The sequence below is a fragment of the Chenopodium quinoa genome, unplaced genomic scaffold (genome assembly GCF_001683475.1).
Source record: "Chenopodium quinoa cultivar QQ74 unplaced genomic scaffold, ASM168347v1, whole genome shotgun sequence".
Taxonomy (NCBI): Eukaryota; Viridiplantae; Streptophyta; class Magnoliopsida; order Caryophyllales; family Amaranthaceae; genus Chenopodium; species Chenopodium quinoa.
The window spans coordinates 1,207,001-1,279,089 of NW_018742914.1; the positions used below are offsets into that span (position 1 = coordinate 1,207,001).

Below are 72,089 nucleotides of genomic sequence, written 5' to 3' on the forward strand. Positions count from 1 at the left end.
ACCTCGTATAAACAATCCTTTGTGCCACTTTTAATCACTTAAAAGTCTCCTAAGAAATAATCACTTCCTAGAAAACAAGCAACAATAATAAATTAATACTTAACCAAATTTCCAGCAATATTATTTAGATTAAAACTCCTTAAAAATTCATTAAAAACATGTTTTTATGGTTAATTATGCATTAGAAATACAATAGGAACAAAAGCCCCAATTTAATTAGTCATAAGAACCCTAAAATCCCAATTTAAATAAATTGAAACCCTAGGTTTTTAAACTTATAAAATCTGAAAATTATAACAACAATTATAATATGAAATTATTAGTTTAAAACATAAAAACATGATTTTGATACTAAAAATATAAACTTTATACTATAAAATCAAAACCCAAAACTAATCATAAACATTAAGCATAAAAATAACTTCGTTAAAAATCAAAAACTGCCCGAAAATCATATTTAGAGGCTGAATTTGGCCACGAGAGGGTGGTGATCAATACCAAAGGTAGTGAGTCTTTCTTAAAACATTGTTTCCACATGGAAAACACTACTTTTTTGTCAAAATCGGATGAGTTCAGAACCTGATCGGGATTAAAACGGGATTAATATTAACGAACCAAAATCTAAACATTAAAACACGAGTTTACGTGTTCAAAATAATCTGGAATTAAGTTAAATAATTAGTAGTATAATCACCAAAATTTCGAAACATCATTACTATAAAAGCCCTAAATCGATTGTTCATAAAAACCCTAAAATCATGATTTTCAATGATTAAAAACCCTAGGTTATTAAATTTACAAAATCTGAAAATTATAACATTTATAAAATCTGAAATTATAAAGTTTAATCATCAAAATATAATTTGATACTAATTAAATTAATTTTAAACAATAAAATCAAAACTCATAATCAATAATTATAATTACACAAATTAATAAAATAAAGGAGAAAGAAAATAAGACTAACCTTTTGTGTGGGGAAATTTTTGGGGATGTATGGGGTATTTATAGGAGAGAGGGTAGTAGGGTAAGTAGGGATATTGGGCCTCATTAAATTAATGGGTCAATTAAGAAAGTAAACTGGGTTTGGTTTGTTTGTTGGACATATATTATAGAAGGAAGGTTCATAAAAAGTTCTTTGTAATAAAATCGTTTATCAACCCCAAAAATAATTTGAAACTTTTGAAATTAAATTCCGGAAAAATACAAATAAATATTATAAATAATATATAATTTCATTTATAATATATTTAAAAATATGGGGGATTACAAAGACGGACCTCAAACATTGGAATTTCAAAAAATATTCAATCAAAATTGTCAACTAATCAAGACACAAAACGTGGTTCGTGCAGGCGGATGCATGATCCGCATGGTGCATCCGCTCCAAAACTACAAAAGGCGAACATCTAGGTATATTCTTATGTACATGGGCATATAAAAGAACATAGTGTTCATTTATAATGTACATGGACATATATATAAAAGAACATAGTGTTCATTTATATTATACACGAGATTTTTGTGCAACAATTTTTTTTTTTTTGAAAGAAATTTTGTATATAAGAAAATAGATAAATAAATTTCTGTAATTATTTTTTACCATACATTAATTACAAATCATTTTAGTTTTTTTTTTTTAATTAAAATTCACTTTTCTCTCCAAACAAAACTTCAAACCTAAATAAATTCCTCAAACCTCAAGCAAAATTTCAAGAAATATGTTCAAGATGAAAGATAAAAACGAATAGTAAGACCAGATTCGACATTCATATTTGTTTATTTTGAGTTTGAGACTTTGAGTGTTTGTTATTTATAAATTTGGTTAAAAATTGTAATTTTTGGTTTTATCAGGAATTAATTTGCGATTTATGTGATTTTGTTGTTGCAATGAGAAATAAAATGAATTTCTTGAAGAAGATCGACCAATTAATACATTTAGGAAGAAGAAAGCAAGCAAGCAAATAGACAAATTCAGAATAAGTTGTAGATCCAAATAATACAATGTACATTAAAATACAATAAAATGTTCTTTTTTATATATTTGCATGATCCAAATAATACAATGTATGTAGATTAAACCTAAAAGCAACATTATAACATTTTATTTATTTATTTATTTTTTACAATGGTAAGAAAAAAAAAAGTAAACATACATTAGGAAACCCTCCTCACGAGGGGAATTCCTAATGCGTCGGAAGAAAGGATGGGAAATAAAGTAGAATTATTATAAGGAACTATATCCATACTATCACTAACTAAATGACCAACATTTTCTACCCAGTCCGCTGCTTGATTTGCCTCCCGAAAGACGTGACGAATGCTCCAGTTATCGAAATTGCTAAGAACAAAGTAAACAAATGCCTTTAATAATATGATCAATTTTCCAATGGTGTTGACCAGATGCCATTAACGGAATTGATTACTAAATGATTATCACCTTCAATTATGATATTTTTTATCCCACGCTCAAGAGGTAGAAGAATGCCTTTATGAAGAGCCATGGCCTCTGTTATGAAAACCTTGGTGGTGCCGAGGTTGAAAGCGCAAGCTCCTAAAACTGCCCCCCTACTGTCTCTGATGAGAATCCCTGCTGCTGACTTGTTGAGTATTGAACCGTCAAAATTGAGTTTGTAATTTATTGGTGGCGCCTCCCAAGAAACCATGATAATGTTTGTTGGAGAATGAGAAGGAGAAGATGAGGATCATCGAATAGGGGATCCCGATGAAGAAAAGGTATCAGTGAGAATTCTGTAGTGCCACTCCTTGAACGCAAATTGCGCTTGGTGGAAACTTCTAGGAATATCAAAAGATTCTTGACGGAAAATTATAGAATTTCGCTATTTCCAAATACTCCAAATAAATTTCCTAATAGATAGTTTGTGTATTTTTAAGCATAAAAGTGCTTCAACTAAATCAGTTTAGGGACCTCCACAATCCAACCAATTCTTAACTAAGGTATGGTTCCAAACATCTTTAGAATGAATGCAAGAGAGAAAGAGATGGTTCACTGTTTCACTATGAACATTACATAGACCACAGTCACTAAAAGGAATTACGTTTCTTTTGTAAAGGGTATCACGAACGCTTAGACTATTATGAAGAATTTGCCACAAGAAGATTTGGAGCTTAAGAGGGATATCTAATTTCCACATCCAACGATGTTCACATTTATCATCAAGGTCAAGATTATGGGCAAGACATGTGGCGGATTTTACTGTAAATGTGCCACACGAAGAAAGACCCCACACCGGCATATCTAGCATCGTGCTGCTAGGTAATGGAAATCCTAATATTTGAGAAACAATATTTTGTGGGAGAAAGTAGCATAGCTTCTGTCCATCCGATCCCTTTGTTTGTTGGGGAGAATGAAGTCTGAAACTTTTATGTCTAACTCAACTTGATTAGGATCCATACGAAGTAGTTCAAGTAAGCTTTGGTTGGTTACCCAATTATCAATCCAAAAGTATATATCCATTCCATTTCCAATCTTCCACCGAATTCCTTTTCTTAAAATTTCCCATTGGGCAAGGATTTTCCTCCAAATATGAGAGTCTTTAACATTTGGAGTGCATTCAAAGAAGGATTTATTACATAGATATTTATCTCTAATGATTTTAACCCATAGGCTATTAGGTTCAGAGATAACTTTCCACGCTAACTTTGCAATGAATGCCTTGTTAAGAGGCAGTGTTCGCCGGAGACCTAGCCCACCTGCATTCTTTGGTCTACAAATCTTATCCAAGTGATAAGGGGGATGCTGTTTTTATCTTTCTCTTGTCTCAAAAATAATTTTCGGTGGAAGGAGTCTAATTCTTTAGCTACATCATTAGGAAGGAGGGAAGATGAGCATAGGTAACTAGGTAAAGCTTCCAAATTGCTTTGGATAAGAGTATGTCTACCTGCCTTTGATAAGAAAACCGGCTTCCCAATGTTGGATACGCTGGACAGTTTTTTCCATGACATTTTTATAATATTTCTTTATTGGATAATAAGAACTAAAGAGAACGCCTAAATATCTACCAAGTGAGGCTTTAGGGGTCATGTTAAAATGTGCAACTAAGGATGTTCTTCGGCCATTAGAGATGTTTCTTGAGAAAATAATTGAAGATTTGTGAAAATTTACTAGCTGGCAAGAGATGTCACAAAATTTACTAGCAACATTATAACATATATGTTCATTAGAATGTATATAATACAATGTACATTATAATACAATAAAATGTTCTTTTTCATATAATTACATGATCATTTACACCAAATGTACATTTACTATATGAATAACGTTCATTAATATTATCATGTTCTTTATTAATATTATAGATGTTCTTTAGATTAAAAAAAACACATAAAACTTGATGTTCTTTATAAAATAGCTATATGTTCTTCACAAAACATCTATATGTTCATTACAAAAAACATAATGTTCATTCCGACTTTAAAAAAAAAAAAAAATATGCACGATGCTTCGTGCATCCGCTTGCAGGGAAAAAAAAAAATTCAATCAAGACAAACTAAAAAATGTTGAAGAATAATTACAAGCTTTTCCGACTAAAAAATGTTGAAGAACAACATTTGCTACGCGTTTGTTAAAGCAACGAGAAAAATTGATGTTATTTGGTAAAACGTTTTGGGGAAGTTAGTCGGGAAAAAATGGCTAACACAAGGAGACAAGAACTCTCGATATTTTTATGAAACTATGAAGTACCGCAAGCAACGTTCACAATTTTAAGTAACAGGATGATATAGATAATTGGGTTGATTCCCTAGAAGTTATTACTCAGCTTTTTTTTTTTTTTTTTTTTTTTTTTTTTTTTTTTTTACGAATTCTTCAAGCGTTTAAATCAATTTTAACTATTCAAGAAATATTTCTATCCCATATGGATTAATCCAATTATCTTTTTTTTTTAATAATAATAAATTAACTAGCTTTTTTTTTTTTTTTTTTTTTTACGGGAACTAGCCCTATTCCGGACGAGGAAGTAAGAGAGAATTTTTTTGACATGTGCCCTTATAAAGCTCCTAGTTTTGATGGTTTCGGCCCTAAATTTTTCAGCATTGCTGGCCAATAATAAGTTCTGACGTCTACAAAGCAGTTCGTGGGTTTTTTTTAATGGAGTTTTAATACGCCTAAATCATACGCTCATTTTTCTTATTTCGAAGGTTGAAAATTATCCAAATAAGGCAAGTCAATACCGCCCTATTAGTCTTTGTACAATCCGTTATAAAGGTATCTCCAATCTTGGTAAATTGTCTAAAACAGTTCTTGAAGCAAATTATAGGTCTTTATCAAAATGCTTTTGCCCTGATACTTCTATTCAAGATAATATCCTTTTGGTCCAAGAAGTGCTAAATATCTTTAATAAATTGAAAAACAAAATAGGATGGTTGGCTCTAAAGTTAGATATGAAAAAAGCTTATGAAAGAGTTGAATGATATTTTATGGGTAACTCTTTCTGCATTTGGTTTTAATGACAGGTGGGTTGACTGGATTAAATCTTGTGTTACCGTAGTATCTTACTCTCCAGTGGTCAATCGAAATTCATCTAATATGATTATTCCTTCTAGATGACTTCGCCAAGGTGATCCTTTATCCCTAGTGTTATTTATTATTTGTATGGAAGTTCTTTCAAAGAAACTTCTTTCAAAGAAACTTCTTTTGGATTCTATGACTAAAAAGAATGGTATAGGAATTAAATTAGCTGCATGTGCTCCAATTATTCCCTACCTTCTCTTTGTTGATGATAGTTTGCTATTTTGTAAACTAAAGCTACTTCAGCATCCTGCACCCATATTCGAAATATTTTAAGAGAATTTTCTACCATCTAGGGCAAATTGGTAAATTTTCACAAGTCTTCTATCGTCTTCTCAAAAATGATTCCTTCTTCTAAAAAGGACTTTAGCTAGTTATATTAACATGACTCATAAGTCTTTATTAGGTAGATATTTGGGGGTTATATTTAACTCTCGTTCTTTTTCGAAGCATAATGTTCAACATCTGGTGATCATAGTTGAACAAAAAATGAATAGTTGGTCTTCAAACACAATGTCTAAAGTTGGTAAGACATCCTTATCCAGAGTAATTTGGATGCTCTACCTTCTTTTGCTATGTCTACAGCTCGCCTACCAAAAACTATTACTAATTCTCTTGATCATCAAATTAATATTAAAATTTTCAAGAAACAGTCACCAAATAAATCAGTTGTACCTATGATCTCATGGGAGAAATTCAACCTAAAGATGGTGGATTAGGCATCCGTAAAACTGAGGCAGTTAACTCTGCCTTTTTAGCTAAACTGGGTTGGAAAATAATCTCTAACCCAAATAATATTTGGGTTTGTTCTCTCACTGCTAAATATATCTAGCTCAAAAAATCCTTTTTTTTAGTATATTCCTCAACCAAAGTACTCTTGGATTTGGAAAAAGATTCTTCAAATTCGCCCCCTCCTACTCCATGGCCTTAGATGGAAAATTGGTAATGGTACTAGTGTTTGTTCTGGCTTAATAATTGTTGCTCTTTTGAAAATTTAATTATTGTGCTTAATTTAGATATTTTGAATATCCAAAACCTAGATCTTACTGTTGATCATTTTATTTTGAAAAATAATGAATGGGATATTTCTGCTGTCTTTTTATGTCCCATCTAATATTGTCCATCTTATTAAAGGAATCCCACTTCCCTCTTCTGTTATTCAAGATGATCCTTGCTAGGGTTTCTCTAACACTGGCGATATTACTATCAAATCAGCTACTTGGCTTGCTCTTAATATCTCTTCTGATACTAATGGGATTTTTCTTGGTTTTGGAAATTTGATATGTTTCCAAAACTGAATATTTTTGTTTGGCAACTTCTTCATAATGTCATGCCTACTAGGGCTAATCTTGCTTATCATCAATTGGGAGTCCTTTTATGTGCCTCTCTGTAATTGTCACGATGAAACTCAAGATCATCTTTTTCTATCTAGTTCCTACACTTCTAAATTTTGGAATATAATGCTGATGCTACTATTCATTGGATTGGTCGGTTCCTTTTAACTATGGATATTTATTTGCTTTTTAAAGTTTTAAAGGATAATTTCTCTATGTCTCTAAAAAAAGGTTATAACTTCTTTATAGAGTATATGGGAAACTAGGAATTCAGTGATTTTTAATGACATTGCTTTTTCTCATATATGACCATTTTTTTCTCGTGCCCAAAAAATCTATCATAAATAGCATTTATGTTCTTGTCTCTCTTTGGATACTCCCACCTGCTCTCGCTCTTCCTTCTCATCCTACCCCTAGGAGTATACATGTATCATTGTATCTTGGCTGCCCCCTCCCCTTGGTGTTATTAAAATAAAATTTGACGGTTCTGTTTGACATGGTTCAGGAGTTGTAGGCATTGTTCTACGAGATCATTTAGGAAATAATATTTGTAACCGTTCTTTTAATATTGGTTTACTCCTCTTATTGCAGAAGCTACGACCCTTCGTTTTGGTCTTCTTTTGAAGAAAGCCCATCGTATTTCAAAAGTATTTATTAAAGGGGATAATTTGCTTATTATTAATATTTTGCAGGGACAGGCTCAATGCATGTGGAAAATTCAGCCACTGATGGAAGACATCAATGAGTTGATTCGAAATTTCAGCTATGTTGATTCGCGCCACATTTATAGAGTGGGTAATAGAGTAGCAGACTATGTTGCTTCTTTGGGCCATTTTATGCAAGCTCACCAAGATATTGATCCTTTCATAGATAGTAAATTTTATTTATTTATTTATTCTAATAAATTAGGGTATAGTCTTGAGAGAAGACTATCTTAATTTCTTGTTTACCTTTCCATTTAAAAAAAAAAAAAGACATGTAAGTCTTTTACACCCTTGTAAAACTTTATCTGGCCTAATTACCTATTTACCTGTTTTACTAATCCACTATTCTCTTCTTACAATTCTCTGTTTGTAAGTTATAGAGAGAGTTCTTATACTCTCATATTTAATATAGAGGGGATTTTAGTGCTCATCTTCCGTGGGTTGTTTACCTCTTAATAGGATTTAATTTTTCCCAAGTAAAATTGTGTTGCTTTTTAAATTTTTGTCTTGCCTAATAATTGTAGCTTATTGTTTTTCTCAATCTATACATCTCTACGTACACGCTCACCAACCCTAATTTAACAAGATGTTGTGAATTTTGATATTTCTATATAAATTTCTTTATATTTGCTGAAAAAAAAAATCTTGTAATTTAAATGAACTACAAATAACATTAATGATGATCATTGGGTAATTTGTAGGGAAAAAACTTTTAAAAGCATGATTAAAAAAAAAAAAAAGCTTAAAATTTTTTAGCAAACAAAAACCATAAACTTACTTTATATTGCAAGATGATACCTTGATCCAGTGTTTTGGTATTGACTAACACTTTTTGACATTAAAACCCTGTTTTGGTGTTGATTAACACTTTTCGACATTAACTTTTTATTTTTCTTATGTGTACATATGTTAGTTGTTACACTCATTCTCCTATTCCCCCCCAACAACCAACTAATTAAAAATTGTATTCTATCTCTCATTGCATCTCTTTATGATCAGCTCGCCCCGACCCCTCATATCTTAGTTGTTTTAATTTGGAATTGGGTTTATAATTTAGGCCCCGTTTGATTTGATGTAAAATGTCATTTTACCCATTTTCCTTGAAATCTAGGGTTTTTATTTTAGAACCCTAAATCTTAGTTACAATGATGATTTGTTAAAGAAATACTTTGTTTAAAAAAGCAAGTAGCTAAGTAGAAATTGGAAAACTTTGCTTTAATTATACAAGAGCTGTTTAGTCCATATCATGTTAATCAAGGCATTCAAGCCATTTAAATTCAATGAAATACGAGCCTCTACGTTAGGAGCATATTGCATAAACTTGTTTAAAGACGTCATGCTTTAGCATCACACACTAACATGTAGACAAGGCCATACAAGTGCTAAAAGCAAAAAACACCATAATATGGTGCAGCAAAGCAGCATTAGGCAGAGACGAGGACGCTTCAGGTGGAGGCCTCAAACGTTCAACTTGGGCAGGAACGGATGAACGAAACGTAAAAAGATGCTGAGCTGTAATACCCCGTATTTTCATACGTATTTTCTAATTAATTAGTTAAGAAGTATTTTATAAACAGGGTATTTTAGTAAATTTATTATTTGCTGCCAATATAAAACTTTGGCGCCAAAAGCATTTTGAAAACTAATCATTATTTTGGATAATATTTATTATCCATTTATCTTATCTTTAAAACCGGATAATTTACATATTTTGGATATTTTAGTTAAAGCAAAATTATATTTTATTTATTATATTAAATGGCCGAAAATTCCCATTTATTTAGCTAGGAAATTCAGATTTTCTATGTATAGAAAATCTGATTTTCTGAGTTAATTATTGGTGAGTAATTGGTATTTAATTAATTAATTAATTATTTACTTAATTATTCTATATTATTTACACAATTATTTTTATTCCTTATACCAAGCAAAATCTTCCTAAATACTAATAAGGGAATCTCCTATTTTCCTTAATTCTAATTCTCCATCTTTTTAGTATCCAATCATCAAATTCTCTTGCCTTTTGTTCCTCTTGATTATTCCCCAAGTAATTCTAATTTCCTTATTATTTTTCATGACATACATACATTCCATATTCAAGTATACACAATCACCTTAATATCCAAACTTTCCTTAATTCTTTACTCACTTCTCCAAGTAATCTCTTAAACCCTAATTACCATAATTCTTCCTACATTTTCCTACCATAATTCATGCTCATACTAGCCTATAAATACCCCTTCATACCTCTCACATTCTTCACACCAATTCTCTTCTTTTTCTTCTCCTCAATTTTACACAAATCATCCTATTTATCTTTGAAGCCAATTTTCGGGCACTTCTGGTCAGTTTTTGGGGTATTGACGTTTCACATAAAGTCATTTCTCTCAAAAATTCCTTGAGGTTAGGCTCAAGAATCACCCAATTCGGAGCTATATCGAAGGAGTTATAGCCTCTGCAAGTTCTGCCTATTATTTCCTACGCAAATCCAATCCTTCTCTTTTCCTTGGTTTCTTATCTTTTCTTCTTCTCTTCTCTGATTCAATTATTATTATTATTATTAATATGGGGGATTTATAAAAATTATTATGAGTAGTTTTTATTATATAAAATCATATTTTTATGATGTTTATGAGAAATTAATTAAAAGGTTTATGTACATATAGTTAGGGGTTTTTAATTATTTGTTAACATTATATTGATTAAGGTTATATTTATTTGTAGGGCGTGTTCTATCAAGATTCATGAGGTTCTTTTGGTATGTTTTGCTAAGCAAGGATCAAGGTACGTTAGATGGCTAGATACCTTTGAAAGTGATTGTTTGAATAACATGTTTTATATGATTTGATTGGTGATTGAATTAAATTGATTTGAATTATGATTTTGAAATAAATTATGTTTGGAGGTATTGATAAAAGTATTTTGAATGATTGATTTTTAAATCATGTTTTTGAATGGTTTGAATTACTTATCATGTTTGGATTTGATTTGAAAAGTTTATTAAATTAAATTGAAGGTTTTTCGAGGAAGAGTTATTGATTTTGAAAAGGTATTAATATGAGATTTTTATTCACAAGTATTTATTTAAAGGGTTTTGATTTTAAAAGAATGTGGAATTATTAAAAAGGAGTTTGAATTATATTGGAATTATTGGATTTGAAAAGGGTTTATTGAACCATTGAATTATTATTATTATTATTAATGCTTTATAAGCATGTTGGTAATCCCACTATGCGGATTTGGTTTATTGATAAGACTATGGACTTTGTATGACCTAGTCTTTCCTCAAGAATAGCCTTGTAATATAAGGAGACTAGCTTGGGGGGTGTGCACACTTGGGTGAGGAATTGGATTAAAAGAAATTGGTTTTAAAAAGGAATTGGATTTTAAAGGAATTGGTTTATCAATTATTTTGAATGTTGAATCATTGAAATTGGTTTTGAATCATGAGTTTTGGAATTATTGGATTAATTATTGGAATTGGTTTTAAAGCATGTTTGCAAATAAATTGAATTTACAATATATAATTTGATAATCCGTATTTCTTATTTGTTTTGGTTCGCCCTGTGTACCGTAATGGTAAGCAGTGTTGACTATTTTCAGGTGGAGTCATGAATGAGCATATGGGAGTCCCAGGATTTGTTTCACCTAGTTTAGAAATGTTGGTCTTGTCTTTATTTAGAGTATTCATGACAATGGTACTATTTTTATAATTATTAATAAAGGGGAGTATTGAAGTTTCCGCTGCAAAGTTTTGTTATTGAGTTAAGTATTTTGAGTAGTCTTGCGTAATCACGCGGCGGTAATACGCCTAAGTCTATCTCTACGGTATAATTATACCTATTATACTAGTATTTTCGTAGAGGGAGATTTGGGGGTGTTACATGAGCGGGCAACACTAAGGTTCTCTTAGTCCCACCCAGCTCACCTCTTTGGTGGGGAGAAGAGGATATGGACAAATGATAAGCCCTTACAAGAATAAGTGGGAGGCATAAAACAGCAAGTCGCAACAAGATAAGTTGAATGACACAGATAAGTTACAGGAAAACAAGATGAACGACATAAGCAAGTCACAGCAAAACAAGTTGAATGACACAAAAACAAGCAGCCAAAAAGCTGAATGACATGAATAAGTCGCAGCTGGAGAAGCTGAACGATACCCAAGCAGGCTACAAGCAAATAAACTAAGTAGTATGCAAGCAAGTCTCTACAAAAACTAAGTAGAGTACACAATGCATAAGCATTCAGCGCGAAAAAGATAGAAGGCCAGGCGTAAAACTCATCAAAGTTTATGCTGAGTGCAGTAAAAGGCCAGAAAATGAGACGACCCTCAACATTTAAGTCAAGAAGCAAAGTTAGGAAAACGGCTTGAACAAGAACAATAGGAAGCCCAACCTACGAGGCTTCACCTAGAATGACGAAGGGGCTGCCCAGCAGCATATCCAAATTAGCACACAGACTACGAGACAAGTAATAGACGAAATAGCGGAGAAATTGTCAAGTACATACAATAAATAAGTTGAATCTCTACCTACCAGGTTAGAGTAAACATTCATCAGAAAGTTACGGTATTCGTAAAGTTGAACCCTTATCCACCATGACAAGGAAACATTCAGCAGAATAGTTAAGAGAATACTAAGTTCAAGTTAAGCTGGACAGGCCCAGCAATAAAAAGATAAAAGTGTTATAGGAAAGCAAGCAAAAAACACAATCTTTGGCGGCGATACACCCTCAAGATAACAACAAAACCTACCTAGTGACCACAGACCTGGGTGAGGGAAACTTAAATTAACAGCTGGAGTAGGAGGGTGACAGCCGCCAAAACCTTTATTGCCCACCAGCCAAGGTCTCCACCCTGATGGCCGCAGCAATGTCAGGGCACAGGGGCACCTCTAAATTCAGCACAGCGTGATCAGGGACCTTGCAGTTGGCAACGCGGGGGTGGGCAGCAGCCAAATCAAACAGGCCAGCTTCCCCAGTAGCCTCAACTTTAGCCTAGAAGGCATTAAAATGAGCTTGTTGCTCCTCACCCTCACCATAAAGACTACTTACGCAGCGGGCTGCGGCTTCCCAGCCTCCATCATGGCAATCAGCAAGCAGCTTGGAAAAAACAGGAGAAAGCACAAAGGACCTAAGTGCCTCCTTTCCAGCAGCCTCAATCTCAGTCACTTGCCCAGCCCGCAAATCAGCCATCTCCGCCTCCAACGCTTGCACACTGGCCTGAGAGATCCTCAACTATTCCTCGTAGTCTGCCAACTTGGTCTTTGTGAGTTGAAATTCTCCCAGATGAAGTTGCAGTGCTTCCGCCCTCTCTCTCAGAGGAGTCACCTCACTGGCCATCGCATCCGTCTTAGAACGAGCCTTTTGGATCTCCTTATCCTTTTGAGAAAGGGCCAGACCTTGGTTCTGATACTTTTTCTCCACCGTGAGCAAGGTATTGGACAAGTCACCGACAGAATTGACGAGTTGCAAATAAGCGAAGAGACGAAAATAAGCTAAAGAAAAAACCAAAAAGGGCGAAAAATAAGCTAAGGCAAAAATAAGAGAATAAGCAAAGAAAGGAAGCCAAAGCTAAAAAAGGAAAAGTTAAGAGAAAAAGCTGACCTTTTATAGATCATGGCACGCAGTAGCCCTAGGGAGGCTGACTGAGCTGCTGGAAAAGTCAGAAAGGAGACGAACTTCCCGAGTAAGACCATATCCTAAAGTGCTGCCATTCCGAGGGTTGTCCACAAACAAGGACTCATAAGCCCTGACATTCATTGAAGGAAGGAAAGCAGCATTCTCAGCTCCAGCAGGGCACAGTAGGGGCCGGAGCGTAGCATTAATAGGCACCTCAGAGAACTCTATGGGTCCAGTAGGAAGAAAGGTACCTCTAGTAGAGATTGAGGTCACCGAAAGCGGGTTCTCAAAGGCATCACCCAAAAACTGATGAACGCAACGATTAAGTTCGTTGGAGTTCTGAGTGCCAGCCTCCCTACCAGCATTCTCACCCGGAAGTCCGGTGTTGGCAGAGTGAAAGGCGAAAGGATCCAGGGCAGAGGAAGTTCGAGCCTTCTTGGCAACGGGCTGAATAGCGTCAGCCGTGGGAGAGGTCACAGGATCATCCTCCAAATCTATAATTGGTTAATCCTGCTTGTGAGTACTCCCATATTGAAAGTGCCCATCCCTGCTAGCACTCTGCAGGCGACCTCGCAGCCTAGAAGGGCGAGGAGGAATCTTAGGGAGCTTCATAATAGTTTCATCGAGGAGCTGAAAATTGAAGACATAAACAGAAGGACAAGTGGCGTCCTATGCAACAACAGCAGCATCGGTGTTAGTAGATAAAAGCTAAACATGCTCAGCAGAAGTTGTGAGTTTCTCACCCACAGCGGTAGTAAACACAACCTACTCAGAGGGGAACTTAAGAACACTATCAGCAAAATCATCAGCATTATTTTTTGAATCATCAAAAGCTTGATTCAGTGGCTCTTTTGCCACAGAAGTGTGAGGTTCCACCTGGCCTAAAAGCCACAGCAGGTCGCTTCTCGGGAAAAGCATCGTGCGCCACTTACACCTCAGACCCTGAAGCAACTTCCTTGGGTGCAGGACGAGTCTCACGCCGACTCCAAATAGTAGAAAAGGAAGGCTCAGCCTCCGCACGGTTGGACCCTACGCGGTCAATAGCTGTCACAGTACCAAAGACAACTCGTAGTTCAGCTGGAGCCAAGCGCACCTCTTTCTTCAAAGAGCCAGCATAAACCTCTAAGGTCTCAAAGAGCTCTTAAGGGTTATCAGGAGTGGGAGTAAGAGGGTTCTTCCAATTGTCAACAACCCAAGAATACGCCTATCCAGCTTGTCATAACCTGAAAACCAGGCTGTAAAGGGCAAAGGAAGACAAAAGCATAAGGGCGCAACATGAACAAAAGAAAAAGAAGAAAAATACTTAGAAAATATGCAAGAGAGAAAACAAAACTTACCAGATTCATGAGTAGAGCACAAATGCATGGCAGAGAGCTGCTCGTTACCTACTATGTATAAAGAGTTAGGCAGCCAAACCTTGGGAATTTTCGTATCACTTGTGCCCGCTCCCTGCAAGGCAACAAAATCCTTTGTCTCACGAGCAGACCTTTTTAGGCTCATCAAAGACTTAAACAGATGCAAAGACTCAAGATACCTCCGAAATCACAGAAACCACAACATTCATATCAAGGTATGTCGGGAAGCAGGATGCAGCAAAGCAATGCAAAGGTTGAAAGCACGAAACACCTTCTCCAGAGTGGGGTCAAAGGGAAACCTCAAACCCAAGTCCAGCTGGGAGGCAAACACTGCAATGTGACCAGCAGGGGGAACAGACAACTTTGTGCCCTCAGTAGGCAGGACTAACTCATAACCCCAGCCAAACCCATAAAACTTCTGTCCCACAGATGCAAGATTCAACCTCCTAGCATCCTTACGCTAGTTGGAATCCAGCACGCAGTTCTTAGGACCATGGCACTTGTCATCCAAAAAGAAGTCAGGCTTGCCTTCCTCTACAGGCTCCACCACGTAAGTGGAATGGCAATCATAAAAGTCACGGTCACCGAGAGACTCAGCCATCCTGCTCGAGTTGATAGCTGGAGAGGGAAATGGTGATGAAGTCGCAACGCTGCCACCCCGCACTACACAATGGTTAAATTAATTCACATCAGCCATGTCATCAAGCCAAGCAAAATTGTTTAAAGGCTGAACATGGGAAATAGGGCTAACAAGGGACACGTCAGGGGGGTTAGCCTTGACTGCATCAGCCAACTATTTATGGCGCATCACGCGCATCCTTCAACGGGTGAGATGGGACAAAGGATTCCCATCTAGAACAAGCACCCACTCATAATAAGGGTCAAAGAAATTAGGACGGGGGCCTGGATCGAAAAGGGCAAAAAGCGCTACTCTCAGCAAGACGACTATTGCCCGACCCAGATACAACAGTAGGAGTCGCAGCGGTACCCGTCTTGCTCACAGCAGGGAGGCAATCAAAAGGCATAACCATTTGCAAAGGAATGGGGAAAGAAGTAGGAGAAATAGGAGGAGTGTGCGCAAGAAGCTCACCTGAATGGGATAATCGAGAAGGAGAATCCGACTCAGTGGCCACTCGAGGCTCACTCATGTTCTGACTGTCGGAAGCGTCAGACATTCTAAACTCTACAAAAACATAAAATCTCCCAAAGAAGAGAAAGAAAATGGGGTGCCAAAAATCAAAAATTAGTTAATTTGACGAAGATAGTGGAAAGAATCGGAAGAAAGAATGGAGATACAAATACAACAACAAATGGGGTCAAATTGGACAAGGACAATCAAAATTGACCAAAAGATGCAATTTTGCGAAGGGAAATACAAAAAGAAGTAAAATTAGGCATAAAATACAAGAAAAGGTACAAAGTTAGTACCCTTATGACAAGAAGTTGCAGAAGCAACAGAGTACAACAACAATGGCGACCTAAGAAACCGAACGGAGAATGGGGTTTCAAACTACAACTAAAAAGTAAGACAATTTAGCGAAAAGGAAGAATAAAAGGAAATAAACAAGAGCAACAAGAAAATAAAACAAGAACGAAGATAAAATGGCAAGAACTTACAGCAACAATGGAGGAGTGACACGCGTCGGAAAAGAAGACGAAGAGCGAAAAAATTTGAAAAAGTAAAGAAGAAGAGGAAGATGAAAAATATGGTGAAGGTAAAAAGAAAAGAAAAGGGGACAGTGAATTTAATGGGGAGTAAATAGGTGGTTGGGCAAGCAATAAAGCCAAACCGCCATGTCACTTCAGTAAAAACAAACTGATGGCTCAGATGGTCGACACGTGTCTCACTCATGCAAAACACTGTTCCCGCCAAAAAAAAAACCTTCAACGGGAGTGATCAAAATTCCTGCCTACAAGCTCGTCATTTCTCAAATTCTAGCGGGAGTGATCAAAACTCCTCCCTGCAAGCTCGTCATTTCTCAAAATTCAGCGAGAGTGTTCAAAATTCCTCCCTACGAACTCGTTGTTTCTCAAATTTCAGCGGGAGTGATCGAAATTCCTCCCTGCAAGCTCGTCATTTCTCAAACTTTGGTGGGAGTGATCGAAATTCCTCCCTGCAAGCTCGTCATGTCTCAGACTTCAACGGGACTGATTGAAATTCATCCCCGTAAGCTAGTCATTTATCAAACTTCAAAAGGAGTGATCGAAATTCCTCCCCGTAAGCTAGTCATTTCTCAAACTTCAGAGGGAGTGATCGAAATTCCTCCTTGTAGTCCCGTCATGTCGTGAAGAGATATGCACATTACAGATAGAAGAGAGCCATCATTAAGCAGTAGTGGCACAACCGTGTCATCACCAAAATTACAGTTTGATCTCCCAAATCTCAGGATCGCATCACCAATCCAGAGACTTGAGGGGCTAGGAGTGTACGGGGTAATTTGGCCAGACTACTCATTGAGCAACGAACGGCAAGGCTACGCGCTCAAAACAGCTGGCATGAACGACCTCATACCATCTCTTGAGGGGCTAGTTGTAGGGGATAGCTCCTGCTGAGCTATTCCTTCCAGCTGGGCTCATTTAGAAAGGTTTCACTACGCAAGTAAGAGTCGGCGGCATGAGTGACCTCATACCACCTCTTGAGGGGCTAGTTGTATAGGGTAGCTTCCGCTGAACTATCACCCAGCTCCTAGGGTCGACATTCATCGCCGAAAGAACGACTAAGAGGGGCTCACCAGCCCGCAGGACTGACTTGGTAAGACTCTCCACAAAGGAGATCGTACACCTATAAATAGAGGACGAAGTATAACGGAAAAGAGGTTAGACACAAAATTTATTACACTCTCTATGTCTCTCTAAGTACACTTTCTCTCTCAAAACACACTCTAACTTAGGCATCAAAGGGGAGTTCCTCGAGCCAACCCCGAGGGCAGTTTACGTGTGTTGCCTTGCGCAGGTTGTCAACGGGACCCGGCTCACACCAACAAAACCCCTGGATCCACACCTGCAATAATATTATTTTTAAAAGAGTTTTATAGTCCATGCACATTAGATATGGGTTTATGTATGAAGATGTTATGATAACCTTATGGTTATTTTAATTGCAATGTGTGTTCATGATTGAACTTTAAAGATGTGAAGTGTTGATTGAGATTTGGAATCAAGGTACATTTAGTTGGCTAAATACCTTCAAAATTGTTGAATGAATAAGCATGTTTGTGTGATTTTAATTATGCCTTTCTCAACCAAGTTAATGTCAATGATTGAGAGTACATGAAAGAGGAATTTCTTAAACAATCTACAATGCTCAACTACCCATTAATCCTCATGAACTTAGTTGAACACACAAAAAAATATTGAGGATTTCTCCATCTTCCTCTAAAGGAAAAAAAAAAAACCACTTCAACCCTAACAAGAAAAACAACAATGATATTGGTCCAAGTTCAAAAAGTGTTGAGCCCATAACATTGAAGTCAATGTTATTGCCTTATTAACTAGCAATGAACAAACCCAAAACAACTCTAAGGCAGATAAACCCAAAAGACCATTTTTCAACTTAGGGGTGACTATCGCTGAGGATTTTAGCAAATTTTTAGCTAGTCTCACGACCATGGCTAGTTTCCGCTACAAAAATAAACATTTATTAAAAAGAAAATGAACATTTAGTAATTGAACATTGTAATATATAAAAAGGAATATTTATTATATAAGAATAAAATAAAAGACTATAAAACTAAAAAAACAAATTGTGCACCTAATGTTATATAACTGAACATTTCAGTTTTTAATAAAAATTAACATATCAATCTGTTCCTTATTCATCAACATTTTATTAAACTTCAAGTGAAATACTTTGATTTGTTCAATTCTCTAGAATGAATATCTTGCAATTTGTTGAACTATATGATTTAATATAAATTAAACAAATCAACAATATGTTTTTTTTTTTTAATAATGAATAACATGCTAATGTCTAACATTATTAATGCTAATGTGAATTAAACATCCTATATTATAAAACGGACATTTTATACCATTGAACAAAAACCAAAATTTGTATTAAGGACCTTTTCTCGTCAGCTTAATTTTAGTTCAGTTCAGTTTATAATTTCCTTCTCTCATAAACAATTCATTCCAGTTCAGTTCATCTCCAATCAGTTCAGTAAATTAAAAAACAGGCCCTAAATAAAAAAGAAAATAAACATTTATTTTATAAATAATGAACATCATACGACGTAAAATTAAAAATGTACGGAGTACTTTATAAAAATGAACATCATAATACATACAAATGAATATTTAATTATTGAAAAATACAAAACTATTGTAAAATATATTCAATTAGAAAATGTTCAGTTTTGTTATAGTTGCCTAGTCTCAAGTCTACTAACAACAAGTCAACAACTGGAGGATTTTGCTAGGCTCAGACGCCCAGTACATGAGGGGTTATTGCACCAATAGATCCAACTAAAAATCCAACACTAGAAAAAGATCCAAAAGGAGAAATACAAATGTGTACAGTGTACTGCAAGTCTGCAAGTACCATTATTCCATTAAGGCAATGACCATATTACTAATGCATGCTACTCGTATGTTTCAAGGCACATGCTTCAAGACCTTGTCGATGTTGTCTTACTTCCAATCCCACTAGGTGCCAAGCCTAGCATTCAAGATAATTCATTGGCCCAAGTCGAAAATTATTAAGGCTGTACACCATTTATAAGTCCAATAGGTCGAGTTGGATAGTCCATTCGCTAACCTTCATGAGGAAGTACTAACATAGTTTTATTATGCATTTCCAAATGCATAACAAATATAAAAATATTAAAAAGTACATGAAAGAAAAGAAAGGAGGAGAGAAATAGGTAAGTAGGACCATATTTAAATAACACTGAAAACTTATATAATATCATTGTCTATTTCGTGATATTATTTCTACCTATAGTTAGTACCACTGAATGTATATATAGTACCGCTATATGCATATATTGTACCACTGAAAATTCAATGGTACTCTTTGATCATCCAATGGTAGTATTAACCACCCAATGGTACTACTTTAAATTCAGAATATGTATTTACGTGTAATTACACCCTTGCCCCTTGTCTGCATTTCTCTATGCATAACGAAACTCCTTAGGACAAGCTCAACCTTCATTCACTTGAACTATTTTAAAACCATTTTTTGGTGTTTAGAGAGCCACAAGGGCGAGGATGAGAATCGATCCTAATATCATTTGGAACTGGGAGGGGAGCTCTAACCACTTGAGCTATCCCTCACTCTCATTTTTTAAACCATTTTACCTAATTTATAACTTGATGTGTATAACACGTGTCCTAAATTAGTTGATACTTTCTTTGTTTTTTTTTACTTGACCTATTCTTTTATCACGATTGCCAATGCAAAACTTTAACGATCAAGAACTTTAATTCTTGAGAAGTAAAAATTATAAAAATTATATAATAATGATTTTACTTATTGAGACGAAGTCAAAATATCCTACATGAATGTTTTCCTTACATATTGTTTATAAAATACGGTCAAAGGAGGGGTGGTGAATAGTGTAAAAGTCAAAGCGGGTCAAGTAAAAAAGAACGGAGGAATTATAATTTAAGGGTATATTTATTACAGAGTTTGATTATTTTTTTAACTAGTCTTAACTTATAATCCGTTTTGTGTGCGGCTGGTCAGACCGTATAACCGCTTGTAAGATAACAAAGTAATCCTTATTACGTACACTAATCGAGTAACCCCAGACTAACTCCTTTAATATTGATCATACCCCTATAACACTGATCAATTAACCCTTGTATGTAATAGTAACCAAGTAATTTCATTGGCCACACAGTGTGACCAGCCATATATAAGAATTGGTGTTTAACGTACGTATTAGGATTTATTACATCTAGTTGGGCTACCCTTTTCAGTCTTTATAGGATTTTATTTTTCTAAACTTATCTAATCTATCTATACTAAATTATTAAAAAGCGTTTCCAAACAAGTTTAGGTGCCACGTGGCGCACTACTCAGTTAATCGATTTAATTTTTTACTCCATATGTTTAAGCTACGTAGCGCTCCCTAATTTAATTCGATTTTCACTTCATGTTTAAATATATGTTTCTTACAAGACTTGAATCCACAACTTTTTGTTTAGAGTCTAATGTGTAGTTAACCATTAAGCTATTGCCATATTACATTTCATTCAATAAAAGTTAAATACTGCCTCAATAAGAAAAAAGTTAAATATTAATAAAGGATATTTATCGTGGAAATAATGCAGTCGCGACATCGCTTAGGCCTGAGTTTTCTAAGTGAAAATAAGAATAACAAAATAGAGCTTTGCATGCTTAATTAAGACATAAATGATTTGAGGCCTACATGGCAATAGATTTGGATGACCGACCCAGTCGACCACCCTCCTAAAAGCTTACTTTCCTATTTACACAATGAGCTAAACTTATCCAGGGCCACCTAGATTCTTAGTGCAACATTCTTTATTTTAACATAAATAGAATATATTCCTTTCTTCACAAACTTTATCTTAAATGTATTCTTTACACACCCCCTTTTAGAGTTTTAGGGAAATATAATTTACATTGTTATAAGAAATTGTAAGATGCAAAGGGTATAAGAATTGGTTAATAACAATAGTTTTTTTTACTAAGAATTTAGGGTATAAGAATTGGTTAATAACAATAGGTCGGGAGCTCGAATCTGCATTGCAGAAGTTAGGGTGTAAGCCTATTGTCCCTGCAGTGTTCATTGGAGGCCGATTCGTCGGTTCTACTAAGGATGTTCTTGCTGCCCATCTTACTGGCTCCCTCAAAGAAATGCTTATTGCTGCTAAGGCTATTTGGCTCTAACTATGTTTACTTGTTCGTAAAACTCGAACGCCTTTTTTTTTTTTTTTTTTTAATTGCAGCATTGTTCATAGGGCTTTTCTTTTTGTAAGCTCTTGATATAGCTGCATATATACTCAGATGAACAGGAAATGTAACTAGGCATATTATGAATATCGGTTACATATACTATATATACAAGAGCACTTAAAATATTTACTATCTCCTAAATTTATTTGACTATTTTGAGGGGGCAAAATAGTCATTAAATTGGGTTTAATCCTGGTTTATTTGGGTGATGAGTCTTTTGAGTTGACTTTGGGCCGGGTTAATTAATGTCTAATTTCAATTCAACTACTTTGAGATAATGATTTGATCGAGTTAACAAGTGTCTATATTTTCACTAATTAAAGCAATATACGAACACTGCCGAAACTTTGAGCATCCCGAATGGAGATCAACACATGTATCAATTTAGCTCGTTAGGTAATAGATATCGACATTAAAAAAAATATTATTCTCTATGATCATTTTTTCTCTTCCCAACAAAGAATATCGGAAGCAGTACTTCATAATTCTATTGCTAATAAGTCAATTAGATACTAATTAGTACAAATATTGTAACCTAATTTTTATCATTGTTCAATAAATTGACTTTTTTTGGTAGGTGACTTGTAAATTGGAAGTCAACAAAACATATCCTTATTGATGAAAGAATCTGTAGCATTTGGACGTAAACATCAACCAGTTAAACGCAGACATTGTGACACTCAGAATCACTTCACTAGAAGAAAACATTATGGTCCAACATATATTTTTAAAATGAAAATTGCTGCAAAAAAGTTTTTTTTTTTTCCTAATTTAGAAGAATCCCCTTAGCTTGATGACGTGTGATGATATGGATTTGGAGGCCAAAGGAGAGATTCTCTATGTTGAATAAAGGACTTTTGAGTTTTGACTATGGGTGTGATTCATCACTTGTATGTTTGTATCACTTGTATTGTATTTATTATTAGATATATTCCGAGCTTTTTGAAACTAATAGTAACTGAAATATAAAAGTTTATTGAGAAATTTAATTAAATAGTAAATAGTCAGTCATAATAATATGTACAGAGCACAAAGTAAATATGTAATGAAGTTTTTAGGCAAGTTAATGATTCTGCAAAAAAAAAAAAAAAAAAAAAAAAAAAAAAAAAAAAAAAAAAATTCCCTCCAAACAAACTCCGGTTTAATATACGTAGTATAGAGTAGTATTTGGTTTAGTGGCGAGAACTTTTTATTTTAATCCTTATTTGTAATTTGGCATGTGTTTTGTGGTAGCTAAGCTAGCAAGGTCGTAGGATCAATGCCCACAACAATAAGAGCAACTTGGGACTTGGGAGTGGTCATTTCCTTGCCATCCCTCCCCCCTCCCTTTGCCCCTCATCCCTCTTCCAAGTAACCTCGGCCGGGCTAATCTTAGAGAGACTCTGGTCTAATAAGACTATTATCAGATTTATGAGGAGATGGCCTAGTAACTCCATCATATCTAGCTATTATGATCGATGTATAATTAGACTTTAGAATTGGAACCTCCCTCGTATCCAAAACTCTCTCTTAATAATAAGTTTAATAATCCATGGCCATGTTATGCTTTATCTTCTTTCTGCTAACACTTAAATAAACTAAGAATAAACGAAGTGTATGTTTTTAATTATAATTATCAATTAATGACCCAATAGCTAAATAAAATTTTAGCATGTTTATTTACGAGCTTTTCAAGTCGAGCTTAGTAGTGTTACAATTCCCACCCGTTCTCAGAAACTTTGTAAGTCAGCTCCGCTAGTTTACACCCCTAGGTATGGTACCATTAAATAAAAGAGGTTAATGTAGCTTCTGGATTGCAATTTGGATAGTCACAATCCCCTACCTTAGAATGGGTTGACATTCCTTTCCTTTATACAATTATACTCCAATAAGCTTGCTTTTACCCCCCACCACAAATCCATCTATATGCTAACATTATCACAAATTCTTCCATGCTTATATAAGCTCCTTTTGGAACTTAAAACCTCCTCAATCTTTTTACAACATTTGGCAAGAAAAAAATAGGGAAATTTAGAGAATATACATGGTTGAAATTTGGACAAGATCGAATCTCTTAACGTGTGTACCCATGTTTTTGGTTGATTTTAAAGGTTGTACCTTATCCCCCGTTTTGACAAACATGCTTGTGTGAGAAATTACAACTACACGTCAATCGATCCTACTCTCGAATGGTAAAGATTAGATTCTCTAGCCCGAAGTATATATGAATACATACTTTCATTTTCTTAAAACTAATTGTTACATGCAAAAGATACATGATATTTTATACGCACATTAGCACTTAATATATGTGATGAGGACGAAGAGGGACAAAGAGAAATAAAGAGAGACACATGTATGATAAACTAGAAATCTAGACAGACAGAGATAATGAAAGGAAAATGCACAAAAAGAAATAAACGTTCTAGTAAATAAAGCCACCTTGAGGCTATACCTTCGTATGCTATGACCACTGCTCGTTTACCTAATTCAGTTACTTCTTCTCTTGATAGATTAAGTAGAAACTTCTTTTGGAAACAGTCCCCAGCAAAAGCAGGATTACCTATGGTTGCTTGGGATACAATTTGTCAACCTAAATCACAAGGGGGTCTTGGTCTTCGTAAATCAGATGCTATTAACTCTGCTTTTCTTGGCTAAACTTAGTTGGAAGATTATGTCTGACCCAACTAACTTATGGGTTCAGTCTATCACTGCTAAATATTTACGTAAAGCTCAATTCCTTACATGTCGTACTCAACCTAGAGACTCTTGGATTTGGAGAAAGATTCTCCAAATTCGCCCTCTCTTAATTAGAGGACTTCGGTGGAAGGTGGGAAATGGTTCTTCTATCCTTTTTTGGGTTGATATTTGGTGTGCTCACACCAATGTTATTGCCCTTCTCGGTTTGGACCCTGATCAAATTGCGAATATTGATATGACAGTTGATATGTTCATCACTGATGATAAATTCTTGGGACGTCCCTCTTCTGCTTACTGTTCTTCCCAATAATATAGTTCAAACTATTAGAGGAATTCCCCTTCCCTCCTCCCCTATTCCAGATGAACCTTGTTGGGGTCTCTCTAAAGATGGTCAGATCACTGTCAAATCTGCTACTTGGCTTGCCCATTCTCATGTCCATCCTACCTCTAAATGGGAATTTCGTTGGATTTGAAAATTGGATATTCCACCTAAAATCCAGATTTTCCTTTGGCAAATCCTTCATAACAGCCTTCCTACTCGTCATACTTTATCTTCACGTAATATTAATGTCCCCACTTATTGTGCTCTATGTTCTAATCATTCTGAATCTCAAGATCATCTTTTCCTCTCTTGTCCATTTTCTATGGATCTTTGGTCTTCTTCTTCTATTCTTCAATGGCTTGGGCGCATCCCTCAGATTAATCAGATCCATGATTTATTTCGCTCTCTTAATTCCACTTTGCCTAATCTCCTTCCTAACATAGCTATCTTATTTTGGAGTATTTGGAAACATCGTAATGCAGTTATGTTTAAGAACTCTTCTGCTACTATTCATAGTGTTTTTATTCGAGCTTTTTCTATGTTTAAGGAATGGGAATCTCGGTCCCTTCTTGACACAATTCACTTTCCCACTGTGTCACCTCCACCGCCACCTCCTCCTTCCCCTCCACCTATTGTCTCATGGTCTCCACCTCCTTTCGGCTTTTGTAAACTTAAATCTGATGGTTCTTCCTCTCAGAATTCTGCTACTGCAAGTGTGGTCATTCGGGATCACCTGGGGAATCATGTTACTAGTCGAACTTATAATTTAGGTTCTTGTCCGGCTTTTCTTGCTGAAGCTATTGCCCTTCGAAATGGCCTCCTTCTTGCTAGGGAATTCAATATTTCTAATATTTTTATTGAAGGTGATAATCTTACTATTATTAATATTTTGCAGGGTCATTTCAGCTGTCCATGGAAACTTCAGCTTCTTATGGCGGATGTCAAGGCTATTTTAGATTCTTTTACGAGTTTTCAGGAAAGACACATTTATCGAGAAGGCAATCGGGCAGCAGACTATGTTGCCTCTCTCGGCTACTCTACTCCGACTCATCAAGATATAGATCCATTTTTAGATAGTAAATTTTCGTATTTTTTGCTCCTTGATAGTTTAGGTCACGGTCTTGCGAGAAGACGTGTCTAAACTCCTCAATGTATCTTACTTTAAAAAAAAAAGTAAATAAATATATATAATATATTTTTTGAAAAGAAATCGTTAAAATATTAAAAGAAGTATCATGTATGTTAGAAGCAAATTAGGATTAGTGTATAATTTTTTACCCTAAGCACTACATTAATATAATAAATGGTCAATAAGCCAGACTGCAATTATGTATATGGTAATTATTTAGCTTTTCCCAAGAATTTTATGCACCTTACATGTTGCAGAACAATATCATGCTAAATTAGCAAACCTTTAAGCATGATATTTTTGCTTTACATATAGTTTATTGGTAATATTCGGTCATTTAGCAAGATAATGTTGCATTAAGAAGATCCTTATTAACTAATTTTATAGTAATCAATACAGATTTCATATCTAATCACTTTGAAAAGACTAATCCATTAAAGAAAGGAATATATCCCTACTAATCCACTCCACAAGATTCCTGTAAAAGGTTCACTAACTAATCTAATCATAACTAAACTGATTTTTTGATTTCGTGTATCTTCATTAAGAGTAGTTAATATCTTCCAAAAGATCAATTATAACTTGTACGGATGTTCTGAAATCTGAAACTTTCTAACTATAAGGCCTTGTTCACTTCACCTTAAAAAAATAATATTAAGTAAAAATAATTTCAGTTCAGTAAAAATAAGTTTAGTTCAGTAAAATTAATTTCAATTCAGTAAAAACAATTTCGGTTCAGTAGAAATAAGTTCAATCAGTAAAATTTAGTTATTTTAAAGAAGAATTATAATAGAAAATCAGTAAAAATAATTTCAATTCAGCAAAAATAATTTCAGTTCAATAAAATTATTCAATTAAAATAATTTAAGTTCAGCTAATATAATTTTGTTTCAGTAAAAATAATTTCAGTTTAGCAAAAATATGGTGAAGTAAATGGGACCTAAATGCATTGATATTGTCGATATTATAATATCTTAATTATAATGTCGTATAATCAGAAAAAAAAAAATGTTTAAAATTAATAAAATACTTTAACCACAAAAGTCAAATATTGTATTTATTTAAAAAACAATTTCCTCAAAATGTTCCTCAAAAAAAAAAAAAAAAAAAAAAATATATATATATATATATATATATATATATATATATATATATATATATATACACACGAGTATTACTTTCGTCTTTAAAACCTAGTCTTATTTTGATTTTTTTCATAACAATCATTGACTCATCGTCAAAACAAGATAAACTTATAAACACGATAATGACACTAGCCATAGATCGAAGGTTATATAAGTAATCATTTCAAATATCAATCACAAATTCTTATATGTGACTGGCCACACGGTTTGACAAACTAATATAGAGGTTACTTCGTTAGTGATATATGAGTTCGTTACTTGGTCAGTGTTAAAAGGGTTACTTTATCTAATGTTATAGAGTTACTCGTTCAGTGTTTTAGGGGTTACTCAATCAATATTATAGGGGTTACTTTGTTTTTTTATAAGTGGTCAGGCGGTGTGGCTAGCCACACACAAGACTGGCTGTCAACAATGCGTCTTGTGTGCGGCTGGGTGCACCATGTGGCCACTTGTAAAAAAAATAAAGTAACCCCTATAATACTTACTGAGTAACCCCCCTATAATACTGATCAATTAACTCCTGAGTAATCCCAATAACACTGGTGAAGTAACCCCTGTAACACTAAACGAGTAACCTTTATAATATAACACTGACAGAATAACCCTCACGATGAATTGACGCACCGTATAGCCAACCACATATAAGAATTTGTGTTACTATATATGCGTAGTCTAAAATTGAACATAAACTATAAATTTAACTTCGATAACTGATATACTCAATATATTGCGCGCATTATTATGTTTTTAACAATAAACCTTCTATATTACGGTCTTTAAACACAAAGTGACCTAAAAAGGCAGAACAAATATCGTATCCAAGATGCTCATGTACGTATGTCAAAGGGCTGGGGTCATAATCAACCAAATAAAGCAATTCTATACCTTATCTTGAATCATCCTTTGCTATCATCAACATGCATATGACCTTTTTCAACCCTTATAAATTCATGTCAACTACAAAGCAAAAATAGTCAACAAGCTAAGTATTTAAGGGGAAAAAAAACACATATATTGATTTTATTCTAGTTTCTTTCTATAATACACAAGAAAATTAATTAAGAGTCATACATACATCAATGGATAGAGTGAGTGAATTAGCAAGGACAAAGGCTGCAGTGATATTCACCAAAAGTTCATGTTGTATGTGTCATAGTATTAAGACACTATTCTATGATCTTGGTGCAAGCCCTGCCGTCTATGAATTAGATAGGGAGCCAAGAGGTAAGGAGATGGAGTCCGCGCTACAAAAGCTAGGGTGCAACCCTACTTTTCCGGCTGTGTTCATTGGTGGCACCTACGTTGGGTCCGCTAAGGATGTGCTAGGTGCTCACCTTGATGGCTCACTTAGGGATATGCTCATTGAAGCAAAAGCTATATGGTTTTAGTATGTTAGTAATGTGGGAAATCGGTAAGGATTGTACGTATGTAACTTTTGATGTATGATACTTATCGTATATCATCAAAGCTCAAAAGCTTGTGTTATTTGTATATGAGCTTTTGGTAATGCTTGGCCACAATAGTAATTTTATGATATGTATGATCAACTTTGCAAGTTGCTCTTACTCTTCATGATCACTTATTCACTTAATTTTTCTGAGGTTGTACTAGACTACTAGTAAATGAATTGAAGCACTGGTTTTTAAAGATTGGAGAAATTATCTGCCTCTAATAATTATATTTATGACTCTAATTATTAGAGATTGAGAAATGCTCAAAAAATTGATTGATGAAAGTCTTGATACTATATGAAGGATTACGCAATTAAAATGTCTATATGAACATTCCAATGAACCACCAATATATTCAACTACCTTATTATTAAAAAAATAAAACCCTAATTTCTTGTCAAATAAAAAAAAAGCAAATTAAAAAAAAACCCTAATTCTACCCTATCCAATGCATAAGTCAAGGAACCTTGTGTATTACATATTTTTCCTACATAACCTACATGCCAAGTGACTTGACCAAAACCCAATTTGATTACATGCTGACCCGAACTTCCCTTAGCCTGAAATGATCCGACCCATACCGACCTGAAAGATCCGATTGCCGGGTCTAGAATCACATAGGGCCTCAATATAACTCCGTTGTTAATTGTCAAATAAGGAATACCTAATCAAAATTTTTACTGTTTTCGGGAACCCAAGTCATGCTCACCCAGTCAAACCCCTATTGGGACCAGTACAGATCAATTTTGCTGGTTCATTCCGCAAATGGGCAAATCCTAATTCAACACCGTCTGTTAAATTGGTGCAACCTTCAAAAAATTAAATCCAACCTTATTTTAACTACTGCTAACTCAACCCAGTCAACCAAAACCTCTAACCTTCATCAATGGCGGAACAAAACTCCATTCCCGAAAACCCCCAAGACACCCCTGTTCCCGGAAATCCCCAAGATACCCCTGTTCCAGAAAATCCCCTAGATTTTGGAAAGCTTGAATTCGGGTAATTTCCACCTACAATTTTCAACTCTTCTGCAAAATCACTTCAATTATTTTTTATTTTTCTTTTTAATTTTTCGAATTTATTTGCAGTTGCGAGCATTACAGGAGACGATGCCGAATTCGAGCACCTTGTTGCAATCGTATTTTCACTTGTCGTCATTGTCAAAACGAAGCTATAGTAAGTTTCAACAAATCCTCGTTTTTGATTATTTATATTTGTTTTTCGATTTTGGATTAATTGATGATTTGGGATTTTGTTGATTGAAATTAGAACTCTTTGAGCAATGTTAAGGAGCATCATGAGATTAATCGACGTGATATTAAGCAAGTAAAATTTCCCACCTTTTTTTTTCTTGTAATTTCTAAAGTTTTTGTTTTTGGATTGAGGGTTTGATTATTTGGGGTTTGATTGCAGGTTGTTTGTGCAGTTTGTGAATTTGAACAACCGGTTAGTTTTTTATTCTCTTTTGAGTAATTTTTTTATATTTAAAAGGAAGGTTTAACTAGAATTGAGCAGCTTTTGTAGGCAAAACAAAAATTATCCCAATTTGTAATTATGATTTGGATACTAATGGAAGAAAGCAATATGATTTGTAACGATTTTGAGTCGGGGTTTGTATTAATTGGTGTGTTATTAGATGAGGAGGGTGATAGAGAGAAATAAAGACATAGCCGACTGTGATGAGTTGGGAGATAGAGATAAAGGATGTACAAAAAAAAGGAAATGTTGCAATATTCGTGATACATCTTTAAATAGTAAATTAGTAATGATTGCAATATTAGGGGAACAGAAGAAGTATACTTCCTCCGTTTCTTTTTAGTTGACTCGTTTTTTAGTCTCATTTGCTAATGCACAAATTCAACCATTAATATCTTTAATTACCAAAAAATAAAATTATAAAAAGTTGATATGGAGCTTTAAAAATATATATCGTAACAAATCTTACAAATCCCACATGACTATATTTTTCATTACGTATAAATCACCAAACACGGTCAAAGGGAAGTGTGTGAATAGTGCTAAAATCAAAACGTGTCAATTAAAGAAAAACCGAAGTAGTTTTAGATTGACAATAGGTAAGAAGGTAATTATTCCATAGTTTTATGAATTCGATTATTAGTTTTTCATTTCTATCGTATTGGTAAAAACCAGAAAGAACATACATATTGTTTGTTTTATGCTGTATCTTGGTGTACAGGTAGCAAAGATCTGCTGTAATTGCGGGGTTAACATGGGTGAGTATTTTTGTGATGTGTGCAACTTCTATGACGATGAGGTATGAACTAATTGCTTTTCACCCTCTTCCTCATCTTTTTCTTTTTGTTAATTTATGGCAAAAGCTGTAAAGTAGTTATCTACATTGTCTTTGCATTGGCTTTCAATGATTGATTTATCTTTTTACAGATTGAGAAAAAACAATTTCATTGCACCGAGTGTGGAATTTGTAGGTCAGCATTGTTAGCTAGCTCAATTTGGGTTTTTTTTTTTTTTTTTTTTTTTTTTTTTTTTTTTTTTTTTTCCGTGCTGTTTTTAATTTTTGATTGTTATTGTCAACTGCAATGCTCATTCTAATTTCAGGGTTGGTGGTCGTGAGAACTTCTTTCACTGTCCAAAGTGTGGTATGCCTTAATAGCCATTTTTGGTAAATTCTGACATTTAGTGTCTTACTATATTATTGCTTGTGTGCTGAGTGCATTTATACTTTTCCTTGTTTACTTCATGTTCACCCTGCTATTTTTCTTATTTGTAATCTTCTTTATTTTTAGTGCAAAATTATACCACTCCCGATGCTTTAAGCTGGTTTTAGGGCCCTTAACTTACTGATTGGTTCTTTCAAAAAAAAAAAAAAAAAACCTTACTGATTGGTCATGAAGCATGTTGGGGAGCACACATACTCCATAGAAGCTTTGGAGATATGATGCTTGTGTTCTAATAAGTATTAACTTAACTAATACTCCCTCCATTTTGTAATAATCACAACAATTCTCTTTACGTTTGTTTCATAATAATTGCAATACTTGCTTATTTGGTATGGACCCACTCCATCTAGTTTTCTTAGTTGATGGTTCCAAGCATTATTCACAAACTTTTAAGTTATATATTAAGCTTTATTGATAATCACAAAGAAAACAAGCACTGGTTGTTCACTTCAATGGTTGAGTGCTTTGGCTTTTGCCTTTTGTTTGTCCATGTACCAGACAATCAATGTGGTGGTGCACTGGTTGTTCATGTTCAAAGTGTTTTTTTATATATAGTTTAGGAAGAATGTGTCGTGTGGGCTGAATTAGTTAAGAAGATCTATACTCATATATTTATGAATCTATCATAAACATTAATATACTGCTTGTAGCATGCTTCCTTAGACAATTCTATTGGGTAACATATGAGTCTCAATTAAAGCTCCATTATTGGTGGGCACACAAATGATCAAACCGTGACAAGAGATGACAACTTAGATCTACTAGTAGGAAGAGTTTTCTTCTCTCTTTCTATTCTTCATTAAATTTAAAATAAAAATTACAATTATATATTAACTTATTTTATTTCTACACTAAAATGCATTAATTTAGGAAAGTCTTTCTTTCCTTATCTTCCTTGTTTAGCCGGCCACCATGAAGCTACATTCCCAACTTGGGCTATGCGGCTTGAGGTGATTTACCAGTCAACCTCGTTTTGAGCTCGCCCCATGTTCGTGGTTTGATTCGACCCATGCTTATGTGTGTGACCCTATAACGTTACTTCATACTTCGTTTTTCTTTAATTGCACCATTTGGGTTGGACACAAAGATTAAGAAAGGAATTAAATGACCAAAATTCCCAAGTGATTAGAAACAAAGGAAAGAGAGTAAAGTGACGTAACAAGGGTAATTATCAAACGTAAGGGTAAGATGAGTATTTTGGTATGTGAACACAAACAAAAAGTGTATGTGAGGCTGTGAGCATATCTGAAATAGAAATAGTGCAACTTTCTAAAGAGGAAAATGGTGCACTTAAAAATAAGGAGGAATTATTAAGTTGCAAGCCCATTTACACTAAACTGGCTAATTGATAGTGGCTCCTAGCTCAACGTGTTGATTACTTTATATAACTGATTAATTGTCATTTGTATTTGATCCTATAAAGATTCATTTAGAGTAATGCACATTGTTTTCAGGACACACTTCCAAAAAATTTTAACCGATGTGATGATTTTAAAGCCTGATGATGACACTTGGATAATCAGTTAATGCTGTTTCTTTGTTTTTTCCCTTACCACTAAAGGCTGATCATTCAAAATCTTTTGCAGGTAAAGTAGTGTAGTTTTGAGAATTGGCCATGACCTAGTTTTCATTATTGTGCCCACTTTAAAGTAATAATTCTAACCTTGGTGATTGACTATGAGTTGTCATATGTAAATTAGGCCTACGCCTTAAATGTTATCTCTCACCAGTCATTAATGGTTACTCATATAATTCTGTAAGAGAGAGAATTTTGTATAATCAAGTGAGGTTTAGTTATAGAGATTTTCCTTATTTAGTGTTAAGCTAGCGCGTTGTGTCCTTTACTGGCTACTCTTGTGATCCATAAGCTTATTTTATGACTTTTCTAGTCAAACTTTAGTTGCATTAGAGATTCTCAGATTCATATGGCTTGGATTTGTTCCTAATTAATTTATGCTTTCTTATAGTTCTTCTTTTCTTTCCCATCTAACTCACAGTAGGGCTCCACTGGCCTCTTAATGCCAAATAGTACTTGGGGGTTTAGTGTCTTGGAGAGGGAGGTAAAGCAATCAAGTGTAGCTTTAGGGATTATGTGACCATTACCCTGGTATGGTAGTGAGGGGACACGTAGATCCATTTGTTTGTGTTTGTTGCGATTTGTATATTTCTTAAGTTGCCTTCCCCAAAGTATTTTTTACTAAGTTAAATGTCTTTCTTAAGCCTTTAGTGAAGCTTGCATGTAAATTTTTTTGATCATGAGATTTTATTTTGTTCCTGTGAGTTCAATTTCAGTGTGTTACAATTTTGTTTTTGAACAAGTGTACTGGTTATCTCTTCTCAGTTTTCCTAATATTCAAGGTCCCCATCAGTTGCTATACTTCTGAGATTTTAATAGCGGTCCATTAGTTTTCTTTCACTTGCATATATTCTACAGCTGCTATTTCTCACAATATTCGTAATTCAATCTTTAAGTAATCAGAATTTTAACACCATATTTCTTGCATGCAAGGCATTCTTTTTCTTGTCCGCATCTCTCTTGAGTCTCTTCCATGGCTTGCTTTGTAATTAACTCCCTACCCCTAACTTTTGTTTTCTAATTTTTTCTATCACTATATTGTAAATTTGTGGTAGCCAATTACTTGTCATATACGTTTCAAATGTAATTGCTTGTTGAGATGACTGATCATGGTTATAGAAGAGTGACATGGGTGAAATGTTGGTACTAATTTGGGTTATTTGCATTGGTGCCATTTCAATTGGTTTGGCAAGGTGAGAGATTTATTCCTTCATTTTTTTATTTTTTATTTTTACTGTAAGTGCAGGTTCTTGCTATGCTGTGAGTCTGCGTGACAACCACGACTGTGTGGAAGACTCTATGAAGAATTCTTGCCCTATCTGCTATGAGGTTTGATTCCCAGTTGTTAAATATGTATAGACAAGAAACACAAGTATTTGCTGTGTTGTCCTGATCATGTTGCATTGTGTTGACAGTACCTTTTTGACTCGACCAAAGTCACACAAGTTATGAGATGTGGACATACAATACACATGGGTTGTTATGAAGAGATGTTGAATCAGCAGCAGTAAGCCCGTTGCATCTTCTATATGCCCATGTCTTTTGCTAAATTTTTTTCCTTTTCCCAATGTCAGAATATCATCCCACCCTCCTCTTCTGAATGGAGTTTGTCAAAATTTGGTAAATTTAATTTTTCATGATATTGATTTGAGACATCGCTGCAGTAATTGTTCTAAGTGGATCTAGAAGAGTAGAATTGAGGAGTACAAACTACAAAGAAAATAAGCAAAGGCTACTAGATTGATCTGATTACAATTAGTTCAGCAGGGTTGTTACTTTGCTCTTTTATCATAAGCTATTAGCATGTTTCCAGGAAAGACTTCTAAGTGCTTCTCCACCATCGCCTTGCTCTGATGAATATTTCTGTACTAAGTAGTAAGAAACTTATCTATATTGTAAAGTTTTCTTGCCAAAAGCCCAAAATTCAAGCTCATTAGATTTCATATACCTTGACACAAACTTTTTCTTTGTTACTTGAAAGATTGACCATGGTCTTTCACTGTTGAAGTGAGATGCCCTGTGTTAGTGGGAAGAGTATTATCAATTGTGTCGAGTCCAGAAATATTAATCAGAGATCATAAAATATGCCATATATTCCCATATTCATTATTCTGAAAATAACTGCAGCTTTCTTGTAATATCAAATGAATGTCATGGTCATTCATTCACTTCTGTATTGGCTTTTGTGAACTATGACTATCTGTTTGTGAAACTTAGCCCAACGTAATGGATAATGTTGTTCATATGATTGTATTGAGGCAAATAAATTGAAGGCATATTCTAACACTTCTGAACCTCTATTCAAATGTTCATGAGTTTTCGTTTAAAACCAAAGAAAGCTAATATGAAGTGCTGTCTAAAGGTAGACGAAATCATTTTTATAAAGTGGGTGGAGCAGAGACTTGATCTGCCCTCACTTACCTCTTTTTCTTCCTGTCTATTATTTAATTCTTTTTTTGTGGTCGAAAATGATGAGATCATTACACATTGGTTGGTTTGAAATTGTTTTCTGTCTTTTGCATTCCTTCATTTTGATTATATGTATTGTTTTCTGTATTTTGATGATAGTATTCCTTCATGGATCAGGTATCGATGCCCCTTATGCTCCAAGTCAAGTATGGACATGACAAGAAACTGGGAAAAATTGGATGAAGAGGTGACAAGTTAATTTGTTTGTTTAAATTTCAAATTTCATTTTCTTCCTTGGAAATTTGAAATTTTGTTAACTTGATTTAGTTGTTGTTCAAATTAATGAGCATACATATCTATCTACTGAAAGCATATGCATGAACTGTATTGGTATTTGAAGTGAAGCCAGAATACGGTATAAGAAACACAGAATATTGATCCTTTATTATTGTGCTTGTTAGTAAAAATATCAGATTTGTAAGTATACAATTTCAGAGATAAGTAATGTAAAAGGGACATTGGCGGATAGATAATGGTAGTGACATAAGATTACTATGTGTTTAAAGAGTGTCTTTAGCTGTGAGTAGTTCCCTCACTCCCTTCCCCTTCCCCCCCCCCCAAACTTATTCTCTTTATTTGATATTTTGATTACGAAGAGGTTTTTGACTGTTTTTCTGTATGCACTACTTGTTTTATCACTCTATTAAGCTGTGAACAGAAAAGAGGTGCACTTATGTAAACTTGTGTCAGGTGGACCTTCAATTTGTGTTTTTGAAGAACATTATTCTTGCTAAGACACCATACTTTTTCCAGCTAGTAAATATTAGACACAATAAAGAGGCCATACTCTTTCATTCTAATCTCTCCCAATAAAAACATGGCATCTGTTTATTGGTTTGCTTGTTGAAATTGGCAACTTCTTGCCTGCTAACTTTTCCCCTTTAAACTCATTATTTGTTCTGGCTAATGCAATCTGCTGATTGCTAATGCTAACTGCACTGCTAATTGTTGATTGTTGATGTCCTTATGTGTGAATCTGTTAAAATACTAGCAGATTGGGTCTGAAAATTCCATATTTACTGATAATGCCCATATAAATGGGGCTTGAGATTATCGGTTGCTTGATTGTAAAAAACTATCATATGATGTGGATTGTGGTGTATGGTTTTGAGGATGGTTAATTTCCCTTCAATCTTTTATTTCTTGAAAACATGGCTTGTAAAACAATATATTACGCTACTATATTAATCTAGTGGTATCTTGAAATGACTAGTAATGTAAGACGTGTTCATCATGATTTATCTCAAGATTTTGGTCAATTGATCACCGCATGACAAGTAATTTTACTGGTGAATTACCAAGTTACCAACTATCCCTGAATCATTCTTCACAAAACAAATTGCACTTCTCAATCTTTCTTTCTTTCCTTTTTTTTTTTTTTTTTATTTTTTTTATTTTTTTTATTTGGGTTTGTTGGCTGGTTCTTCATAAACAACTTCTCTACCAATGTATCCAAATAGATCTCATCAAAAAAAAAAAAAAAAAAAAAAAACATCCAAATTAGAGGAAAGGTATATATGTCCACTTTGGTTCTCATAGCTGGATTCTTACTATATGCATTTTGTTGTCATTATCTTTTTATCTTGTACTGGTGCTTTGATGGTGGTTAGTTCCTGTAGGCCTGCATCAGCAGCTGCTGTACTTGTCTGTTCTCTTGTTGTAGCATTAATTTTCAGCTTCAACCTGACCAATATGCAGTGGTCACCATGAAATTCATGATGGATTTTCTAGGTGACTCTTAGAAGCTTGTGTTCTTTATGTACTTTCTTATCTGGGAGGCTACATGTTCTGAGAGATATAGTTGAGTTAATGTCAATTTCTCTTTCTGAGATGGATATTTTAACTTGGTTTACTAAATATTTTATGTGGATTGCAGATTGAAGCTACTATCATGCCTGATGAGTATCGTTATGAGGTACGACTTATTCTGGTTTTGTACTTTTGTTGTGATTGTTTCTCTTGAACTTTTCGACCCTTCAAGCCCTCTATCTCAAAGGCAACTAGACTAACGACCAGAGGAAGGTTAATCCAAGCCGTCCACTATAATTCTATAATATTCAACTTTAGTGAGGCTGAGGCGTGGAGCCAGTGTTGATGGTATATGCTCCATGGCTCACTACTCTGAATCTGCATTTGTAATCTATCTTGAAGGTGCTAGTGAATAGCTCTACTACAGGGACGTTTCTGCTATACCTATAGAGGACTAGTGTTAAGGATAAAACTCTAGGCAGGTAGATCACTTGTGAGATTTCCTTGAGATTTTAGTCTTGTTTATTCTACCAATCTTCCTACAGTAATCTTTGAGGTTGAATTCTTGAGAAATGAGAAGTTTTTAAATATAAAATATGTACCCAGCAACAAATACTAAATGGTCAGTTAGGAGGAAATGGATAGGTAAAATAATAATTATCATAAAATTCACACGAGTGATTTTCTAATTGCATATGGACTTCTATGCTCCTCACTTCCTCAGACTAGGGTAATTGGTTTGGATTCGGGTATTTAATCTCAAGTATTAGATTTGACGACTTTATGAAAGGTTTCGTTGTTATAGACCTATGAATTCAAAATGAAGTAACAACTGCTCATAAACATGTCATAGTGTCATGTATCTGACATAGGTACTCTTGAGGTGAATCAACAAACCAAGTACCATAGCAGGGACTTCACCTGTTACCCATATTTTTGTAAACTGTTAAACATGCTCTTCATTGGCAACTTTGTTAAATGAAGGCTTTTATATTCTCATTGTCATAGTTGAATCTGCAGAAATGCTATATTATAGAATGACCAAAATTACTCTAGTTGAATGTTTTGAATATGACTATGAACTTGGCACATTTCAAAAAACTGTGAACTTGAATCTTTTCTCTCAGGTTCCTGACATGTGTAGTTGAATATTATTTTTCCATATGATATTGCTATTAATCGTTTTGGATCAGTAGCAATAGTAATATCATAAACCATTTGCTGCCACATTAATAATCGACCCTTTTTGTAAAAGACTAAAATTGTTGGATTAATCTGACATTCTTGAACTCCCAATCTCACAAAGAATATTTTGAATAAATCTACCACATGCTATTACTATTTTAAGAACTGAGGAATTTTTCTGAACACCAAAATTGGTATATGTAATTATTATTTCTAGATGTAGAGAATACTGCTACTTTTTTTTACATTTAAGTGAACAAGATATTGATACAGGAAGAAATTTTGGCAGGTATCAATCCTCTGCAATGATTGCAGTGTAACAAGCATAGTGAAATTCCACATATTTGGGCACAAGTGCAGTCATTGCAATTCATACAACACTCGTGTAACGCAAAAGCAAATTCCTCAGGAGGAGTCGACATCAGATAACTGATTCATTTGCCCACCTCAATTTGTAGCAGACATTAAAACACTGCTATTATACAAGCATTCAGATTGGCTTTTGTTTGTAAAATTCTAGTTTGAGTTTCTTATATGGCCGGGTTCTGCAGTGGTTGTTAGCAACATTGACCATTGTTCGCTGTAAAGTATTCAGCAGCTAGAATTTACCAATGTGTCAATTTTTCAATAGGCACAAGGGTTTATAATGTATGAAATACATTTTGTTCTTGTGTAACAGATAGGCTGGTTATTTTTATTACATAAACAATTTGCAGAAGATGAAAAAATGTCACTCACATTGTTTGCTTATATGGTACACTATTATCTCGATGTCACCTAAGTATCCCCTCTATTCCTTAAAGATTGTCACGCTATATTTTGAATCCTTCTTAAAGGTCATCCCCACAATCTTTCTTGAATAACTTTATAATACAACGGGCAATAACTAATGTACCGAGGGTGTAGAATGGTGCACCAACATATGCTAGCATTGCCTTTGCATAGGAGGTGAGTGTAGATGCCCTAATTGCACAACCAATTACGCTCCTTAGCCACTAACACTCATAAAATTGTAAGCAGACCTTGCATTATATGACTCAACCTCTCTCTACATGCATTCCTCTTCTTCTATTACTTCGCTATATGCATTCTTTTTATGATCTACATCATGAACTAATTTGATATATCTGATTACAGTTTTAGCAACGATTCAGCCTGATCTTTTTCGGAACTGATTTGATTTGCCTGCACATTTTGTTTCTCTTGATTGTTTATGATTCCTGATAGTATCTGCATTTTGGCTCATACAAGTATATCAGAGTGCAGTACAATGACTGTTTATGTATAACTGTCCAAAGTCTTCTTACACCATACACAACGTTTATCCTTGCCATTTCTAGATCATGTTAAAATAATTGAATGAACCCAATTTAATCTAGTTTCATACACATATAACCATTATGTAATTAGGGTGAAGTAGTAAATCAAAATTTTTGCTATTATTATATTGAAAGAAGCAATCATCTAAATATTAAAATATTCAGTTGAAGGAGAAAGAGTTAGTGGAGGATCTCACATCACATGAGATAAGAAAGAAAGAGAAGGAGAGTAAGATAGTGGTAAGATCTATGAGGACAGATGGAGTATTTGAGGTAATATTGAAGTTTAATTAGGAATCGAAAAGAAAGTCATGTACACATAGATATGTGGTGGATTGTACTAACATAACTTTGGCAAACATAAGACACGCGAAGTAGACTATGTAATATGATATCCAACCAAACCTCTTTAATTCGCATCGCAGAAACAATGCATTCATATTTACTAGTATATTTTGTTATCCATATATGCTTTGTTTCTTCAATTGTAAAAGGAGTTACTTGTCTTCTTTGAGTGTGGACCCTTCACATTTTGTAAAGCCATTTACAAGTTGTAATAGAGTTTTTTATAGGTTATATTCAGTTCACTTGATTTTTTATTTAAAAGATTGAAGTTACTAACTAAAAATTATCATAAATAATAAATGTTAGTAACTAATTAAGGATTACGATAGAACTATGTTATAGTTATATAAAGTGGTTGAAGATAAGGTTACATGCATCTGAACCTCAAATCATTATTCAAGGTTTTAATCATCTCTCTGAAATTGTGGGAGCGGAGTAATTCATTACGTAAATGTCAGAGGTCTTTATCATGATCATCCAAAAATGGCATCAAACAAAAGCTAGGTTGTTAATAAAAATCCTTAAACCAACAACCTAGAGACAAAATGTCAAATCGATACTACAAACTACTAGTTGTATCAATGTGTAACATGTTTGATATGGCATTACATGTACCCCTCCGTCCCACTTAAATTGATCCCACTTGATCAACTTTTGTGAGGCAATACAATTCAATGGATCGAAGGGAGTACCATAATAAGTATAATGCGTGTCTTTTTTGCTATGGTAATAGTAGTGGAGTAAAATATTGATCTTTTGAGCTTCTAAGTATATTTAGCATAGCAGAGCAAGAGTCAGTAAAGTAAAACAGAATTCTAAGCGAGCAAGATGCAATAGAGTAAATTTCAACAGAACAGATCACAACAGCTCAAAAGAACATGACTTAAGGAGATAAATCTTAAGACAAGACTTGTTAATCTAATTGTCAAAGGCATAATTATAAGAATCATTAAAAAGCTCCTTTTGCCTAGCTTCACAATTTCGAGAATAGCATCCCTCTAAATTTTTACTGTGACTTTGACAATGATATTATAACAACCCTTTTTCATTGGACTCCCTATATATGCACATATATATGCAATGTGCCCTAATCCAAATTAATATCACTAACACTTCAAACAAAGAAAGAGATAGATCGAGGAGAATCCAAGTCTTTGACATAATCCGATCATTGTGATCGTTATGGACACCTTAAGGCCGTTAGTGGATGAAAAGCCGGTGGTAGTATTCAGCAAGAATAGTACAGATCCAGTGAGCCATTCTATGAAGCATTTATTTATAAGCTATGGTGCAAACCCCATAGTGTACGAGCTAAACGAGTTATCGAATGGACAAGAAGTTGAAAATTCCCTAGGAACGATGGGGCACGTACCAAGTGTTCCGGCCATCTTCATTGGTGGGAACTTTATTGGTGGTGCAAACGACGTTATTGGCCTGCAAGTTCGTGGTGAACTAGCCCAAAAGTTGATTGATGCTCGAGCCATTTGGGTTTGGAATGGGGATCGGTAACTATATTATTAGTGGTTGTCTTTAAAACCGATATTAGTTAAGACAGTATGTAATTACATATAATTGGGTGTAGCTTCTAAGTTCTATCCAATTGCATATATATAATTATATATATGTACCTATTATGCTATATTAGTTACTACTTAATCATATATATAATTGCTGCATGCATTTTGCACTATTATTGCGGATGATTGCGCATTTCTCAACATAATTACCTTTGTGATTGTAGCATCTATAAGGATCCTACGTAGTGCGCATCTTGCGGAGGTGAATGTGAGTTTAAAATTTAAAACAGCGGAAGACTTTAGTGTACAAAGTGCCACCAGCTTGTGAACAAGCTCGATCAAAGCTTGTTCAATTCGTTAATAAACAAACGGGGTCAAAAATAAATTTCAAGTTCATTTTATCAACGAGCATAGTGTAGGTCAATAAAACTTATTTTTAGTATCGCGAATAACTCGTTCATATGTTTGTTTAATTTATATGCTTTCTTTTTACAAGAAAATAACTACTAGTAATTTATTAATAAAAAGTATTGTGTCAAAAAAAAAAAGAATAATAATAATAATAAAAAGCATGCATTTACAAAAGAAACTTAAATTTATTTAACAAATACATAAAAACAAATCAAACAAAAGTTTTCATCATTGAAGCCACAATTGTTTGTTGAATACTTATATATCTTGCACTGTAATATATCTCTTGCACATTTTACTAGAATATACAACCTTTTTCGGAGAGATGGTCTAATGATCCTATACGATTTCATAACAACAAATTAAATCAATTATAGGACAGAAGAAGATAGTTTTTTTTATTATAAACTCTAACCCACAATAATTACCTAAGGGGAAGCTAATTAAAGTAAAAATATATGCAATTGTGACGTCATCATCTTCTATTTTAGTAATAGTTAATAGATTTAAATAACTAAATAATGCCAATAGTTAATGGCTGAGGTCGACCTCAGCCAACACTAGCTAAGGTTGACGCCAAAATTGAACATTTAGTCTAATAAAAATAAACATTTTCATACTGAACATATTTTACAATAATTTTGTATTTCTCAATAATTAAATGTTCATTTTCATGCAGTATAATGTTCATTCTTATAGAATAAATGTTCATTTTCATGCCTTATGATGTTCATTCTTATAAAAATAAATGTTCATTTTATTTTTTAATTAATAAAAGTTTTGTATTTGTTCAATTATATAAATGTTCATTCTTTTTAATAAAGGATGGTCAATGAACGCATTTTGTTCATTTTTATTTGTTCAGTTCGTTCATGGCCTTTCCAATATTGGTCGAATGCAAGAGGATGCTGAACCTGCCTTTCACTTCTTCTCTCTCCTCCACGTCTAACTCGTGTTTACACTCACACCCTTGCCATTATCCATGGCAACGCTGCTGCAAACTGATGATGATGATGCTTATTCTTCATGAGTCTCACCTAGCACCCCCCCCCCCCTTTAAGCACTAGTTTTATTTAATTCCAGTACTTTCCTTTGTTTACTCCTAGCTTAATTAGCTTGTTTGCTTTATTTTGGTTCCTTCAGGTGGTCTTCATGTTTGCTAATTCTACTTCACTAGCAACATGACATACTTTTTTGGGTCAATACTTGCACTCCTATGGTTTCTTCCATAACGTAATATAATGTTTTGGTTAAAAAAAAATGTTCAGTTATATAATATTAAATGTACAATTTGTTTTTTTTTTTTTTTTTTTTTTTTTTTTACAGTTTCATAGTCTATTTATTTTACTCTTATGTTATAAATGTTTATTTTTATATAATGCAATGTTCAGAACTAGGTGTTCATTATTTTTTTCTTGTAAATGTTCATTTTTTTCGACCTCGATGGCTGAGCGCGACCTCAACCAAAAATTTGCAAAATCACGCAGGGCTATGATATGTGGCATGGGCCCTTACAGTGGCTTGACATGCCAGGGCTGATCTTGACTTAGGCTCCAAATATTACATACTAGATGAAGCCCGTGCGATGCACGGTTTGTTTGATTTTTTTTTTTAAAATTTTTTTTGTATTAATATGCTAAAATTTGTTATATATTTAGATAAAATTCCTAATATCAAAAGATAATATATAATATTTAATTAGTTTAAACTTAAAAATTGTATTCGCCAATTTTGCTTACGTGGCATTTGAATTATTTAATTATAAAAGAAATATAATAATATCTTATTTGATTGGCTACAACAAAAATTTATAATACTATGTGGCGCTCTAAGAAAATTAAATTCTAAGTGGCTCTCTAAAAACTCGGGAAAAAACTCCCCTTTATATATATATATATATTAGATTTGGCTTATTGGGCTTGAGAACCCTTTGAGAATTTAAGGCCTAAAATAAAGGCCACTTTGGCACCCAAGTATGCATTTTGAAGTATACATAAAAAAAAAAAATTAATTAAAAAAATAATAATAAATAAATAAATCGTTTCAAAAAAAATAAATAAATAAAATCCTACTTGGAGTGTACATTGAGAATTTGTTATAAAACCCGTGTACAAGGGAAATTTAATTTTGTTTGAACAATATTATGGAAAATCACTCCCTTTTATTTGTCGATGATGACTTCAAATTAAAGCTTATCAATGGCGGAAAAGTCATAAATGTTGTCCTAAACCTTAAAAGGGACTTTTTTTTTTTTTTTTTTTTTGAGGAAATCTCATAAAGCACTTGATGATATATAATATGATTCTACTGGTCTTTCAACGCCCCATTGAACCATCATACTCCTTTTATCATTTTCTGTAAATATGTTTAATATATTGGCGTTAAAATGTTGACATCCCATAATCAAAATCCTAAATATGTTTAATATATTGGCGTTACTGTATTTAATAGTTTCTAGTAAAACTTTAAGACATGAAAATAGATCACTGTATTCTTGTTTATTTAAATAATGTAGAGCAATTTAAGACGTGAAATAGATCACATGTAAAAAAAAAATTTGTTAAATTTGAATGGCATACATAGTCAATTATGACATGATCTTTGTATACTCATAATATGATTATTACTTCCTCTATTTTTCTTATTAATTGACACATTTCACGCTTGCCAACGCATACTTTCAAAAGTCAAATGTGTCAACTGTAAAAAAAAAAAAAAAAAAAAAAAAACGGAGGTAGTATTATATTCCTGCGTTACAATGGTTTTTTTCCTGCAAGGGAGTTAAAAATCTCCAAGAATTGCATCACCAGAAATGAAATAGAATGATGGCCAAGATACCAAATTCGACAGAGTTTTCGCGAAGCTAGCAACTAGGTGTCAAGGTTGCTCAAATTTCCACACCCATTTGCTAAAGTTGGCATTCCATTTGGTACAAGTCACAACTATCTCAAGAATCAAGACACCGTTCTGTTAAATTCTTTTGTGCAGGTACGCTTATCATCATAATAAGTTATTGTAATCCCGTCTCTTATAGTCTTGATAAGACATTGCAGGAATCTAGTAATAGAAGAGTCAAGATATCGAATTTTCACAGTGTGGGGAAAAATGCTACAGGCTGAAAGCCTTCAGAGTCCAGACCCATCTTGAATTTGGTATAGTTGACATTCCTTTCCGTACTGACAATGTACAACTATCTCAAGTCAGCATTTATTCCTCTGTATGTTATGTCATCTTCCTGTCAGTTCCCATTTTCGACAAAAGCAGTAAAAAAAAGTTCATAACATGTATCACCATCTTCAATCTGCAGTCGAGTTACCCTTCGAATTAAGTGGCCCTTCACTAAACATAGAGCTACTTGTATTTATTCTGCCTCAAATTCCTTCATGTGCTTGCAGCATGGCCTTGATTCCTCTTTTGCTTTATTCACCTGTTTTGCTTTTAGATGTGATCACCGGTCAACCTCAAACGCATTCAGCTTCATCTTTTAGATGAATGCACCTTAAGTTACTCGGAATTTCTATTACACTTCAAGTGCCTATGTCGGATCCTTGACATTTCATTTCAGATAAAGTCTACCTCAATCACATTTAAGCTGCATATATAATAGAGGGGTGCATTGTACAAACCCAAATCTTGTAGACTTGAAGATAATGAAAAGTACTTAGCATCGCGCTAGTGTTCAGTCTCAGTACATCCTGCTGCTGATTTCTGACAAAACATGAAAGGCCTTATCAGTACATAATACTTATTAAAGGGAAAAAACTAGAATCTGATTCTAAAGTTCACTTCTAACAGACTACTAAATATGTTCATCTTCTTTAGCTGATTTTATATGTTAAAAGATTTACTAGAGCTCCCATCTTGAAGTATGACATATGTTTCGGTTTTTCAGGAAGATAAAGATAGCATTGACATTTGCATACATGAGCATAACTTTTTTTCGGAATGAAGGAAAAGATGTATGCTAAACATTGTACAAAAAGCGTGCAATTCTGTGCTACTAGATATATATTCTTAAATTCTTTGCACAAGTAGCAAAACCTTGGTCACTTTTGTAGATTCTTTCTAGATTGAGTGAAATATGGAATATTACTGACTTTGTATAGTCTAATTGTCTAAGTCCACCTTCCAACTTTAACTACCAAAATCTCAGGGTAACTGCTTAACTTGCCAAAGGATTTCATCAGTCAATTTTTGAACTTGAACCGTAAAACTGCTTTATCAACATCCTAGGTAGAAGTCGTAGAACCGTATAGCTTCTCATTATATCTCATTTCATTCTGTAGGAAATTTTGATAACAACTAACTTTACAAGTTTACTTTAAACATTGTAAACAACTACCTTTTACTTTGATTATGTTTATTTTGGTATCACTACCTTTTAACGGATTCCGTCAAAGTTTCCAACATTGGGGTCACATCCAACGATTTCAAAACTAATTAGTCTTAATTATGCCCATTTTACCTCATTAAACTCATTTTAAATACCTCAATGCAAAATTTTGTTAATCACAACCCCAATTAAAGATATAATGTTTCTTTTCCATGACAAATGAAAAGGGTAAGTGTTAAATACTTAAATGATTCTTTTCCTTCCTCTAATTTGTTTTCCACTGTGCTATATATCCAATATTCAAACCAAACACCCCCTTAGTGAATTTATCTTTTCCAAAACATATAAAAACATTTTGCTTAATGTTCTTAACTATTTAGGATTAATTACGTAAAAGTCTAGATGTCACCAAAATCTTGTTTTGATGGGATTAGGATACCTTCTATTCATCTAATTTTTACTCATATAAACTTATCTTATCTAATATTGTAACTTATCGAAACTTATTAGCACTTGTTTTAATAGTAAACTGAACCAGCGTAACTCTTTTTATCCTTGACTTTAAACTTGTTTTTCTTGAAATAAGTGAAACTAAGGTGAATTTGAGTTGCGAAAAGTTGTCTTTGAAAATATCTTAGATAGTGATTTTTGGGAGTTAAAGGAAAGGCATTAAAGAAGTACATGGTGGAGTGGAGTGTGCGTGCGACCCGTCAAGGCGGGTGTCCGGGCCCAACATATAGTACCGGTAACCAAACTGTGTTTCAGCCACCAGTCATCCAGCACTGTATGTAGGATATTAGGTGAAATCAGTAGTACAGTACTACAGACATTGACACATATATTTCTATAGTGAAAGATTTAGTGACAATCAACTTCTTTTTTTACACTTGACAGTTACTCTTTCAAAGGTACTGATGCAATGTACAAGTTAACAAACTGTGTCATGAGAAGTTCTTTCATAGGCATGTAACGCGTTTAGCCGTTTACTAACTGATGAATTCACAGATTCAGCAAAGTTTCCAGTCATGGGCTCTTCAATTTCCATGAAATTTTTTGTCATTAACAATCTGTAAACTTTTTTTTTTTTTTTCTCCTTGATATGACCAAACATGCAATGCTCATACATCTCCCATAGTTCACATAATGATATATGAAGTACTATATACCAAGAAAGGGTGACCTCCACAAATTACTTTCATATACATCAAAGGGAAATCTTTTATAGAATGGGAAATCATTTATAGAATTAGATTCACTTTAAATCGAGTTTTTTGACATGGTACATTCTTAAAAAAGGTAGCAAGATAAAGCAATCTGGAATATAAATCGACTAACCTGTATAAATAGGCTGTTGCAGCAGCTTAATTTGTCATTGCAAACATAGCAAGTCTTGTAACAAATCTTAACTATTTCATACAAACTTCTCTTTTCATAATCATCTTCACTTTACATCCACAAAGAAAGCTAACCGCAGCAAAAACCTACAGGAAAGAACACATCATCCTAACTTGCTAAATAAATGGAAACAGTGAAGCGTTTAGTAGATGGAAAGCCAGTGGTAATATTCAGCAAGAGTACCTGTTGCATGAGCCACTCAGTGAAGCAGCTAATAAGCAGCTATGGAGCAAATGCAACAGTTTATGAACTCGATGAATTACCAAATAGAAATGAAATTGATAAAGCACTGCAAAAACTCGGGCTTAAGCCTAGTGTGCCAGCTGTTTTCATAAACCAAAGGTTCATCGGTGGAGCTAAGGAAATCATCAGCCTGCAAGTCCAAGGCAGGTTGGTTCCAATGCTTATGGAGGCCGGGGCTATTTGGGTTTGGAACAAAACTCACTAGTTCAATTACCTCCCTTTCAATGTTGATGTATAAAGCTTTCTTTTTTCCTTACCCAAAAAAGAAGAGGACTGTAGTGTACAAGAATAGGAGGCTCAATCCGTGTTGATTCAGCAATATTTGCAGAATTCAAGGTTTTTGAAAAGAGAATGCATCACATGTCAATGTACAAGTGGCCCTTATGAAATATGTAATTATATTTAATTAACATATGTATGAATGCAGCATAAGTTAATCTATGAGACTCAGCATTATCCTTTGATGGGATTGTCAACAAACAATTCAAAATTAACTTTGTCAAAAGTGAGCGTAATTATCACAAATAGAGAATAAAAATAAAAAATTGATAAGCAGCAAGATGGGAAGGACGGAAAAGGATTAACCAAAGACAAATGTAAATGTTAGTTGAAAAGAAGAAATAAGCCATTGATACCAACCAATTATAACCTTTATCCCCAACTATGCAAGGTAACAGACAAGGAAAGTGAGAAATTGTACCTTATGAAGTTCTGAATAAAGAGTGAAAAATATTCTGACTCCAGTCTGATGCTTCTGAATTTCATAGTTAATGTATCTATGACGTTGAAAAAAAAGCTGTCTAACTTATGCAGAATAATTGAGAGAGTAAGAGAGAGAGATCCTCATTTCCTTCTAATTGTCAAGTAATTGTGTTTGGTTACTGGTGAGGAACCCATTTCATGATGCAGGAGCCTTTGAAAGGATGATGAAATATGGTTGCAATGCAATTTGAAAAATAAAAATTGAGTTATGGGACATGTTCCAAACAAAATCCTGTAGAGCAAAATGGAATGGAGGATCTTTGGCAACCCTTGTACTTTCATTGATTTCAAATTACTCGATGATGAATCATACTGCTACAGCAAATTTTACTATGTTGTGAGCACCGTATTTTACAATACAGAGTGCTTTAAGGTCATATATAGAGCGCAAGAACAGTAAAACAGCACTTGCTATATATTTATCATAAGAAAATGAAATTGTAACTAGAGAAACTAACTAATACTCTGGTTCACTGGTTGTGTAAGCAGTTTTCCACTACTTTTCCTAACAAGCTTTTCGATGAAATTGAAAACAACCATATACAATTATGCACTCCAGCAGCTTGCATTGTCCACACTCCACAGTATCAGGTCAAAGAGGATTAGGACGATTAGTGCTAAAAAATTTTAGTTTATTGTAACCACTGTAGTTAAAATATTTTTCTAGCAGTAGCATGAGGACATCAAAGAAAATTATTGAGAAATGATGCTGCAGCTACATTTTTTAGTTCTTTGTTTGCTAAAACTCAGTGTGCAATTGTGCATTAGTACTAGTAACCACTTACAAAAAATAGCTAATTTCTATATAACTCTAGAAAACGATTTTTTTGAGTGTTGCAAGTATATCATAGTTTTCAGTTTTTCATTCAATCAATCAAAAAGATCCAGTGTTTTACATGAAGAGAAAAAATTGAAAAGTAAAACAGTAAAGCACTTTTCTCATTACCAAAGATTAGTTACAGTTATTTTTTCAGGGCATACTTGTAAATATCTCAATATAGTTCATGCTTCACTTTTACTGTACTAAAGAATCAGTCTATCCTCTAAAAAAGGCACCAAATACGGTAAGTGATGACAAACCATTAATATTGATAATTGAGGGATATAAAGGGGACAATAGTAGTTTTGTCAAGTTGCCTCATTCACTGTATGAAACTGATCTAGAGATAATATAGAAATCATCATAATTTTCTCCATATGAAAACACAGAAAGAAAAGAAGAATAAAGGTGGAATCTCAAGGTACGTAACTGATTTTAGATGTCAGAGCCAGGATCTTCTTGCCCACGTAACTTACCACAAACAGGATGCCTCAATATGATATTCTAGCTGTACTTATATTACGGTTGAGTTTATTCCTCTGACACAGGCATGTCCTTATCTCCTCAATCCTGTAGATTGCCTTAGATCCTTATAGGAAGGTTGCCAATAGAATTGGCCATTGGCTTCTCGTAGGGCTGCCTTTTGACATAAGCCGCTATTTTGTTTTGGAGTTCTGCTTATCAAAAGACATAGTGTTAGAAAACCAAAATGGAACCTTTCTATTACGATAAAGTTTACAAGAATCAATAAAGATGCTAATATTCATACCTCAATGCTAAAGTCACGAAAAGCAAAAGAATAGCTTAATGAAATACGTATGTACATGGCTGTTGTGACAAAATAGACAAATAGGCAAGAGCAAACGTTTCACTATACTTTGAAATGAGTTAACTATTTTAGATAAGTTTTATTTTGAATTTCTGATGATAACAAAAACAGTCATGCTATCCTTAACCCTTGTATACAGGCTTACCATTATAGATGCTGATAGATACTGAAGCATGTTGATTGCTAGGTGAGAAATGGTAGCAGCCCATTCATCCGTTGACAATTTTTAATTCTGTCATTTTTAATCACAGTAATATCAGGAGATTTAAATTTTAGAAGTTTCAATCACTCATTTATGCTACATACCAAAATACAGTTTTGACAAGTACCACCTATACTGCAATTTCTGTGCATAAGCAGCGCCATATCTTATACTTTGTATCAAATATAAGAGGAAGAAGGAAAATAATGTTATATCAAGAGAACCTAATCTGAAGCATATTTGTGATAGAAAGAATCATCCATGCATCTCTTTTTTCATTCCCCACCCCACCTCATGCACTATTGTGCACTCTCCAGAATGACCCAAGTTGAGATTCTATTCCCACTGCATACTCAATTAATCCTTGTACTTAATTTGCATATGATGATATCATGACATGTTTTCGACATTTTTTTTTTTTAAAAAATGTCATTTACCTGACCAATATGACAGCAACTCTTATGTGACATTTAATTAGCTTATGTGACAAATGGTAAGCACTTCAGTTTTAATACATTAGAGACGAAACAAAATATTTGGATGAAGAACTTACGCAGTGCTTTCATTGTGCATTGTTAACACTTCCTTGCCAAGAAAATTTACTGCCATGAATAACTGTTTAAAAGTTTGTTATCCTAAAAATACATGAACAGATGATTAAAAATCAACTCATTATAGACTGATATTAAATTCATTAGTTCCTACTTCAAATACATTTACTTAATTTCCATTAGAATTTATCATTTATCATTTTATCCTTTACCAAGTACCATATGAACCCAACATAGTTCAATTCGAAAAGTGTCCCAAGATCATTCGTGCTATGTTTCCTATACTTTTGGCAGATAGGTGAAAAATGGTACATTATATCCCATCAGGTCATTCTGCAGCCAACCAGATTTCTGGTCAGGAAATTGTAGCAAAGATTAAGACACAGAACCCTCATTTTATACTAAGGATCATCAAGATGTTTCTATCATCAGCAGCTCCTTCAAGTTCTTCAGTAGAAAAAATATAAACACTGATAGTCCGGTAACAGAATAAAGATTCCTACTTAAAAATGTCAATGTATCTATTTGCTTCTGTAGAACTCTAGAAAAATAGGTGTTTAGTAGAACCATGGTCATCAACAGGGAGAGGAGAAAAATCTAGAATAAAAGGATTCCCATAGTCTCATTTCTTCCATAACTTTTGAGAATAATATCAGAGAAAAGGTATCATGCACTGAGCATGTTGGACTATAAATATGATGGCATGATAGTTCTAATTTACTCACAGCATAAGCAAGAAATCCATTCTTTAAACCTGACCACAATACCTCATTCATCCCTCATCTGCCTCAGTCTTTTTTGTATTTTGTATACTGAATACAGCCCTTCCATCCTCTCAAAATCTAGAACTGCAAAAATTCTAGCTAATTTACAAGCAATGGATGTTGTAAACCGATTGGTGGAACAGAAGCCTTTGGTAATCTTTACCAAAAGCTCTTGTTGCATAAGCCACTCAGTGATGCAGCTCATTAGTAGTTATGGAGCAAATGCAGAAGTCTATGAACTGGATAACATGTCCAATGGGAAAGAAGTAGATAAAGCGCTTCAAAGACTAGGGCTTCGACCAAGTGTTCCAGCTGTTTTCATAGGCCAAAAGTTAGTTGGTGGAGCTAAAGAGATTATTAGCCTGCAGGTTCAAGGAAGACTTGTGCCAATGCTTAAGGAGGCAGGAGCTTTATGGGTTTAGAATAACATTGCTTACGTAATATTTCTTAATATTCTAAATTTGTCCTGTAGATACTACTATATTTTCAAAACTTGTAACCAAGAAGGAACTAGCTTCTTCTTTTTCATTCCTTCACACATGTTTTTCATTATTGGATAAAAAGTTGTTTACATGTAGCATATATATTGTACAATGTGTTTGAAGCTCAACTAATGAAGTAGTATTCCACTAAATTACTATAAATCCTTCAATATTGATTTATTATTAGTGTTCTCTTAGTTTATTATAAACTTAAGCATCATACACATTCAGCTCGCTGAGTTGCCATGATATATTAACAGTTGTAGAGCAGTAAAAAGTAGACCACAGTTAGGAGCCAAAAATGACTAGAAGATGGGACCAAAATGGTCTAGAAAGTATTTATATGCAAACAAACATTAAAACTTGAAGCACCCGCAGTACAAGAGATAAAGAAAAGGAAACAAGCCTGCAACATTAGAAATATTTCTAGTAAAATTACGTAGGTTCTAAAGCATCAACATTTTCTATGCAGAAGCCAAAACATGTCCTTCTGTATCAAAGCCAGTGAAGTGAGATGGCCTCTAAAAGGATAAATATGGAACCAAATGACCTATGATAAGTTTTCTAATACCTTTGAAATTTCACAAACAACATTGATCAAGAGAATTAAGTAAAAATACAAGCAATGACTTTGATGCTTATGACTTGATAGTTGAGACCTTGCCCTTGAAGAATCAAACACGAAAGGAGAGCAACAAATCATAAGCTTCAATCATCTTAGAATCTTTTTTTTTTTTTTGAAAGAAAATCATCTTAGAATCTAGGATAACCCATTTTGATAATTGTGATAAACAATACTACCAAGTCACTTGTGAATATATGCATGGTAATTTCCACCCGAAAATAAAATGGGGAAGCTAGGAAGAGCAACATATTGCAATCCTCTATATATGGAATCATATGAGTTTTTTTATCTGTTATGAGAGCAGAATGTCAGATAGTTCAATGCAATCCATGCTTCACTTGTATTATACTCAATAATATTAATTAGAAATTGTACAATCAAGCAAATTTACATAGAGGGCGGTATGTAAGCTGCAAGTCCAGTAGAAACACCTTGATCATATTTTCAAAACTTAAAAATATTCCTAGAATATGGACTTTATAATCCTGCAAACTAGGCACAAGTACTATCATATAACTAAATGATGAAAAACTAGGAATATAAACTACTAAGGCATGTCAACAAAATACAAGTAGCTATGTCAAGTGACCTAAGTCAATGCATAAATCTGATAAGGATAACATAAACAGCACCACACTTTTTATCTTCTGAAAAACTGAAAAGAAAATAAAAGGTATATGCTCAGTGTACGTAACTGATTTCAGATATCAGACTCGAATTAGATATTCCAGCTGTACTTGAAGTACCGCTGATTATTCCTCTGACATAGGCATGTCCTTTCTCCCCCAGTTCCTTGATCAGGAAAGATTTCACTAGATCCTTCCAGAAAGGTTGTCCGTTGGCTACTCGTAGGGCTACCTTTTGAAATCAGAGGTCATCTTCTTCCGAAATTCTTCTTAACAATAGAATATGGCATTGTAAAACCAGAATGGAACCTTTCTATTAAGATAAAGCTGACGGGAATCAAATAAGAAGCCAGTATGCACACCTTAATGCTAAGGCTATGAGTTTTCCACATCTCAACCACCAGAAGCATAGCTGCATGAATATCACATGTACGTGGCTCGCAAAAGAGAACATAAATATAATATGTCATGAGCCATTCAATTTGAATTTGATCTTTTAAATTTAACATTTAATCAGTCATGCTACCCTTTAACCCTCGAGACACATTTTCAAAAAAAAAATAAAAAAATCTACATTGATTTTTTTACTATGATGACACCATTATGGATGGAATAAATATGATAATGGAAAACCAGAAAAAGTGAAGATATAATCAAATCTTCAGATAAATTAAAGGTTGCAGTCTTATAATCCTATGACAGAATAGAAAAATTCCATAGTGTGAGAAGTTGATAGTTTATAATCCCAGTTACAATCACATCAAAAGAGATATCAAGATATACGAAGCTATCTCAATCACTCGTTAATAGTAACTACCCAAGTACAATTCAACTTATCCTGCTGATACCATTTCTGCCAAAAGCAGCACTGCATTATTTATTGTACAAATGATAATAGGATGCTAAGAGAACCTAACCTTGCATCCCTTTTTTTCTTTCTGCACCGTGCCTCATACTCTTTTGTGAACTGTCCAGCATGATCCAGAATAACCCATGGTGACATTCCTTTCACACTACATCCTCATTTTATCCTTTTTTTAATACCTGCATATGACAAAAACATAACATTTTTTTTAACATTCAAACAAAACACACACACACACACAGAGACAAAAGAAAGAATGTTGTTTAGCATTACTAAATGTAGTTAGCTTTTAAAAAAAAAAAAAAAAAAGTATTTGTTATGTGCCACACATAAAGAATGCATATATATCATTTTGAATGTCATACATGATAATAAGATTTTGGAAGAGCTTATGCGGTACTTTCATCTTGCACTCTCAAATGAATCAAGTTCACACTTCTTTGACAAGATAAATCGACCGTTGCACTTAGACTGTTTTAGATTTTGTTAATATGAAATAGAATAACATTTACAACTAGTTTAAAGACTCAATTTGACACTAAATTATAAGAGTTTTAGTTTTTTTTTTTTTTTTTGTTTTAAATTATCATTTCTCCTTTACTAAGCACCCTATGAATCCAAAAGAGATGCAATCAGGCAAGTATGCAACTTATTTCATGCTAACTGAACTTTTGGCAAGCAATTGAAATTTGTGCAGACTGTCACAACAGGTCACTGATTTGCAGCCAGGAAGCTTGCTGGTAAAACACTTTATGCCAAAGACATGGATAAATTGTTGAACCATTCCCTCTGCACATTCATTTTGCAAGTTAAAACGGTTTTCCATCCCATTCCACTAAAACTTTTCGATTCACTAGAAGGAAGATACATTTTTTTAAAATTTAATGAACTTATGTAGAAGAGAATACATATTTACAAATCAGGAAGGCCTACAATTGCAATTCAATAGGCCCTCTAATAATAAAGAGAAAAAGGCAAATAGTAATGAGTTCACAATCCCTGATTATTGCTTTTGTGGAAGCTCTTAGGTGTGGTGCAGATAGTAAAAGTCCATAAAAATTTTACACTATGTACAGTTAATTACCATAGTGATTTATAAAAATATATGTGATTTCTTTTAGCATCAAGTATTTTCTACCATCAGCAGCTCAAATTCTTCAATAGAAAAAAGTAAGCACTGTTAGTTCGGTAACAAAAAGAAGATTCCTTCTCAAAGAGATAGAAGACCTTGGTCATTGTCAACATTGAGAAGGGAGATATTTAAGAATAAAAAGACTACTACTGAGTACGATTTCATCCACAACTTTTGAGTATGTAATCAGAGAAAAGTAACATCCACTATAACCAAAATAGCCTATAAATAGATTGTCTGGTAGCTCATTTTTATTCACAGCAGAAGCAAGAATTCTAGTCCTAAAACTTGATCACAACATCACATTCAATCCTTAGAGCCTGCTTCTTTTTTTTATCAAGAAGCTTCACAAAGAAAGAAAAAAAAGTCCTTCACACTTCCCAAAAGCTAAAATTACAAGTACTCTACCTATCAAGCAATGGATTCTGTGAACAAATTAGTGGAACAGAAGCCTTTAGTAATCTTCACAAAGAGTTCTTGCTGCATAAGCCACTCAGTAATGCAACTCATAAGCGGTTATGGAGCAAACGCAACAATCTATGAGATAGATAACATGTCCAATGGGCAAGAAGTTGATAAAGCCCTGCAAAGACTAGGCCTAAGGCCAAGTGTTCCAGCTATTTTCATAGGCCAGAAGTTAGTTGGTGGAGCTAATGAGATTATAAGCCTGCAAATTCAAGGAAGACTTGTGCCAATGCTGAAGGAGGCAGGAGCTTTATGGGTTTAGAATAAACTAGTATATGTGTAGCAAGAAAACTAAAATTTCAAAATTTTCAGATTTTTAACTTAGAAGGATCTAGATTCTTCATTTGGCTTCCTTTCCATCTACATTTTTCTGAATAGGAGGGAAGGCTGTTTTACTTTTCATACATAACTACTAGTGTAAGCAGCAGCCTACATTTTGTTGTGTAAATTAATTTCGAGTAATTGAAGTATCAATTCCAATAAACACTTGTATAACTCCCAGACTTATGTGTTATCTAGTGTGGTTTTAGTTAATTATATATTCATCATCAAATATGATCAAATTTCAGTTGTCATACAAAATTACAGACCAGCAAAGCAGTAATTCCCTGATCACATTTTGGAGAAAAAGTCTACACAAGGACATAGCTGTATAAACGTAAAGTACCAAGAGCTCGAATAGCCTATATAGATGTAAATGCAAATAAAAAAAACTAAAGCAACACTTCACTCTAACTATAAATCAAATATCAAAGTTACTGATATGAGAAAGTTTGTTTACGGATATATTGGGAAATTTAAGATCAAAGATGAGTATTTCTTTAGCATCAAAACCTTCACAATCTGCATCAAGGCCTATTCTCAGCACCTTATTTATATAATATTTGCTAAAACTAATTTATAAATCAATTAATATATTTTCATTTCTTCTTAAAAAAAAAAATCATTTCAATAAAAATAAGTTAAGTTTAGTTTAGTTTAAATACATTATAATTAGTAAAAATTAGTAACTTGTAAGGATAAATATAATAGAGAATCGGTGAAAATATGATTTAATCAGTAAAGTAAAAATAAAAAGTTAGCAAAATAATTCAAATTCAATTAAAATAATTTCTAAAAATATTAAGTTCAACATAAATAAGGTGAAGAGAACATGATTTAATGAAGATATACTACCTCAATTTTACAATAGATGCACGTTCTGTCTTTTCTACTTTGTCAAACCACAACTTTGACAATTAATTTTTGTGTATATCCATTGCTAAAAAATTATAGAAAAATTATATTTTGAATATATACATTGAAATCAATCCAAAAAATTATACTGGTATTTAATTTTTATATTTTAGTGAAAGATGTGGTCAAAATTAATAACTAAATAATGGAAAAAGTTAAAACATTGCATGCATTGTGAAATGAAGGTAGTATCATATAATATAATCAATGTCCTTGGGACTTGAGACTTGAGACAATGCATTGATGGAAGTAAATAAGGAAAGACTTGAGAGTGAAATACTGTAAATTTCCAAGGTTCAATCATTGAGGTCATTATATTGAGAAAAAACTAATACAGAACACTACTGTATGAATTATACAGAGAAAATATTGCTCTGTTATATTAAACAAAAATTGTATGTCCACCAGAGAATAGGTTTGGGAGGTGATGAGAACAGTATACTGTGGCAAGAGCGCACATTCCTCATTTGCACCCAAAGAGCAAATGTGCATATGTAAAAGAATGTGTCATTGTGATAAAAGAACAGCATGTATGTATACTCTTTTATTTACTATTTTAGCTACAAATATAAATCCTATTTTGTGTTCTTTTATCATATGTCATGTTCTTTTACGTAAGTTTTTGTGTTCCTTGGGTGCATAGTGCTCACTGTGCATCTTGATCCACCATCTAAATTGCGGAGGTCAGTTAAAGCAAAATCTGTCAGTGTAATCCACAGTTCACTTGTAATGTACTCGAGAATTAATTTATCTTGTACGTTCAAGCACATTCAAGCATATTTAATTATAGAGAGGTATGTAATCAGTACAGTCCAGTAGCAATACCTTCCAAATTTATAAATCAACCAAATCAAAATAATATTCCAAGGAAGTGGAACTATATAATGATTATAATCCTCCAAACCAGACACCAAGGAAGGTCAGAAGATCAAGTTGTAAAAAACCAGGAATATTGACTATTGGAATTTGAGGCATGTCCAGGAAACACGACTATTGGAATTTTGAGGCATGTCAAGGAAACACGACTAGCTACATCAAGTTGCCTCATGCACTGTATAAAATTATCTAGATAACATAAAAAAATAACATTTTTCTCATTCAGAAAATAAAGTGAAAGAAAGGAAAAGGTGGTATCTCAGGGTACGTAACTGATTTTAGATAGCAGAGCAGCAATCTCTTACCTGCATTGTAGTTTATGACAAATAAGGGAGGGAAGTGACCCAAAGCTGATATTCCAGATGTACTTAAAGTACAGCTGATTTTATTCCTCTGACACAAGCATGTATTTATCCCTTCAGGCCTCAGTTCGTTGATAAGGGTAGATTGCCTTAGATCCTTATAGAAAGGTTGTCAACTGAATTGGCCATTGGCTTCTCGTAGGGCTGTCTTTTGAAACCAGACGTTATATTGTTTCTGAAATTCTGCCTATCAAAAGAATATGAATGGAACCTTCTTTTTAAAAATAAAAAAGCTGTCAGGAATCAATTAAGATGCTAAAATTCATACCTCAATGCTAAGGTTATGAATTTTCCACCTCGTTTCCACCCAAAGCAAAAGAATAGCTGCTTGAATCCTTCATATTCTTGGCTGTCGTGGCATAATAGACAAACAATGAACAGAAAACTTTTCACTATACTATGCAATGAGCTAATCTGTTTAGATAAGTTTAAATTCTCTTTTAATTTCACATTTGTTTTTAGTTTCTCATAATTACAAAACAATCCTATCCTTTAATACTTAGCATAGTAACATAGATTTAATTTATATAGTGACACCATTATGAATGCAAATTGATATTGAAGAATATTAATTGCTAAGTATATAGAATATAATCATGGAAAATCAGGATAATTATGACTGATCAGAATTTCAGATAAACCAAAGGTTGCTGCCCCTTCTTCCTGTGGAAATTTTACTCAATAATGAGTGACAGAGTACTTTTTTTTTATGGTCTTAGAAAGTGATAGTATCTAAACCCAATTACATCAACAGAGTGTTCTAGGTTAACAAGGTTATCACAATCACTCCTTTATGCTATGTACCCAAGTACAATTCAGCTTGTACAGCTGCAATTTATGTGCATATAGAGCTCCACGTTATCTATTGCAAAGAAGAGGCAGAAATAGACAAATATAAAGCCAAGAGAACCTTATTCAACACATTTATGTGCTGTGAATAATCAACCTTTAGCTTGCATCCCTAATTACTTCCCCCAGTGCACCTCATACACTTTCGCACCCTGTCCTACATGATCCAGAATAAACTATGTTGACAGTCAGTTCACACTATAGACTCATGAAATCCTTGTCTAATTAAAAGTTTCTGGCTTGCATGTTGCATCACATGTTTTAAGCATTAGGAGACTGTGTTTTATAATGACAATAGAAATTTTTATGCAAAATGTGATTTAACTTCAATAATAAATTGTAAATGCAGTATGTCATGGAAGTAAAATAAACACTTAAAGTTGAAAACAGACTATGGTAATTAGATTCCTGAAGGACTAGGGAAGTTCTTTCAGCTCACATATTTTATTAAACCACAGTTGCACTTCTTTTTCAACAGACAATCATGGTTTTGAAATATAATGGCTACCCAACTATTGACCGCTGCCCTTGACTGTTTAAAATCCTGTGGATACACTAAAATTTATAACTACATTGTCCCTTATTATGTCAACTAATGAGCACAAAATACTGATATTTTGCGTCCAAATGACACTATGGATTATATTTCAGCGGGAGAAAGTGCTATTTAACAAACCATGACAACAATGTTGGCAATTCAACATGCCCACTTATATCTAAAGAAAACAATCCAAAGTTAAAACTCGTTACTAGTCCTTAATGCCTAATCCAATTATAGAAGCTCTCGCTAATGGAGAATCTTTTGCAGAAGCTTTTAGGTGTCTTGTGATGTGAAAAAGTTAATAATACTTTGAATCCAGACATGGTTCTTCATCATGTATGGTCAATCAACATATTGATTTTTTCCAAAGATATCTTTACTGAAAATAAAATAGAACCCTCTTACACTCTATTTGACACCTTTGAGCATCAATTTGTTTCTATTATCAGCAGCTCGAAACTGAAGATTCCATCTTAGGTACTTCGGCATATCTCATTTTCTACAGAACTCCAGAAATAACTAGGTACTCAGCAGAAATGAGAGATGATATTTTGGAATAAAAGGAATCTCATCAAGCACCATTTGTTCCACAACTTTTAAGCACTTTATCAAATAAATTTAAAAAAAGGTCTAATGCAGTGACCTAGTTGGACTATAAATAGATGGCATGATAGGTCATACTTACTCACAACAAAAGCAAGACATCCAATTGTGAATCCTTCTCATAATACTATATTCAGTCTTCATCTACCTTCTTCTGTTTAAAATCCAGAAATTTCACATAGAAAACACACACACACACACAACACACCAACTACAAAAGAGCCATTTTCACCTCCCAAAACCTAAAGTTACAAAATTCTCAGTAAGTTACAAGCAATGGATGTTGTGAACAGATTGGTTGAAGAGAAGCCTTTGGTAATCTTTACAAAGAGTTCTTGTTGCATAAGCCACTCAGTGATGCAACTCATAAGCAGTTATGGAGCAAATGCAACAATTTATGAACTGGATAACATGTCCAACGGACAAGAAATAGATAAAGCTCTCCAAAGACTAGGGGTTAAGCCAAGTGTACCTGCTGTTTTTATAGGGCAAAAATTAGTTGGTGGAGCTAAAGAAATTATTAGTCTGCAAGTTCAAGGAAGACTTGTGCCAATGCTCAAGGAGTCAGGAGCTTTATGGGTTTAAAATATAAGAACTTACATCTAGCAAGAAAAATATAAATCCATAATTTTCAGGTTTTTTTTTTTTTTTTGGTTGTTGCTGCTTTAATTTTCAAAATTGTAACTAGAAGGATGTATATTCTTCTTTTTGATCCCCTTCTATCTATCTTTTTAATGATTAGATGGAAGGGTAAATACATTAGCCCCTAGTGTACTAGTGTAAGCAGCTGGCTACATTCCGTGGTGTAATCAAAATATTCAAGTAATGAGTATCTATTTCACAAAAACTTCTGTAAACCTTCCACATTAATGTAACATTTCACATTGCCTCGATTGATCATATAAATCCAGCATCATATGTCAAACTTTTGAGTTGTTGTACAAAATATTATTGTGGAGCAGTCCCAGTTTGGAGAAATATACATAAAAATGACACTAGAGAATAGTCTTGCAAATATACTAAACATGGATAAGCAGTAACTACCATTTTTTTTTTTTTTTTTTTTTTTCTTTTGAGGAAAAGCAATAACTACCATGGAGCACCAAGAGTAGAAAAATCAAATGAAAATAATTAAATATAATTTTAAGTGTAAATGAAGAATATTCATATACACAAATGACTAGATTCTATAATTGCTTGTACAAACTAGTTTTTTTTTTTTGGTGTTCGACCCGGTTCACCCTTTGGGTTAATCCGGATTCGGGGCTCAGTTCTGAATGGTTAAGTTCCAATCGCCTCCCAATTGTTGTTCTAGAGGATCAAACACACGGTTTTCCTACCAAGTGCAGCCTCAATCACCACTGCACCAACAATCATTTGGTATTGTACGAAATAATTTAAGTTATATTTTTGTCTTTTATTAGGGTTGTTACTCTTCCTATTACAGCCTTTTGGTTCCGCCTCTGATAATATAGTAACAGAGAAATTAAAAAATTTTACGTGATATTGACTTGACTGATTTTACATACGGAGATACTTTGTAGGTATTTAGCCACTTAATTAGGAACCTCGTCTTGGAACAGAATGTTTTCAAGTGAAGTGTAGAAAGTATGAAAGAGTTGTCCTGAAGTAAAAAATAGACTAATGTTCAGCCGAACACCAGGCTTTTTGTACATGACTAAGACACCAATGTTCCATGTTAATCAAAAATGGGTTTAAAGAGGGTTAATCTTTTGGGGGGGGGGGGGGGGGGGGGAATGGATATTGATATATTTAATGTATTTCCATGCTTGTCTTTCAGTGATTTTGATGAAATGGACCTACCTACAACATTAAAAACGAAAATTTTTCTAATATTCAGTCCCACATTGTTTCTCTTGTTACTTCTGACTTTCTGAGTATCAGATTTCTAGTCATAAATCTTTTTGAAGAATTAGTCACTCCAGAGCAGTTACAAAGTTTTTGTATATGTTAAAAAAAAAGCTTCTATTCTTTGGTAATTGATTTTCTAAAATTCTTGTTTATTCATAAAACTTTAATTAAAAGTTCTATTGCTACCTATGTAAACAATCATTATACTTCATATAAGACAGTGACATTACAATTAACGACGCATGACACTCCAGTATCAGCTAAAAACATGTGTACTTTCCAGAGTCGCATAGCTTAGTCTTAGACATGTATCATGATACTACATTAGTAGTGTGGTTAAAGTAATGTAGGCAGAATGTAAATGATCGGTAGATGAGAATGAAAAGCCAAAGTGAGGTTATGACCAAAAAAGACAAGCTAGTTACAATCCAAAGCCTTCGACAAAATCTAATAAAGTTTGGTAAAGAATGAGGATCAAATGAATGACGAACCTCAAGATTGAAAAATAAGGAAAAGAAAGCACCAACAAAGATGCAAAACGGAATGATTTCCTTCACACTACATTTAGTTGCCACATCAGACTTAAGAATATAATTTGCAGAAAGTCACAGTTTTGGCATGCAGTTGCACACTTGCACGTAGAATATTTAAGAAGAAAATATCATTAAGCCATCATGTTAACATTGAGATAATATTATTTTCTCAGGCTTTGTTTTAATCCACAGAAACTTTCTCCTTTGGACATCAGGAAAGTTAGCTAAAGCACACATGTCCAACATCATCAATTATAGCAAGTTGCAAACATTAAAAGATATCTTATAAGAGAGCATAAAATAAAATCTATGTGATGCCAAGAACTGACCTTGCATCCTGGCTTCATGGATCAGAAAAGATTAGAATCTGTTGCATGGTGGACTGTTGCTTTCCGTCCGTATAAATGTACCATCAAATTCAATCAATCTGAAGAAGCATATTCCCTTCCTGCAAAACACTTACTTGTTAAGAGGGTAGTTGTCCCTAGACTAATATGTCCCTTAGCATCCTGGAAAGCTGATTGTGTTAATACAATCATGAATTTACAAGGTATTCAAATCTAATTGTATTTTTAGACTTATAATAAACTCAGGATCTTTATATTTTTTTTCACTTTTTTTTTTCCGTTTTCCCTTTTTCTTGTTACTCTTTAGTTCCAACCCATGTAAAAGATGAATTATAGTCAATATTCATAGCATAATAAAGAGACTATACGACCAATCATTTTAATTGTATAGTCGAGGAAATTATAACGCTTCAAAATGTTGTGAGTCTCAAATTCCATAGTCTCCAAAATGTATATACAATCTGTATTTTAGTGAGGTTAAGCATGGAGAAACAAAATAACATTAACCAGAAAACTTTGCATCATACAACGTACATCCGTACATAACAAGGGAGATTGAGGAAAATCTTCAAAATCAGATTCCTGAAGTGACTAAGCATCATTATTGTATAAATTATGTTCCTATTCCAAACTTTTCCTAATGTCAACAATTATTGAATCTGAACCTCTTAAAGAATAGAACAATTTAAGGTCGGTAGGTTAAAGCATAGTAGTCATTTCAGGTTTTATTAAGCCATATGCATTTCCAATAAAGATTTCTTTTGGTGCCATGATAAACCATTCCACTTGTTGGGATTGTCCTCATCTAACTTACTTCCTAGGACTATTCAGTTTACTTGTCCTTATCCTTAAGAAATGCAATCTTAAGCTTCAACATTGCAGATGGACCCATCCAAAAACGTTTTACAAATCTCTAGTTTTTTTTTAACAAGATTTACTGCAAGTATATAAGATGGGGTCTACATTCAAATCAACAAGAAACTAAGAATGAAACAATAATCAAATCACCACTAAAGAAATCCTACCAAACATAAGGTCAAAACAAAAAAACAAGGAAGCTAAATTGAATAACAAAAGCAAAATACAATTTGAAATTTTGTGGACCTTACTCTTCATTTTAATATTCACTAGTTTTCCATGAACTTTCAGACCATGCATTTCAAAGCATCTATAAGATAAAATGTGAAGGAACTTTAAAGTAGCCTCCCTTCACTTTCTAGTTAAAGTATACTTGGGTAAGGGTTTGTAATTCCCTATATTTTACATTCATAAGCAAGAATTATATACATTAACATGACGATATGTTCTTTTTAATAAAATAATTAAAAGGATGGCATCAAAATGTGTGAAAATTTATCAGCTTAGAGATGCCATAATTGGAAAGATTTTTTTTATTAAAGCAGTGCTAATGACTTTTTTAACAGAAAAGTTTTTTTCTCATGCTAGGGAATAATGTATAGTATTTTAAAAAATTTCAAGGGTGGAGATGGGAATAACATAACGTATAGCAAGTATGTGAACTTAAAATGTGTATGTATAAGTTTGTGAAAGGTGAACAAAAAATTCAACAAATATTAGAATATGTTTCAGGCACATTGTATCCCGCTCCCTAGTCCAATCATAGGACAATGTTAATATGCTTAATATACACATAAAACATAATAGAAACTTGTATCTGAATAATATATTACATTAATAGATACATGTATATGTATGTACTCATACAGTCATACCTGACACTTGTATCCACATCAAGGTATTATCATATAAATGGCTTTTATAAAGCAATAGAAATAGTTTTTTAGATTCTTGGTCACTTTTTGAATCAAATATTGTATTGCAACAATTTAAACTATTCTGAGAATGAATAGAAACAAAGTATTGGTTCATATTTTATCCCCTGATTATATATACTAACTTACTATGCAAATAGAAAACTAACAGATAAAACACAGATTAGCCGTACCAAATGAATATTCAGAACAGTAAATTTCTCATACCATATCAGATTGTGTTATAATTTGCGAGGAGCAATCAACTACTTGACCAAATATTGGTTTAGTGACAGAAATTTAAAAAATTGATGTGTAATAATATGAAGTTGATCAAATGATAATCAATACTATATATTAATAGGCGTTCCTTTTAAATGAACGGTGCGACATGACACTCTTCAAAGTATGTGCGCTATGTCTCAATGCCACATCATCATCCAAAGTATATGCGCCACGTAAGCTAGCCACTTCACTTAACAAAATAAAATATGTTTTGAACAAGATTTGAACCCATAACCTCTAATACATATAGGTAATACATTTACCATCTCAACCAACTATTATTAATGTTTCAAGTTTAACATAATATTATATATGCATTTCAATTATTAAGTAAATTAGAGGTAATATAATCCATTTATTTTTCACATAATAAATATAAATACAGATGTTAAAAAAAAATAAAAAATAAAATAAAATAAGGTTTTCGAAGCAACGCTCGAAACACTACACACACTTACTATACGAATAGTCGAACATAATTAAGTACACAAACTAACAACTCGGGACATCGCCCGGGGTACACACTAGTTTGAGTATGAAACATATGGCTTAAGTATTATTAACACTTTTTAATTATACAGTGTGGTAGTATAAGAACAGCATACATATGAGACTTGTGGCTGTTAAACAAAATCAGATAAAATCAAACTATGAAAATACCATAACTTCAAAATTAAGTGAATTAACTAAAACCTATGTGTCACTCTTGATTATAGCCTGTAACTGAATATGTAAAAACTATAACTCCCTCAGTCTAGAATTCATAGTTACATATGAAATTTGAACGATCAAAAACAGATGTTACATTTACTAAATAAAAATTAATTACGCATAAATTTTTAAACATATCCCCACTTAAGTGGAGTGCTAGATATATGATGAAAAAAAAAGCAGCTATTAAAAATGGCATGTGTACTTGCGGTGAAAAGTGAAACCTTATATATGAGAAATTAGAACAGTGTGACAGTTAATTCTGGAAAAAGAGAGTATATAGTTCTAAATGAAATTGACGTTCTATCTAAACAAATGGGAATAAGATTAAAAAAAAAAAGATTCATTCATTTTTCTAAACGTTCTATCAGCTTGACCAGATCATCATCAAAAAATGATGAGTTCAATAATTCTTAATAATCTGTCTCGTAGTTAGTCACTTTCTCAATGAACAAAATCACACATTTCTTTATTTCTTTCTCTCGTTTTCATAGGATTGCACTTAGATTATATGTAACTTGTTATAAAGAGATTTGGGAAGGTACTTAAGTCCAAAGCAAAACTTTTGGGTTTCTACAGTAAAGATACTTCTGAGATATGACTTCGCCAAAAAAACAAAAGAGAGAAAAAAAAATTGTGCTTAAAAATGTTAAGCATAGTCTCCCATTGTAATCTTGAGGCGTCAACATCGGGAAATAGGAAGGATTATTTCAGGATAATTCCTTACTATCCTTTTAGTTAAAGGTAGCTACGTAAGGAATTTTACTAGTTGCCCGAGCAGTATAAATACAAGGGTGTAGCAACTCAGAAAACTCAGCACAAAACCAATAGCCTTTTCACAAGTTTCAAAAGATATAACATCATCTCAAGCTTCTCATCATACTCTTCCACCAAATCAAAACAAAAGAAGAAACCCAATATTGTTTAAGTCTCTAAATATGGAAGTAGTTCAGCACTTAGTAGAAGGAAAGCCAGTGGTGATATTCAGCAGGACTTCCTGTTGTATGTCCCACTCAATGAAACAGCTTATCAGCAGCTATGGAGCAAATGCAACAGTTTATGAGCTCGATGAAACTCCACAGGGACATGAAATTGATACTGCATTGCAAAAACTTGGGCAAGTACCCAGTGTGCCTGCGGTCTTTATCGGGCAGAAGTATGTTGGTGGGGCTAAAGAAGTCATCAGCCTTCAAGTTCAAGGAAGACTGGTGCCAATCCTAATGGAAGCCAAGGCCATTTGGGTTTGATGATGCATCAGATTTGTGACCTTTTCTTTATTTTTTGTTCCCCTATTTACCCACTCTCTACATCATAAAGAGTCTCTTAATCCTCTATCTAATTCAGCCCTTAAATCAGGTCTGGAACTAGTTTTGTAGATCATGATTATAATTTATAATGTAATATATGTTATCAGCACTTCCAAAACTTTACAAAAAGTCATTTGTACATGTACATTTTCTTTGTTTGATTCCTCCATTTTCATGATGCTCAATGATCCAAATTTTATAACATTTTAAACCTAATTTTCAGCTAGAAGTCTGACATAAACCATAAGCCAACATATTTACCTTCATCCCTCTGATGTAATATGGTACTGCAAAGGTGGATGTTCACTCCCCTAAAGGATCTTCATATCATAATTATAATTTACCTGGATGAGAAAATATAATTCCATTTATTTCATAATTACATGTTTTGCTGAAAGCTGCTATTAGAGGATCATAGTTGGGGGAAAAAGAATTTCCCAGGCCACCAAACAAGTATATCACTGCAACTTAAGCATCAAAACAAAGGAACTTACAATTAACACTCATTATTAAAGGCAAAAAATCACACGGAATGTACTTAAATGAATTTCACAGATTAGACACTCAAGAACACAAAATCCAAATTATCAGTTGTACAGATCTTTTCCAAAAATTCTAGTTTAACTAGTCAAGTCCTTATTCAGTGATCGCTACTCCATGGTTGTGAGCTGTGATGGTCATCCAAAATATATATTTCATTATTCATAGCCTCACAATTTGATCATATATCAATGAGCAAAGCTTTGAGTTTGATAAGTAGAGTACTGGATAGTAGAAGCAGCATTCAGTTTACAACACTGAATCGTAAAGTTTCATATAAACAATAGAAACTAAGATAAAGGTGAAATCAAGATGAATTCTGCATACTCTACAGATTTTGAGCAAATTTAATTATTCCATCCAGAAAGCAACCAAGAAAAAAATTTAAAATATAGACTGTTGGGAATAAAAAGAGAAGGAAAAACCTCACCAATATGAAGAAGCCACGTCGAGCAGGGATCTTCAGCTAGGAGTACAAAAGGTTTTGTCCTGCATACATTGATCTGATGTCAAAAGTGAAGATGATTTTTGAAGCAGAATTGATAAGAATACTTTCAGAAAAAAGTAGACTTTTTCAATTATGATATTACGTATGCCACATTAAGAATGAGTATTTATCTTCAGGATCAAGAATAAGAATCCCTTTTTTTGTAGCATCCTATTCATCCGAGCATCAATAAAGTTAAAACAATTCACCAATAAGCTCTCTAGAAAGCTAGAAAGAGATGTTTGGATTGCAAATGTTGGCAACTTGCTTATCGTCATGTTTATGTGATGCGAGGAGTCGCTCTTGTATCCCTCTGTCTCTTTATTTTTTAAAAAATCATTAAATATATAATCAGATAAGATGACTTCAACTACAATAACAGAAACCCCTCCGTACTTGGCCATTATCTGCAACCAGATTCTTTTTATAAGTCAAAATAAACATAACTTGCAGTCATCATTATATATGTACAAATATAAATTCAAACTGCCGAGTCAAGTTTAATATACTTCATCGGTTTCACAATAGTTTCATTATATTGACTCTTTTCATCATTCTCAAATTAACTTTGAGCATGTACAGTACACAAGTATGTAACAATAAAAAATCATTATTTTATTTGTGGTTGGTTTAATCTCAATGTATATTGTAAAAATATTTTTTTTTAATGACTTTTGTTGAAATATTATTATAGAAATTTAAAATCAAAGTAATGCAAAAGTGCATGGATAAAATGATGCAATTATTGTAAATCGAAGAAAGTACTAATTAATAAGATAAGGCAACTTTACAGCCATGATGATAAAAGTGATAAACAACAAATTGATAATTGTGAACAAGATCAAGGTTTTTATCAGCCTGTAAATTGCAAATGAACAAACGATAGTAGACATGACAAATTTGTTTCTCTACTTTACAGTCCAAATGCAAGAGACTTTTTTGTTAAGCAAAAATTAAATGCAGATAAAAGTTATAGCTATGTTGTTTTCTTATTCATCTATCCAAAAAGTGAGAGAAAAAATAAAAAATAAATAAAAAGAGTAAAGGAAGCGCAGGGAATCTCTGTAATAGAGGAATACCTATCTCTTATATATGAAGAGGTCAGTTGCCCCTAGCTTGTCACAGAAAGTGGGGAAAATTTTTTGGCCCTTGGGCATACATTGAGCTGGTTACATAAGTATTAGACGGCAGAATGTTGAGCAAAGGATTTTTTTCACAAACTCTGTAGTATGAGGCATATCTGTAAACAAAAAAAAAAAAAAAAAAAAGTGATGGAATCTCAGTAAATATCTGTATTAATTTGAAGCTATCAACATAGATCAAGAATATCTAGAACCAATTAATTAAATTATTACACGCAAGTATCTGCCACATCTAGTTCAGCTTTAACCTTTGTTAGCAAAATCTGGTGTGTATAATCTATTTTGTCTTCAACGCAGATGTATTGCTTAAACTGACTGCTAATAAATTCGCGAAAAAATCCATTACCCTCAATGTGTGCAAATTGTTTTTCAACATCAACAAAGCTTTCTATGATTTGATTGAAGTTCTTAATTTTGGCTTAGTACTAAAATCTTAGCGCAATATGGAGTCTTATAAGATCTTAATAAGCATGAGGCAGACTAACTAAACAGGAAAAATGGTTAAAAGGTTATTGGGTAAAGACAGAATAATTTAAATTATCATGAGATTTATTAATCCAAAGCATTAAGGGAAGATTACAATTGTAAGACTGGTAAGATTACAATTGGAAGATTTATTAATCCAAAGCATTACATTCCTAGTTTGTCCCTTTCCTTGACCAATTATTTTTTTCTGCTGCAGTGGGAAAAAAGAACAATGACATACAAATGAACAATGATAAACTTTCCTAGGAGATAATTAGTGATAAACTAAAGAAACGAAAAATTGTTCTGAAGTTAAATTTGATAGAGGTTAGGTGGTTTTCATTTATGAACTGTCAATCCAATAAAAGGTTGCTGCTGATACTAAGGTACTGGCATTTATTAGACAAACCAAGACCGTCATGTGTCCTTGTGCAACAGACATACTACTTAAATAAAATGCCCTAATATAAGTTGCTATACAATGCAAGGTAGGGTTAAAACTCTTAAAAAGGAGAAAAATGTCATCATCCACTAGCAATGGATTTAACCAAGAATAGAAAGGGACTACTTTTCTCCGCACCATATTCTTTATCAGACAACTCTTAGGAATGCTGACTAGCACTCTATAAATAGAGGCCTTTACTTCAATAGTTTGATATACATGCAAAGAACCATTTGTCTTTCAAACAGAGAAAACAAAAGACCTACATATTGAATCACTAGTCTTGCTAAAACCTCTCCTTCTCATCGTACCATAGCTGTGGTAACTGCATCATGGATACAGTAAACCGTTTAGTGGAAGACAAACCAGTGGTCATCTTCAGCAAGAGCTCATGCTGCATGAGTCATTCCATAAAACAACTGATAAGCAGCTACGGAGCAAACCCAACAGTATATGAGCTGGATGAACTTCCAAATGGAAGGGAAATAGATCGAGCATTACAAAAGCTAGGGTGTAAGCCAGGAGTACCAGCTGTGTTCATAGGCCAAAAGCTCATAGGTGGGGCTAATGACGTCATAAGCCTCCAAGTCCAAGGCAAACTCGTACCCATGTTGATGGATGCTGGTGCCATATGGATTTGGAACAGAACCAATTAATTATTCAAGCAATTGATAAGGATTAAGAGAGGATAAGTAATTTTTGATTTCCTTTCTTAAACCTGTTTTTTGACTTTTTTTAAATCTCAACTAGCATATAGATTTAAAAAAAAGGATAAGGAAAAGGAAAGCGAGTACTAGCAAGAATTAGCATAATGAGCTAAGGTGACCATTGAACCACCGACAACAGCTTATTCATAGACATTTATAATGAAGTTTAATTGATTTTGTCCTGTTTGAAAAGGCAAATGCTGAATTGCTGAAATACTGTGCTTAATTTTACTACTGGCTCCCCCCCCCCCCCTCTCTCCGCCCTTTCTTCTGCCAGGTTGCCACATCCTAAAAATGAACGAAGGTATATCCCTTTTATCACACTATAGAATATTAACAACCAAATCTGAACAACAAAACAGGGCGGGAGGAGAATCCCCCAGCCACTGCAGTAAAAGAACAGAAAGGCCCATAAAACAATGATCAAAGGTATAAGAAATTAGTCTTGTTTTTCCAAAATATGTTGAAAGGCAAAATATAGAATAACAGACTGGCACAGAGGAATTCTGAGCTCCAATCAATGGAACAAACAAAATTTTCCATTAGTCTCTATCATGTAGAACTCTATTGTTACTTTGGAATTTCCTTTCTCTTTATTCGTATTTACTTCCCCTCTTTGTTCTCTAATTCGTCCAGGTGCAGTTTTGTTTAGGTTCTTTGATATAGTTAAAGCTAACACTTAGAACTAGACAGATTAGTGATCATCTCTTATAAAAATTTATGAAAAATAGGCGACTCAAAGCTGATGTTCCATCCGTACTTGAAGTAACACTAATTGTATTCCACTTATACAGGCATGTCCGATCAAAATTGTCAAAGATTTTGGTAAGGAGTTGATTCCCTAGATCCTCAGATAAATGTCAAAAAAACTGTAGCAACCCCAACAGTTTATGAGCTCAAAAAGTCACAAAATGAAAGGAGATAGTTGAATAATGAGCAGCCTAGGGTGCAAACCAAGCATAACATTTTTCCATTAAGACATGCACAAACATTTAATTTAGAAGAAGAGAATAATATTTAATAATGTATATCATAATTGGAATATTTGTAACATAGCATGCATGATTATATAATGACTTTTACAATGACCTGAAACTCAGTTAAGATTTAATAAAGTTCAAATCCCATAAATAAAGTAATTATCTGAGTTTGAACTTTATTAAATCATTTTTTTTTAAAAATCAAATTCGTTAAATAAAGTTCAATTTAAACTCAATAACTCTAATATACAAAATATACTAGAATCGTCAAAACTCAGTATTAATCAATGAAATTCAATTTTCATCATCAAAAACCAGCTGCAATCAATAATTATCAGTTGCAATCAATAATAAAATCAGACTAACAGGTAAAAAAAATGTCAGTTCAATACTCATAAATCAGGTGAAGATAACAGAGCCATACACTGCTTCATTGTCCAATCATAAGCATACCATAAGTGGTTATCAG

General features: G+C 33.6%; 8 protein-coding genes across 8 annotated transcripts; all 8 read left to right on the forward strand.

Annotated features, from left to right (window-relative positions):
• Window positions 1-27,734: 27,734 nt before the first annotated feature.
• LOC110727832 (glutaredoxin-C11-like) lies at window positions 27,735-28,286 on the forward strand. Its single transcript, XM_021907397.1, has one exon. It carries the CDS (start codon window positions 27,828-27,830, stop codon window positions 28,134-28,136), a length of 309 nt encoding a protein of 102 aa, XP_021763089.1. The 5' UTR covers window positions 27,735-27,827; the 3' UTR covers window positions 28,137-28,286.
• Window positions 28,287-28,384: 98 nt separating this feature from the next.
• LOC110727831 (E3 ubiquitin-protein ligase MIEL1-like) lies at window positions 28,385-38,627 on the forward strand. Its single transcript, XM_021907396.1, has 12 exons — window positions 28,385-29,198; window positions 29,288-29,375; window positions 29,469-29,525; window positions 29,613-29,645; window positions 30,397-30,474; window positions 30,603-30,646; window positions 30,777-30,817; window positions 33,721-33,803; window positions 33,890-33,981; window positions 35,061-35,130; window positions 36,820-36,858; window positions 38,167-38,627. Exons 1-12 carry the CDS (start codon window positions 29,086-29,088, stop codon window positions 38,308-38,310), a joined length of 882 nt encoding a protein of 293 aa, XP_021763088.1. The 5' UTR covers window positions 28,385-29,085; the 3' UTR covers window positions 38,311-38,627.
• An 8,516-nt stretch (window positions 38,628-47,143) lies between these two features.
• LOC110727744 (monothiol glutaredoxin-S6-like) lies at window positions 47,144-48,164 on the forward strand. The gene has a single exon (XM_021907323.1). The coding sequence runs from the start codon at window positions 47,322-47,324 to the stop codon at window positions 47,643-47,645; it is 324 nt and encodes a 107-aa protein (XP_021763015.1). The 5' UTR covers window positions 47,144-47,321; the 3' UTR covers window positions 47,646-48,164.
• Window positions 48,165-51,093: 2,929 nt separating this feature from the next.
• Window positions 51,094-51,945, forward strand: LOC110727745 (monothiol glutaredoxin-S1-like). The gene has a single exon (XM_021907324.1). The coding sequence runs from the start codon at window positions 51,284-51,286 to the stop codon at window positions 51,788-51,790; it is 507 nt and encodes a 168-aa protein (XP_021763016.1). The 5' UTR covers window positions 51,094-51,283; the 3' UTR covers window positions 51,791-51,945.
• Window positions 51,946-55,369: 3,424 nt separating this feature from the next.
• Window positions 55,370-56,047, forward strand: LOC110727746 (monothiol glutaredoxin-S6-like). The gene has a single exon (XM_021907325.1). It carries the CDS (start codon window positions 55,517-55,519, stop codon window positions 55,823-55,825), a length of 309 nt encoding a protein of 102 aa, XP_021763017.1. The 5' UTR covers window positions 55,370-55,516; the 3' UTR covers window positions 55,826-56,047.
• Window positions 56,048-60,131: 4,084 nt separating this feature from the next.
• Window positions 60,132-60,873, forward strand: LOC110727747 (monothiol glutaredoxin-S1-like). The gene has a single exon (XM_021907326.1). It carries the CDS (start codon window positions 60,307-60,309, stop codon window positions 60,613-60,615), a length of 309 nt encoding a protein of 102 aa, XP_021763018.1. The 5' UTR covers window positions 60,132-60,306; the 3' UTR covers window positions 60,616-60,873.
• Window positions 60,874-65,992: 5,119 nt separating this feature from the next.
• LOC110727748 (monothiol glutaredoxin-S1-like) lies at window positions 65,993-67,004 on the forward strand. Its single transcript, XM_021907327.1, has one exon. It carries the CDS (start codon window positions 66,489-66,491, stop codon window positions 66,795-66,797), a length of 309 nt encoding a protein of 102 aa, XP_021763019.1. The 5' UTR covers window positions 65,993-66,488; the 3' UTR covers window positions 66,798-67,004.
• Window positions 67,005-70,003: 2,999 nt separating this feature from the next.
• LOC110727749 (monothiol glutaredoxin-S1-like) lies at window positions 70,004-70,873 on the forward strand. Its single transcript, XM_021907328.1, has one exon. It carries the CDS (start codon window positions 70,266-70,268, stop codon window positions 70,587-70,589), a length of 324 nt encoding a protein of 107 aa, XP_021763020.1. The 5' UTR covers window positions 70,004-70,265; the 3' UTR covers window positions 70,590-70,873.
• The last annotated feature ends 1,216 nt before the right edge of the window (window positions 70,874-72,089 follow it).

Bases quoted from the DNA above. Each gene is read 5' to 3' on its own strand.
- LOC110727832 (XM_021907397.1), top strand. From the start codon at position 27,828: ATGGATAGAGTGAGTGAATTAGCAAGGACAAAGGCTGCAGTGATATTC.
- LOC110727831 (XM_021907396.1), top strand. From the start codon at position 29,086: ATGGCGGAACAAAACTCCATTCCCGAAAACCCCCAAGACACCCCTGTT. The intron at 29,646-30,396 runs GTTAGTTTTTTA...CTTGGTGTACAG, and splicing joins TTTGTGAATTTGAACAACCG to GTAGCAAAGATCTGCTGTAA. The intron at 33,982-35,060 runs GTAAGCCCGTTG...TTCATGGATCAG, and splicing joins GAGATGTTGAATCAGCAGCA to GTATCGATGCCCCTTATGCT.
- LOC110727744 (XM_021907323.1), top strand. From the start codon at position 47,322: ATGGAAACAGTGAAGCGTTTAGTAGATGGAAAGCCAGTGGTAATATTC.
- LOC110727745 (XM_021907324.1), top strand. From the start codon at position 51,284: ATGTTGGACTATAAATATGATGGCATGATAGTTCTAATTTACTCACAG.
- LOC110727746 (XM_021907325.1), top strand. From the start codon at position 55,517: ATGGATTCTGTGAACAAATTAGTGGAACAGAAGCCTTTAGTAATCTTC.
- LOC110727747 (XM_021907326.1), top strand. From the start codon at position 60,307: ATGGATGTTGTGAACAGATTGGTTGAAGAGAAGCCTTTGGTAATCTTT.
- LOC110727748 (XM_021907327.1), top strand. From the start codon at position 66,489: ATGGAAGTAGTTCAGCACTTAGTAGAAGGAAAGCCAGTGGTGATATTC.
- LOC110727749 (XM_021907328.1), top strand. From the start codon at position 70,266: ATGGATACAGTAAACCGTTTAGTGGAAGACAAACCAGTGGTCATCTTC.